Raw genomic sequence first — 72,089 nt, forward strand, 5'->3', positions numbered from 1 at the left:
TATGATTAGAGGTATCTTATTACTAACGTTGTCTCTTTGATATTTCTTTTTTTAGCTGAGGTTTAACATTTTCTTGCTAAGCTTTTGCTTATTATTTATGTTGCATTAGTTCTTTTTTTTATTTCTTATAAGTAAAATATTTTATTAACGGAAGTACAAATGGTACTTCAGACTCTACAACAAAAATAATGCAGACTCAACATAGAAGAAGAAAACTCCCTCCAATTTCTTTTTCATTTCCTCTCAAAAAAAGTTCATTTTCAATTATTTTTTTGCGAGGGAATTTTTGTCTTTAGTAAAATATTGTTTCTATTTATTTATTGTTCTCAATTTTTAATGTTATATTAATTATTTTTGTGAGATGCAATCATTTATTTATTTTTAAATATGCTTTTAATAAATATTACTAATTTATTCTAAAAGATAAAAACTTAAATTAGGGGTCATATTAGGGGCTCACTCAATACTTTTATATATAAAATAAAAATTATTCTTTAAAAAAATACAATTTATTGATAATCATATGTAAAATTTATATATATGAATAACACAATCAATTTTTGAAGTTTTTGGTAGTTTCTCGTAGCTTCCTTCTACGTGAAGCATTTTTATTTAAAATGTATATTATGGAAGTTAATTTAGACCATTATGTTGGACCCAACCCTAGCTTACTAACCCCTTTATTAATATGGTTTTCTTGACTATTTTCTTGGCTACTAATGAAAAGTGCTAAAATGTGTTTATAAAAAAAAAATGCACGGAGTGAGTATATTGATACGGATGAAGCACTAATACGTACTATGTCACAAGGTTGGTTTAAGGAACATCACGTGTAAGGTGTGCCTCATACAAGTCAAACATTTTGGGTAATGTCGGTTGGGGTATGATGCACGTGCGGGTTACACTTTCAATTGACATGCAGCTTCAATTCACAATTAGGTAGGGGAGATGTACTAAAATATTAGTCAAATTTATGAAAATTAAATGTCAATGTGTATGTAATGCTCATTGTTTTGCACATTATTAACATTCTTCATGTTCAAGATGGTTCACTTGTAAAAAAAAATAAATGAAAAGTTCTGAAAAAACAAGAAACTTAAGTTTTCAAGTACGTATAAAATTTGTGGAAGAAGCTTAATAGTATATTTTTCATAATCTTATATGTAATCTTACATAATCAGTAATAGTGTATGCAAATCTTACAAAATATTGTAAAAAAAAAAAAAAACTCTTACATAATCAGATAGAATAATCTTACCACAATATAAAGAACTTATGGGCGAAACTCAGATATATTAAATGTAGAAAAACAAAAAATTATATTTTTATATTTTTTTTAAGCAACGTAGAAATTAAAATAAAATGAAAAGGAATTATAAGATTTAGGGGCATGAACTTGACCCAGAGAACCACAAACTCAACCCTAACGGATGATACAACAAATATATAAGGAATTATATATTTGAACCCAAGTGCAGTATATCAAATATTTGTTTGCATCATTTACCATATGATGTACTTATGGGACATAGTATACAAATGTTTTTAGTCACGAAAATTACGTCGAACCAAAACCTTTCATATTCCATCAATTTCCCCCCATAAATTTTAGCTTTTTAACATTTGAAATTGTTTTGCTTTTGAAAAAACATTTAAAATTATTTTGAATCTCAAATACTCATCTAGACACAAGTCATTTTCACTCTCAAAGAACCCATATAAATAGACGGATCATTATGTTAATTTTCTTTTGGTAAAAGGGAGAAGTTGAAATTTTTGCATCATAATACAATCCATTATTGAATATGAATTTAGCTTGATAAAAGTACGTAATTTTCTTGAAATGTTAAATGTACATCGTTAATTTACATTTATAATTACAATAAAAACAAAAGATTATTCATTAAAATCCTCTCCAAAAAAAGATTATTTATTGAACTATCTACCAACGTTAAATGGTTCGAGTGGAATCTCTTATACCGTTTGGTTCGAGAGTTTTGGAGAGGAGGGGAGGGAATATTTTTAATTTGACATGTTTGACTTAATATTTAATTTGACAGTTTTTGTTTAAGTTTAAGGGTAAAACAGTAAATTAATTTTAAAATTTCTCTCATCCTCTTTTGAACCAAATACATTTTTAATTAAAATTCCTCATGTTTCCTCTCCTCCTCTCTTTTGAACCAAACATATATTTAATTAAAATATATCTCTTCCCCTCCCTTTCCCTCCCTTCATTAAGATTCCTCCCTCCCCTCTCCGCTGTTGAACCAAACGGACCCTTAAGCAAAACCTCGAACTAGAGCAATGTAGATTAAAAGAAGGGAAAATACACTAACCTACTCCTAAGTCTATTGAAATAACATTGACACCCTCCTTTAGTTTTAAAACTTATACTAACAGCTCTTAAGTTCTCATCAAATATACAAACACATCTATTCCATATTAAGTTCTGATCAGAATGTAGTTTGCCTTATGTTAATGAATGATGAAAAATGGGTGTGGCATAGACATTTGGGACATGCTACTTGGAGATTAATATCTAAAATTATCAAGTTAAAACTTGGCAAAGACCTACTAGATTTGAAGTATCATTCAGATGCTCTATGTGGAGTATGTCAAAAAGGAAAGACTGTTATAACATCTTTTCAATCTAAGAACATTAGGTTTAGAACAATTGCCTATGGTTAAAGGAGCATTTTGTAATATTTTCATATAGAGTAATGTAATTCTAGTTCTTCGCTAAACCGAGAAATTCTTATGTGTTTTTGATGTATTTCATTGAAAAATCATATAATTCGGCAAAGCAAGACACCTCAGAAAGAATTGGGAAAACAATAAATGCAGATTTAAGATGTCTCTGAATACATTACAAGTTGAGGAAATTCTATCTCAATTTCAAAGACAAGTTTGGAGGAAGAAAATATTAAAACAGACGAAAAAAAAGGCAAGAAATACACTGAAAGCAAGTGCTGCACACCCCGAATATGCTGCCACGCGCCCTGAATGTGCAAAACAGTGCCAAAAGTTAAAATTCACAAAGTCACTAATATTTATGTTCCCATATAGCTAGTATATGTCTGATCGTTTACCTAAATTTTAACTCATTTTTACTATGAGAAATCTAAATTGATCCCAAAAATGAAGGTAATAAGTGGATTTTTTTTTTCTTTTGCGAGTCAAAGGGCCTAAGCCCTAAGAAAGAAACGAAAAATCTCTAAGAAACACAATTCCAGATACATCAGTAATAAAGACATTTTGAATAATAGACGGAGAAAATTTAAAAATCTTAACACTAGTATCTAATGTCAAACCTTGTTTTATAAGACCATGGCTACCTTAGCCTTGCTGAAAATGTAATAAGTGGAGCTAAAATGAATAAAATTTACATATAAAATAAAAATCAAATTTATAATCACAAGACATGGTAACAATTTATTATAGATATTCCTTAACAAAAAACTTATTATAGATATTTATTCAGAAAAAAACTTATTATAGATATGAAATTGGACATGAAATTAGGATGGTGGAAAATGGACATTAAATTGTCATGCATGCCTTCACCTCTGTCGTCTGGAAGTTTTACCCTACACCCCTACATTTATACCTTTATCCATACATTTATTTTAAAATTTCAATTTTGTCCTCGTATACAAACTAAAACCACCCCATCTTTTTTCACTTTTCTCTGATTTTTTTTTAACTTTCCAGAAACACAAGATACGATGAGTGATAAAATCATACACCTTTATAAAGTCGTCGTCGTTCTTTTCGGTCGTCATCCTTGTTGTAGTTTTGTTTGCAGTCTTGCAATTTCTTTTCCTTCTACTTCTAAAATTCTTCTTCAATTTCTGCCTTCGATTACTCTATGATTTTCACTTATTATGTTCCTCTGATTGGATTAGGATCTGATAGTGCCTACTTTCTATTCACTTCTATTTCTCAATTTGATTTCTAGATTTTAATTTTAAAGTAAGATTATGGTTTGTTTTATTCTTCAAATCCTTTGGAAATAGCCTTATTCTTCTGTTTTGAAATTTCTAGGTTTTATTTAATTTGTTGTTTATGTCGATTGCTAATTTCAATAAAAAGAGTGGAGAAACTATGATTCCGCAACAGTAACTTATAAGAAAACATTGACAAACCCATAAAAATTGATTCCGGTAAATAATTAAGAGAACAAAAACAATTATATGAACAAACGATTCCGATAACAATAACATTCTGGTTCCAAGAGTCGACGTCGGTAAAAGAAAAATCAAATTGAATTGTTTTTGACAAAGAAGGGTTCCGGACTTGTAATGCTTATTGTTTGTTGGGAGCTGTTTTCCAGAAAAAGGTTGTTGGGGTGAAAGAGTGATTGAGTTTTCTTTTGTATAAAAGGGTAAATTTGGTACATTGTGTCAAATGTTGGGGTCAAAGTATAAATGTAAGGGTGTGGGGTATAACTTTCCCTGTCGTCTCCTTACGAAATGCCTAATTCCTATCAAGGATGTAAAATGGGAATTCAGACATGCTCCAATTGCGCGAATGCATTGTTCTCGTGAGCTTAGCTCAGTTGGTTGGACAATACATAAAATATGCAAAGTCCAGTGTTCAAACCCCGATCACTACAAAAAAAAATATATGCACGAATGCACGACATGGCACGAAAAATGATACAAGGGTTAAAATTATAATTTTTTCAAACCATACTTATTCAGATGCATTCCGAATAAAAGATATTGTATTCAAAAGGAATAATCTTGGGGGACAGAAATATATTTTAACAAGTAATTACAAAATTTCAATAAAACATATTTATATGAATTTTTTAAAGCAAATGGGGTGGCGATAGAAAACCCTATGCAACACCCTAAATATATTAACATAAAAGTAAAAGAGAATACAAAATATTGGAGGACATAAACTTAATTACTTTTCCCACCCTCCTCTGTTCTCGCATATTGGAGGACATAAACTTAATTACTTTTCCCACCCTCCTCTGTTCTCGCGCGCCCTGCAAAAAAGACACTAAAATTCTGATCCGGACTATGTAATCCGAATCAGATTGTTAGCACTTCCGGAATACGAAATTCGGAAAATTTCAAAATGTGATTTTTAGTGTTTTCTTTGATGTCAAAGATTTTTGTTGACCGTTCGTATAAGCTGCAAAGCAATTGCAGGGGTTATATGAACGGTCAACAATTACCATAACACCACAAACACTCCTAAAAAACTAAAATAGATTGAAGAAAATGTAAGAAAAGAGGTGAAATGAAGAATGAAGGAATTTGTTGAAGATGGAAGTCTATTTATAGCCTAAAACAAATGAAAATGTGTTTGTGGTGCTAACCGTCCAAAAATACATTAATGACTCCACTAACCGGCCAAACCTTTAGTGAAACGCCACCGTCCAAAAACAACTGAGGGTTTTCGGATTATATAAAAATGACAAAAACATTTCGGATTATATAATCCGAACAACACCAGAATGCCTATTTGGAGGGTTTTTCTAGAGAGATTTCTTGGAATATGGCATAGAAAATAATTAATAAATGCATAAAAAAAAGTAAGCAACTTAAAACAAACATAAACAACAAAATATTCTAGGATGATGTTCGAAGAAGTGCTTTTGAACTCAATCTAGCTGGCCTGCCAACTGACATATTTCTATCGGTAAGCCAACTGGATCGAGTTCATAAAAAACTTTTCGAATTCAGATCTGCATCATAACGATGAAAGACAAGGTGTTTCAAGCAGATTATATATTTTTAACAGCATGATGAAGATGTACATAATGTCATCAAATAGAGAGCTATCTATTTGCAACAACATTAGATAGATCCTCAGCGCAATGACAAAAAAATTCATGGTTTCTTTGGTGTGTTTGCATTATTTCTTTTGTGTTTTGCAGCAAATAATCCAAGGCGGCAAGATCTATCTATATATTTTTGACAGCAAGCGGAAGATCTTCATCATGCAGTCAAGTAGAGAGCTATCTATTTACGACCGCATGAGAAAGATCCTCAGCACAATGACAAATATTTACATGGTTTCTTTGGTGTGATTGTGTGTTTTTGCTAGAAATGAAGATGAAAACCGAAAACACTTATTTATAGAGGTCTCTGGACGTTGCGGACCATAGAAATTGTCGGTGCATTGTGGTCTGTAACACCCTATTTCTAATAAGCGGTAAAACGCGCGAATATACTAACATATTCTAGAAATAGATGCTACGTCTTCGAATAAACCACAAATCATACATGCATAAATATCATGCTACACAACATAGCAGCGGAACGACATATAATTCATAAACATATCTGGATCTTCAAACTAAATACAATTGTATCATCCAAATCTCAAATAACAGAATATCTCAACAACTCCGAAATACATAGTCAAATAAAAACCAACATGCAAGAACTACCCTAGATCAAAGCCCTAATCTAGACACTTGCATGTAAAGAGAGGAACTCCACTCCTCGGCATCATCAAGCAAACAACTAAACTACACCTGCACGCCGTCTACCCATCCATACAGAGAGGTAGGCGGTCCACCACAGACCACTGAGGGTTAGCATTACATCATCATAATCCATAAAAGATTTAAACAAGAACATTGGAAATGAAAGATATATTCAAGAATACAAAATAACGAATCATACATGTATTCACAGTATTCATGATTCTCATACCATTCAAACCATTCCATATCATCATTCCAAGTTCATATCAATAAGTGTATCATACACGTATCACATATACATAACCCTCCCTCCTAGAACACTAGCATCACATGATCATTATTATCCCCCATCACTTACATTTCAAGCTATCACATTATTATCATAGCATAGCATTCATATTCAACCTCTAATGAAGTCATCAACAAAAGCTCATCATTTATCAACATCAATCAATGAAAACATTACTCACTTCATTACTCATCTAGCATGCTTATCTCAACAAGTACAATTCGTCATATCGAAGTTATAAGCAAGCCATCATCATTATCAAAGAACATCACCACATCATATATGTATATATACATATACAAATCTCACCTCATCATTATTATTAAAATAACCATCATCAATTGATTCACCAAGTGTATAAGCACAAACAATTAAGACATGCAATTAGAGCATAAGACAATTATTCACAACCATCCACAAAATTCACCAATGTACATATACACCAATCCACATAATCACAACATTCACCAAATTTCACCAACACACAAATTCACCAAGTCACATATTCAATTATGTCACAACTCATCAACTAATCAAATGCATGCAATGTTCTAGACTCTTCTAGATGCATGTGGTACCAAACTCCTCCAAGGTCGTCACCTTATGATGCAACAAAAACATCATTATCAACGGCTATAATCAACAGCAATATGAATATAACATCCGACACGACATATGATGCATGAACATATGACTCAATTCACTATGCATATGTTCACAACAATTCAACGGCTATAATCATCATTCAACTATATCATATAGTTCATATCTCCACATAGTTCCTTACATTCCAAATAAAAGAACAATTGCAACATATGATCACAAACATCATATTAATCACCTAACAACCATTCATACATCATCTCATAATCATATCAATCTAATCATAGAGGGTTCATAAGCAATTGGCCTTCAATGATCATTTTCAATCAAGTTCGTCTCAAAAATCACAATATTGAAAATAATTGAGCACCTAAGCCAAAACCAAGTAAACGAGTTCAATTGCCTATGCCATGTATCCTCTCAAGTCACACATATGTGCAGTGGAGAATTACATAAGCATTTCATCGGCCAAATACGATGAATTCATAAAAATCACAAAGTTCGTCTCACCGAAACACTTTTCAAGAAATTTTCCATTTTCTAAGTAAAACAAGTTAAATCCCTCACATCATAGTTTAAATACTACTAAACACCTTAATTGAACTCATAAAATATAAGTTTGAAAGTTTGGAAACAATCCATAAGGTTTGGGTCGACTTAGAAATAGTTATGCGGATTTTTCGTAACATTTCACCAAGACCACCTTGGAGTATTTGCCTCATAACTCAAAAACCAAGAATCATTTTCAAGTCAAACCAAAGTCATTGGAAAGCTAACAAAATTATCTACAACTTTCATGTTTACACCGAAAACCAATTCAAAACAGAAACGAGGGAAAAAGACGCAAGAATGCGAAACAGGGGATGCTGCCACTGTGCAGCTCGCCGTGGCGAGTAAATCTACTCGCGAGGCGAGTAAGCATCACCGAAAGCACCTCCTGCTCGCCTCCAACTCGCCTCCCACTCGCTGTGGCGAGTTGGGACAGTCCTGTTACGAGAAAAACTCACTTTTTCACCCCAAAACCCCAATTTTGACTTCCCAAAGCTCAAATTTGATCCCAAAGTTTGTTTAAACATTTCTAAACATGAAAAGACACCCAATTCCATATAAAATTTGCCCCAAAACATTCTCCTAACAAAAATCACCATTTGACCCATTTTCATCAAACTTCAAACAAAACAACACAAAGTCATATCAAACTCTCCAATTATGATTACCCAATGTTTTAATCATCAACAACAACATCTATCAACAACAACAACAGCTAAACATCATGAATTCACCAACAATTCATCACAACAACATCTCATATCACCATTTTTGGGCAAAAATGCAAAGTATACATATAACCACAACTTAAGCATGTAATTTCATCATCAACAACTCAATTAACATTCAAATTACATACTCAAACATTGCATCAAAACATGAACACGAATTTGAAAGCAATTAGGTTCAATTCAACAATTTCACAAAAATGGGTAAAGAGAAAAAGATGTGAATTATGGTTGAAATCTAACCCTCTTACCTCTAGCACCAAGATTCTCTAACCCAAGCTTCAATTTAGCTCCTAGATGATGAATCCCTCTTGCCTCTAACCCTTGCACTTGTTCTTCTCTCTAGCCTCTATCTCTTATCTTCTCAAATGAAAATGTTGTAACCCTATCTCTTCTCACTAACATTAGTTTATAAAGGCTCACTTAATGGGCTTATCTCACAAACCTTAATGGGCCTAACCCATTTCTAATTCAACCTTAAAAATGTTACTACTCACCTACCGGTAAAATATAACACTAACGGTCACTTAACGGTAATTAAAATAATTACTACACCCTCTCTAGTAACTTGGTAAAATAATAACTTCCACTAAACACTAAAAAAATAACTTTCTGCAAAATTACAAAATTGCCACTGCCCTCAAAATGACCAAAATGCCCCTAAGTCCAAAATGACTAAAATACCCTTCTAACACCGAATTCTACGATTCCCAACCAAAAATACACACAGAGGCAAATAATCACATAAGAGCACATATAACACACATAAATAAATAATAAAATAAAACTAGCGAAAATCGGGCTGTTACATGGTCCATACAAAAAAATCCTATGCTGAAGGAATTCGGATTATGTAATCCGAATTGCACTTACACGTTATAAAATTAAGTTGAATTCGGATGATTTTAGCGTTTAAATGAACATCTTTGGCTCAAAGTAACACATAATGAAAATTTAGATAATATATATATATATATATATATATATATATATATATATATTATTTAAAACATAATAAAACACCTTAGTTGAACAACATATTACTAACACGTAATTAAATAAAACATAAAACACATAATTAAATAAAACATAACACATCATCACGAATCATCTAAATTAATATTTTCGTCTGGTGCTTCCATTAGTGCCCTGATCTCTTTGTAGTATTTGCAAAAAAAAAAAATATATAGAAACTGCTATTTGAAAATTCTGCGCGGAGCTGTACAAATAATCAAAGAAAAATCCATCGGAGCAAAAACGGCATTTTGTATACACCTAAGTTTGATGGAGGTTTAGGGTTCAAGGATCTTAACATGTTCAATGAAACCATGTTGGCTAAGCAGGTTTGGAGACTTCACACAAATCCCGAGACTCTCTTAGTAAAATGCTTAAAATCCAAGTACTACCCTAACTCATATATTATTTATAGTAAATTGGGGTTTAAGCCTAGCTATACTTAGAGAAGCCTTAATCATGCTACTTAGGTTTTAAAAAAGGGTCTTGTTAACGAGGGCCCTCGGGGCACTCTTTAAGCATGCTAAAAAATTAACATTTAAGGCTCTTAATCAGTGCCTCGGGTGCACTAGTTAACATTTCCCTTTAAAAAAGGTAGTTGTTGGAAAGTTGGGAAGGGAAATGGTATGAGAATATGGAAGACAATTGGTTGCCTTTCTAGAATAGATTTAAAGTTATAACCCAAAACATTGGGAATCCCGATGTTTTATTGGTCAAGGACCTTTTGGATGGGGAAGCAAGGGTTTGGAACCATAATGCTATTAGCAATACCTTTCTGCCTATTGATCAAGATCAAATACTTCAACTTCCAACTATTCATGAGGCAGAGGATGACCAATTAATGTGGAACCAGCGGCGAAGTTAGTGGAAATTTTACGCAGGGGTGAAATTTAAAGGAAAAATAAAATATTTAAAAAACTAACATATTAAATTTAAAAATAAAATATATTTTTAGTCTAATAAATTAGAATTTTTTAGGTTTATTCACTAAAAACAAAAATTATTCAATTTTTGTCGCAAATTTTTACAATTCGAAAGAGTGCTTTTAGTTATGCATTTAATTTTGATAACAACAAGTTAAAGACTAACATTAAATAAACTCTTAAGAACTTAACTTAAAAATTGTGAGTGTTTTAGAGACTAAATCCAAATTTAATCCTAAACTTAACCAATATGTTAACAAAAAATTAAAATAATTTGTACTTACATGAAATGTAAGTTAAAGCAATAATAAAGAAAATAAAAATTGACAAGCTATTTAGAAAAGTTGGACACAACATGTTTCAACAATTCAATTTTATTTATAATTAACCCACTTGGGTTGGCCTGGTGGTATTGACTTAGGATCTGGGAGTCTGCTCCTTCTTGATGTCTCAGGTTCGATTCTCTCCGGTACCAATTTGGGTGGGCTAATTTAACTTCTTAAAAAAATTATTTATAATTGATTGTATATATTGTATATAAAATAGACTAATAATGTCGTTTTCAATATAAATAAATAAGTTATTTGCAAGAAACTCATTATTTGCTTAATTTGTTTCTGACTATTGTTTACCAAATTTTTATTCTTAGTTTTCTCTATATTTGTTGTTGAGACTGAAAGTGTCAAATTAATACAAATAAATTTATCAAACATATGTAGTAATATTTATATTTTCTTATTTATGCTAATTTTCAACAAATAAATTTGATTGGGGTAGCTAATTTTTTTATTTTATTTGGGGCAGCTAAATATAAAAACATACTGATCCATTCAAGAATAATTTTTATTTTGGGGTAACCTTGGCTACCTCATGTTATAAGAGGGCTACGCCCGTGTGGAACTATACTAAAGATGGTTGCTACATTGTGCGATCTGAATACTATGCAATTTACCAATGGAAGAAGGAGGAATCCTTTACTCCTACTACCACCAATAGTCTGGCTCCTTTGTGGAAGAAGTTGTGTGGTCTCTTCACACTCTCCCTAGGCATCAAACTTTTTTATGGCGAGTTATTAATCAAACTCTACCTATCAAAATTGAGCTTCCAAAAAGAGGAATTAGGTGTTGTCCATTATGTCCTCAATGAAACAGAAAGGAGATTATAGGCCACATTATGAAAGATTGTAACAAAGCCATACGGATTTGGTTTGGAAAATATGAATTTTTTCATATTCTTCAATCCTATTTCACATAAATGGAAAATATGTTTTTCTTCTAAAATTAAATAAATAGAAAACCACAATTAAATATCCTTTTTCACCAAATACTAGTTAGGAAACTAAGGATTTCCCACTCCTAAGATTTTTTTAATTATTCTTGAGTCAAAAACTTTTTTTTTTTTTAAGGAATTGAGTCAAAAACTTTCAATTTTCTTTTATTCACAATGATTAAAAAAATATGTTTTTTACCCAAACGTTGTCTAAACTTAGTATTGATTCAATGTATAGAAATTATAAATACTCATTTAATATTTCCAAATACCAAACGTTGTATTTATCCAAAAAAATCCATATTTTGAAAATCATAAAATAATTTCCATTTTAATATTTTCAATTTTATAATAATAAAGAAAATAATTTGATAATAATAAAAATATAACAAAAATAATTTTATAATAATAAAATATTGAATAGTTGAAGGCTATTTAGAAGAGAAGAAGCTTAACACACTCTGCAGCATTTCAATTCTCTTCTCTCTTTTTCCCCCCTCAATTCTAGATTCAGTTATGGTGGAAACCATCAATGAAACCGCAACGGTTACGGCGGAAACCACCAAACAAACCACTGCGACTCTTCCGGTTCTTGATCTCCGACTTTTTTCTCAACTCGAGCTCAACAATATCACTGACAAAATTCCACCGCTCGTAACCATCGCTTCGATGACAATTCCGTTATCCCTAAAATTGACCATTCCATTTTCAATGAGTGCCAGTAGCCGGAAACAGACGTGTTCTCGTCTCTGTCTCCAGAAATCGAACTCTTCTGCTCCGGTTCCTGCTCCCGTTGTTCCTGTTTCTTTGAGTTCTCGCATTGCTGATGATGAAGAGAATTCGAGGATTATTGATCTTCTTCAGGGTTTATTCGATGTTGAAGCAATTCGTGGCGCGAATGACGACCATGTTGTTCCGCTTCAGATTGAATTCACGCCGTTAGCCGTCCAAAACGGTTCAATTGATGGTGTGGAGTCTAGTCAGAGGAAGCGGAAGCGTGGGCGGCCTAGTAGGGATGTGACTCCGGCCCTAGAGACACCTTTAGCCATCTGTGAGGCGATGGAAATAGATACCAAGAACAAGGTGGAAGCGGATACAGAAATGGTTACTGCTGAGGATAAGAAGGAGTTTGTTTTGGATGATGCGGGGGGATCCGTTTGTGGAGGAGTTGATAAAGAGGACACAAGGGATGAATACATAGGCGGAATTGAAGGAGTTTTTGGAGGGTTTGGGTGGAGTTTGGGCGAGTGATAGGAAGAAGTGGAGGATTGTTGATGCTAATGCTGTTTGTGATTTGTTGCCAACTGGATGGAAGCTCGTGATTATAGTGACGAATTATGCTTCCCTTTCCTCTGCACTAAAGCACGAGCTTCCATGCAGTTGGCAACAAATCACAAACAGCATTAGCATCAACAATCCTCCTCTTCTTCCTATCACTCGCCCAAACTCCACCCAAACCCTCCAAAAACTCCTTCAATTCCGCCTCTGTCTTCATCCCTTGTAACAAAAGCCATAAGGATTTGATTTGGAAAATATGAATTTTTTCATATTCTTCAATCCTATTTCACATAAATGGAAAATATATTTTTCTTCTAAAATCTAAACAGCTAGAAATTTGTTTTTTTTTTTTAAATAAAGATATTCCTATGGAAATCATTATCGGTAGAGCTACTAAAAATGTTCAAGACTATATTTCAGCCAATAAGGAGATTTCAGATCAAATATGCAATATTAGAAATCACAATGTTTATGTTAATCAACCTAGAACAAGCAGACAACTGGTGCTGTCCCGAAAATCTACTCAAGGAATTATCAAAGCAGAATCATGGGACTTGGGGAATCAGAGATGTCTTCGGAGAAGAGGAAGGACAAGTTCTTGCAGCTTGCACGCAAAAAGTAAATTGTTTTGAAGATGTTGATACGACTGAAGCTGTAACAATCTGTTGCACTGTCAAGCGAGCAAAGGATTATGGTTTCCACAATCTTAAAGTGGAAAACGACGATGATGATGATGATGATGATGGTGATGATGATGATGATAATAATAATAATAATGTTGTTAAGATCATTAAAAAAGAATCAGAGCTTCGTAGAACTTATGTTGGTACCATTGTTTCTGGAATAAGGAACTGTGTTCGAATACTAGGTAGTGTGACATTTCACCACACCTGGAGAAATGGGAACATGTTAGCCCACACTCCGAAGTCCATATACTTTAAAATGGATAACGTACCGGTATTCGATACGTATCATGCACCGATACCTGCCTGATATGCCCCAATATGTATCGGAAGAGTATCCGGAGATTAAATTTTATTTAAAAAAAATTGTCTGATACTTTTCAGATACATCAAGGATACGCGAGGTATAAGCGGTGGAAAACTGATACTTACGGTATTTGTGATGTTTCTATTATTTTTTTTGTAATATGTAATTGACTAAGCATATGTGTTCTCTTTTTTGGATATATCATGCATGTAATTGACTAATTGTCACTTTTTTTACTATCAAAATTTCTTATATTTATATTTATGTAATTTCTTATATTTATATTTATGTTGTTGTCCACTGTTTGTTTTGTCCCTTTTTGTTTTTTTTAATAACAATGATGTTGCCCATTGTTGTGTGAACGCAATTTAATTGTTATGCCTTATTGTTGTTCTATGTCAGTTTGATTTAGGTTTTGCACCTACTTTTTTGCTTTTGAGTTTTAGTCCATAGTTTGTATTTTGAGTTTTAATATGTAGTTTAAATTTGAATTTTTATTAAAGTATCCCGGCTGTATCGTATCTTGAATTTTAAATTTTTCCTGTATTGGTGTCGTATCGTATCTAGTACTTGGGCTTCATTGGCCCACAATTTAGCCCACCCTGCCCATGTATAGGGTGAGAAGTTTCGGATTGAAGAGGTGGCAATAGATGTTATGGACCGACATGTAAATGACTTTGCTCACGCTTTACTGAATTTTCCTTTTTTTAAAAAAAAAAATATTCACGAGTATATACCTTTTTTTGTCCTGGTATAAGAAAATGATGTATCACGAGTATACCTTTTTTGTCCTGATTTGAGTTAAAGGATAAAAAAGTTGAAAGTCTTAAGTTCAATCTCAGTCGAAACTTGATTAACCATCGTTAGGGGCATTTTAAAAAATTAAAGGTGCTTGCAAGCAATCTTGAGTGGCTAATTGGAAATTTTCAATAACAATAACAAGTTCTGATTCTAGATTCAACTAAGGTTATCAAATGAACTCGAGTTATCAACCAAAAAAGAAAAGATATGACCTTGTCCTTATATAAAGTAGGACAAATGTCATCTTTTATCATTTAAGTTAGAAGATTATAACAAGTTCGTCCTTTAGTTTTTTGTTACAAATTGGTCGTTTAAGTCATACTATTGGGTGACGTAGCTCACTATTTACCCTATTATTTATTTAACACTCCTTGAACCCTTACTGACTTCGGTGTCAGAGCACGTGCATGTACACCACTTTCCTCCGATGGAGAAGAACTCACGGTGAACCGTGGTTGAAAAATGATGATCTCACCCCTCTACACAGTGGATCTTCACCTTCAAGCCAACCATCTTTTGTCCGAAAGGATCGGTGATGACTTCACTAGGGAACAAACCCTATTAAAAATATCTTCAAATCTTAAAAAAAAAATGGTTAAAACTTGATCAGTCCAACACAACGCTAACAAAGTTCAGAACAAAGTGATCGACGGAATTGTCAACCCATGGAGAATGTTTGGATCATGTGGAGGATGGCTTGATTAAGACACACGTCGAAGTAACAACCCTAGATCAAGGCGTCACCCCCTTAAAGCAAGTTCACTAAGCATCGTTGTCAACCCACCGTCAAGTCACAGTCCAACCCTGTTCATCCAAGGCAAAACCCGAGACAAATGAAGAGGCAGAAAGAAAGAGAGAAGATAAGAGGGTCGTAGAAATCATTTAATAGCAAAGAGCTGACATGAAGAACACGATAATGAATTATCCTCTACTTGAGACCATATTGTGAAAAATTCATAGACATAAACTCACGCGAGGATGAGCTTTCCCTCAAGAATGATTTCACAATAAAAATCAACAATTATCCAGTGCCAAAAGATCTCCAAATGCTGCTAAGTGTCAAGCACTATGACGGTACTGCAGACCTGGACAACCACATTGAGACTGTGGACACGCTTTTGAGCTTCCTTAGCGCCCGCGGTCTAATGAATTGTAAGATATTTGTTTTAACCTTGAAGGACAGAGCTTTGGCGTGGTTCAAAAGCTTGAAACCCGTGTCCATTAATGCCTAGTCTAAATTGTGTATTAGGTTCATAGCTCATTTAATAACTTGAAAAAAGCAACCAAAGTTTGTACACAGCCTCGGAGCCATGCACCATAATCGAGGAGAACCTATAAGGGATAGTCTCAAGAGATTCAACAAGGAGGCCATCCAGGTCCACAGAGTGAGCAAGAAAATGAAGACTTACCTAAAAAGAAAGGGATGAATGTCAAACACCAAGTTCCTAGAACATATCAACATAGAACAACCCAAAGACTTTATCAACTTGTATGAGGAAACTGAGAAGTACATCAAGCACGAATAAATGTAGAAGGTCTCTCAAAATGAGAACCAGGATGAGATGCCCCGAGATAAAAGGATCGGGACATAAAGTTATAGGTTTGTAAGATTTAGCAAGGCACCGCCCGATGCACTAAAAGTACCCACCCCCAAATCCTCAAGCAAATGCATCCTACAGAATTGCACAAACACAGAATTTAGGGATGAAGGCCGTGAATTCTCCCAAGTAGTTGCACGAGCGCTTGGGTTACGACAAGAGAAAGTACAACAGATTACATAAATGCCCAGGCCATTCAAAAAATGATTGTATGCAGCTTAAGGAAGCCATTGAAGAATTGATACAAAAGGGGAAGTTGTGGAAGTACACGAACGACAAAGAGAAATACCGCAAACAACGGAAGAAGTCACCTTCTCCAAAGAAGAAGTCTGGCAACAACGTCCGAGCTACCAAAAATAAGAGGGAAGGAGACCCTAAGAACTTCCTTCTGGCGGTCGTAGTGTCCGTCAGAATATTCTATGAACGGGAATAGATACTTTTCGTGGAAAAAACGGTAGTCTTTGGAGTGAAAGAGTAATCATCTCTAGACCATAAGATAATATTATACCATTTCAAGAAAACAAAGAACAAGACCTGAATAACTTGTTAGTATCACTTTCTTGTTATGAGGGATATTTTGTGAATGGTAAGATGTATTCCTTATGATGGAACAAATGGAAATCTCGATCGTAGAAGGAGACATTCAGGGTCAATCAGATACCTCAATCCCTTCGAGACAAACCTTATGAGTCCCCCTCTTCCGGAGAGTCTTCCTCGAGACTCGGAGGACATCGAATCATATCCAATTGGTCTTGAATCCCTATTCGGTCTAGAAGGATAAGCAAATGAATGAAACTCTAATATAGAAAGCTTCTTAAGAAGAAAATGGGAACAAAAAATCCAGTCAAAAGAAATCTAAAAGAGATGATAACCTCGGTAGAGTGCTTCTCCATCAAGTACCCAAGGAAAAAGAAGAGGCCACCCATGTCATTCTTGGAGGAAGCTATGTGGGGAGGGAGACCTAACCACCATTTACCATTGATGGTCTGTGCGATGATGACTAATTTTGACATACGTTGAATCTTGATCAATCTGGGCGTCTCATGTGACATAATGTTCATTACCCTTTCAAGAACATGGGACTCTCCCAAAGGACCTATCTTCTTATATTAGTTGTGACGTTACAAGTTTCAACGTTTTACCGAAAAGCTATAGAGATTCATGAACCTAACTATGAGTAACCTTTGGATATAAAATATCTAGTTGAGGGAACAAAACAGTTCCAAACTAGCTTGCATCAAGAGAACTCGGGAGCATTATTGCTAGTCAAGACAGGAACATTTATATCCATCAAAATTAGAGAATCATGATCAAGCTCTATACAAAAAGTGATATTGGAAATTTGCTGAGAAATGTTAGGAAATTTTTGGTAAAACCAAGAGTTTAGAAGCCAAAAATCATCAAAAATACAATTTTAGACTTTCATATTGAGTTGTGAATGATGGTTAGTTGGAATGAGTAAGGTGTTTGTTAAGGGAGTTGAGAGCCACCTATCCAACCATAACCATATCCTATGTCCATCACCACTAGAGCATTTGGAATTATTAATTATAGTATGCACGTGTTGTTTGATTCCCTACCAGACAGAAGAGAAGACTTAGTGATTAATATGTTGACCCTTTATATGGAATTTTTCCCTACACATAAGAGCCCATTGCTTCTCAGAAGTGAAAAGTCTCTAGCAAAGATGCATCATAGCAGCTTGATTGACAGTTTTTGGATCCTTTATATCATGCCCATGCACCTACAGCTTCTGATTTATAAATGTTTCTCCAAGACACAATGCATGTATTAGATTGCTCAGTGTTGACATGACATATAAAATTCCTGTTTAGAATAGTTATCTACTTGGATAGAATAGCATGTCAAGCATATATATGAAAAGATTAAACCAACATCATGTGGATTAAATTAATTAGTTGAATTCAAAATAGAATAAATCCAATTACAAAAACTCTTATTGAAGTCAAAGTTTCTGAGCACATGAAGTAAGAAGGAACATTCAATAGTATCAAAATCTTTTTTTATGTCAATTTTCAAAGTTATGTTCCCCGATTAGATTTCTTGTCTAACAAGCTAACTTCCTCAAAGGCCACTAAGATGCAATCTTGAATATTCCTTCCAAGGATGAACCCTCTATGGTGCTTAGGGACAATCGTAAGAGCGATTTTCCTAGTCTTCCAGGTAGAATCTTAGTAATGATCTTAAACTAGAAGTTAGGAAGAGAAATGGGCCTCAAATTCACCAGTCTGTTAGCACCTAGGACCTTGGGAATCAAGACAAAAAGATTTGAGTTAAGATTCTCCATAATTTAATTATGGAGGACATTTTTTGGGTGGATTGAATCACATCATAGAAAATAATATGCCAATAGTGATGGTAAGAATGCCCTAGATATCCATCAGGATCTGGAGCCCCATCACCAACTAAGTCAAACACTGCATCTTTAATCTCATATTTATTAGGGACAAATGTCAAAAATAGGTTGTCCTCCATTGTGACCAAACTAGGGATGACAAAATCAATGAGATTATTCCTATAAGATTGGCTAGGATTCATAAATATATGTGAAATAAGTGAGAACATGAGATGCAATATCTGCATAATTAGAATTTGTTTCATCTCATGATTTGAGAATATTTATGTGATTTTGAGATTTATTTTATTTTATTGGTTCTATGAAAATAAGTTTTATTCCTATCACCATCAATGAATCTAGAAGATTTTAATTTTTAAATACAAAAAGTGTTTTCAACATTGAGAGAAGAAGTATATTCTAAAAGACAATTGATTTCTTCATATGCAAGCAAACTGTTATAACCAGTTTGATCAATAGACAATTGGATATTTTCAAGCTTTCCTTTAGCTAAAGACACTCTTATAAGTATGTCACCAAAAAGATTGGTGTTCCAAGCTTTAAGAAAATGTTTCAAGGTTTTAAAGAACTTAAAACTTGGGACAATATTAATAGGATGATCTTGGTTCATGTGAAGCATCCAGGGAAAATGATAAGAGCAAAACCTGGTCAAGGTGTTGCAGCTAATAGAGTGCCAAAAGTCAAACCAGTTTTCATTGCAAAGAGCTTTATCCAGCTTATGAGCAATGAAAGCACCACTAATTTTAAGATTATTCCAAATGTAATTGTTTTTTATATTCAATCTAAAAAGGATAATTAGGTTTAATCTAGCTATGAACATCAACACAAGCAGCTTGAAAAGATAACCTGCCTCCAATTTTCTCATGTACTCTAAGAATGGAGTTAAAATTTCCTACAAAAATCCAGAGACGCTGATTAACTTCAAGCAAGTTATAGATAGCTAGACAAAGATGTCTTCCATTCACATAGTAAGTAGATGAATAAACAACAATTATATAGATGGTTCTTCCTTCCCAATTTAGAGCTAAGACAGTACATAGATAATTATCAATAAGATGATTGGGTCAAATTGTTGTTGCTATAAGCCCCAGAAGTTTAAAGATATGATGCCTCTGATGTTTCTGGTAACCTGTTAATTTTTCCCTATGTACAAACCATATAGGACTGGTGGGGAAATCTATCATAGGTTCAGCTAATAAAAGAAAACCAGGCTTATGTTTTTCAATCATATTTCAGAGAGTAATTTTTGTGGTAAAGTTTCCAAGTCCTATATAATATTCTTAAAAACGAGACAAGATTTTGAATTTTTCCCTACGTAAGAACGAGTACGAATTCCATCTAAATTCATCTCAGTTAGCTGAATTCTTTCTTGTTGGTTCTTATACTTAATTTTACTAAGAGAAGCCTCACTTTTGAGAGTATTTGCCTTTGGAGAACCTTGCATCGAAGATTCTGCTTCTAGAACATCCTCGGCTAACTCTCCACAGAGAGTACTAAGGATATCAATTGTTTTTTAATATGTTAAATGGTATTTATATTATCATACACCTCATAGGATGCATGAACACTTTTGTCATCAATCAGAAAAATAGGGAAACAAGTTATTGGAACAAGCATTGCACTGTTAACTACAAGGAAGGGCCAAAACTAGAAGGGTTTAAATCAATAGATAGAGATACATGCTTAAAACTAGGGAATGACAACCCATCAATGTGAAGTTGTGTGACTTAGGAAGAAACTGGATTAGGGATGAGTGCTTCTTAAGGACCACAAGCTTCAAATGTGAGAGTAAACCTACGAATTTGTCAGCAATGGATCTTACTTTCACAGAAGTAGGTTCCTATAGACAAACATCTTCCATAGGATAGTGGTCTCCATCCAAGACCGCACCTTTAGAAAAACTCTTCATCTGATGAAGGATATCAAAATAATTCTACAGAGTGGCCTCATGATCCTCATCATCGTGCAACTTCTTCTTAGGAAAGCGATTATTTTGTGCAAAGTTGGATAAAAGGGAACTAGCAGCAGTATCCTAAACTTGATACTTATTGATAAGGGCTAAATTATTGTTATTTCCAATAACAGTTATCAACTTGTTTTGTAGGTGATTCAGTATGACCCCCCCCCCCCCCCCCCCCCCCCCGCCCAATTTGATATAAATATTGTTTATATTCGTAAATGCGTCGAAAAGTTATTACGAATATTTTCCATGCATTCATATAGGTTTTGAGCATGACTACACTGATACAGAGTAAAGGAAGGAAAGCACACGCAGTAGAAGATATGCTAGAGCAACACAAAGGCATCCTGATAGAAGTATGATTCTCTAGGCGAGCTTGGCATGGTGAAAGCGAGCCAAAACAGAGTTCTAGAAGGAAAGGCTAAATGCAGTTTTCTAGGTGAGATTTGGTATGCTAAACAAACTAAGGCAGTTCAAGAAAAATATTTGAATACAACTGGATTTTCCCTCCTTTGAAGAAACCTCGATTTTCTAGGTGAGCTTGGCCGCACCTAGAGAAATTAGGATTTCAACCCCTCTATAAATAGAGGTGTCGTTCATATTTGAGAAACTAACCATTGTAAACCGAACGAAATAGAGAGAGAGAGAGAGAGAGAGAGAGAGAGAGGGGGGGGGGGGGGGGGGGGGGGGGGGGGAGGGTAGGGGAGCAGAAGTTAGTATTAAAGGGCTAGAGAAGTTTGGAGACAAGCTTGTTGATGCTTTTCCAACGTCTATCAACTCTTTTGTGCTAGTTATGCATCTCATGGATAACTAAATTGTATTTTGTGTTGGGATTGGATGTAAATAAATAAGAACCTATGTTGTACTCTTAATCTGGATGATGATATATGATTTATACATTTAATATGATTTTAATTTAAATTCCTTCTTAATGTTTGTTGATGATGTAGTGTTCCACAATTGATCTTTTGAATTAGTCAGAACCTAGTAAGCTTCGATATCTAAGGGACACAGTTTAAATTATGTATAGGTTCTTTCACCCAAGAGATCACGAGTAGGTCTATATTCATGTATAACTTTCCGAGCTTATGCTATAGAAACAATGAGTTATTTTTCCACTGATGCATTATAAGTCAGTTGTTTCTATGGACCTGGCGTCGTTAACCTTAGCAAGAAACGTACGCTGAGGGATAGGTGGAGTTATATCTGAAGCATAAAAAGTGTTCAATCAATTAAGAGGAAACATATGAGGAATAGTTATTGAAATTTAATCCCAACATAACTCTATCTATCTTGTTTCAATTTACTTTGATCCACGTCACTAAAACACTTTTATAAACTATTTTTTAATAAAATCTTTGTTAAAAACATAAATCGAGCTGAGTGTGGTCTTTATGGATTTGATGTTTTATTTTTTTGTTTTTTTTATAAAAACCAAAATATTTACCATTGTGCTATGGAAACATGAAATATTCTTTTATCACTTACCCTGAGCCAACACATCCAAATGAGAAACAATACTCTTTAAACTTGTTATATTATCACTTACCCTGAGCCAACACATCCAAATGAGAAACAATACTCTTTAAACTTGCTATATTACTTTGGTTAAGTAGAGTTGACACCGGAGGCTCATTTGGTTTGTATGCTGGCACAATTGTTGGAGTGGCACTTATTAACTTGTCAAGCAATTTAATTGTTTGTTGGTGGTTTTTGTGCAGATCTAAACTAGTCTTTCTTACTAACACCATCGATATTCTCTTGAACATGTTTTTATTGATGCTTTTTACACTACTGAATTGTGTGGCATATGAACTTGAAATTAGAATGAGGGTTGGTTTTCATCCTGCACATCCACCTAAAAGGCATGGACTTCCTTTTCCACTAACAGAGAGTTAAACAATTTTCCTGAAAGATGGCCTTCCCTTTCCACTAACACTCTAACAGAGTCCAAAAACACATGCTTAAGTATATTCATCAATTGTGATAGGGGTGCCTATTCATAAAGAAATTTCAGAGTTCTTTGACTGTCTATTTATAATTGTTTCAAATTTATAGCAAGGTACATTCATGTGACGACTGGAGTGGGAAAATGCTGTGGCCAGCCATACTGGCTTTAGGAGATACATACGTATATCATGGAAAAGAGTTTGACTGTGAATATAGGTTACTTTTACCAAGTCAGACCCGCTTATATGTACTGTGGTAAGTTAGTTGCTGCTCTGCTATAAATACGATGAATGATTTCCTAAGCACAACTCCCGGAAAGGTATGTTTTTCCTGAAAAAATACAAAGAATAAAATATGTTTTTCTTTCATTATTTGAGGAAAAGCAACAATTTAAGTTTGGGGATGTGATGACAGGTCATCTTACGTTATCCTTAACATATTTTTCAGTCATTTTTAGTAGGTATTAGCAGCAAAAAGGAGAAGTATTAGAACGATTGCCTATGATTTCAGAACTTTTGTAATTTTCTATATTTGAGTTTGTAATTATAGTTTTCCCGAAACATAGCAATTTTAGGGCTTTTTTGAAGTAATTCATGAAGAAATCATGCAAATCGGCAAATCAAGAACATTTGAAGAATTGTCAAGACTTTGGAAGACCAAGGATGAAGATTCAAGAGGTCTCAAGAGACATTACATTGGGAGGAATTCTGTTCCCAACTTCCGAGGCAAGTTATTTGAAGACGAAGACCTAAAAACGACGAAAATCGGAGAAACTGGGCCCAAGAAGGCAATGCCATGTGCCTAGGGCATATAGCATGCGCCTATGGCATATGCAAAATTCAACTATATGCGCCTAGTGCATGCTATATGTGCCCCGAGCATCTCAAATGCGAGCGGCACATGCGTAATTTTATTCATTTTTGTGGGTTTAGCTCACGTTTTTATCCCAAACCCAGTTAGAAATCTCCACTAAAAATACCAGCCTTCCTCATTCTGAATTTCTCGTTCAGAACTGTGGCAGTTCAAGAGGAAGGCAACTTTGGAGCTTCGGTAGAATTTCTATCTTCTCCTTGATTTTCTAGGGTATGTTTTTATCTTTAGTAATTTGTTTTTAGTTACCATGTGTAACTAAATCTTTTTAGGTTAGAGTTCTAAGATGAACCTCTGTTTATTTTTGTTGGATATTTATTTAATTTAATGTCGTTTATATTTTATTTATTTTTTGTTTGCTATTAAGTTTTATTAGAAAATTCCTTAGTTTATGTCTGTGCTAGGTGCAACCCTAGATTAGGTACTTAGGTTGTGACAGGGCCTAATATTGCTATCACTATCTGAATGCTTATATCTTGATATTTATATCCTTATACTGGTAACTATCTATCAAGGAAGTAATTAATTAGTAATTAGCGAAAGATACCGAAAGAGAGTTGACCCTAGTAGTACGTACTTACGATGTCACATTACTAAGACAGAATAGTAACTCAGTTGAACCTAGGATGTAACTGGTTATTAATTAAGGAAACAAGTGCGTAGATAAAGGAAATAAGTTGTAGCCTAATAGAACCATTCTATTAAACCCTTAGTAAGGTAGACGTAGATTAGGGTTGCCCGTTTTTAGAACTTCTAAGTGAAAAAGGGTGTGCTTTGAGTGTCCTAAGATTCATAGATGGGACGACCTAATGGAACATTGACCTTCATTTCCTTGGGAAAAACCGGAACGCCAATTTAAGTTTATGTTTCAATTACCTTCGAAGAATCCTAACCGTTCTTTACTTTTCTGCAACCAAAACATGTAAATTGGCTCTGTTGCAAACAGATAAAAATTGCAACCTTCTAACCCTTTTAACTTTTATATCGTCAAACGTACAAAAATAAGTAATGTGAATTGTTTGGACGAAACCACAATCCTTGTGGATACAATACTCTACTTATCACTTTATTACTTGGTAAACGATTTGGTACACTTGCCATATCTGACCATCAATATTCTTCTAGCCACTACAAGAAAATGGTGTTTTAGATTCAGCAGAAAAATGGATGCTAAAAGGCTAATTGTGGATGCTAACAGCCTTTTAGCATCAGTATAGAGTCCAAAAAATTGACGACAGTAAAAGCTTGGATGCTAAACACTAGCATCCAACTGACGCTAAAATAGCATCTGCAAAATGGACGCTAAAATTGAAGCTAAAGGCTTAATAAAAGAGTATATTATGCAGACGCTACTTAGCATCTATAAAAGTGGACGCTAAAATTTAGGCAAATTAAGCATCAGAATATGTGGATGCTAAAATTAAATTTAAAAAACAAAATTCTGTCAAAATTAGAGTTCGAAATTGTGGATGCTAAAATTAGTGTACAGATATAAATTTAGTTCAATTACACTAATTAACCAGAATACATATAATATAATATTATAGGTATAGGACTAAGACATGAAACGGAGGCATCCAATTAAAAGAACACATATAATGAAGTCTTAACCATAAAATTAGTAGAAACTACATATAATGCTGGAGTTAAATTAGTAGAAACTACACATAATTCATCAAATTAGTATAAAGAACATCTACCCATAATCGAAGTCTTGTCTCTCCGTCCACCTCTTGCGTATCACCAGTAGAGTGTTCATCAATCTTTGTTAGCTTAGTCAGACGCTCTTGATAGTTATCCTAGTAAAAAAAACACAACTTATTTATATAGAAATAAATCACCAAGCACATGTATAATGCAGTTTTCATGCCTATTCCAAGAAGCAACATGCATGCAGTCTCAAATTACAATGCAGGATGCAAATACAATGCGACATGGTAAATTTGCAGATATCAAGGGTCCGCAGATTTTCATAATCTAAAATTATGCACCATGGTATTTCATTTGACAGAAAGTTAATGCATTTTTTACTCAGTAATCAGTACAGTAAAATGAAAAACGGGTAAAATCCTTGAATAAGAATATTCGTAACTACGACCAAAAAGAAGAATATTCGTGAAGAGAAGCATATGAGAAGAATAAAGACATGGAATGAGAGAAAATTTGTGAAAAAAAGAGAATATTGTTGTAATAAAACAAACCATTTATTAGAGTTCAAAAACCAAAATTGTGTGTCTCAACACAGTTTGTTAACTGGAACTGAAGAGTAATAACCGAACCAGAACTGTAATAACCAAACCGTACAACTCAGAAAAAAATCCAGAATCAAAGTAACTAATGAGAAGTGAAATGTTGTCGTATATGCTGGTATATGATGTTTACTATATGACGGAACTTATACGAGTGAACAGAGAAAGGAGGGAAAGCATTTATGAATATGAAAAGGTGAGAAACGTATGAACTGAAACAATTGAGTTACGATTTACTTTCTTGGTTCGGGTCAAATCACTAACAGTCCGGCTTAGTTTATTTGAACTATAAACATGGTTTGGATAGATTTGGTTCAATTTTCCTTCTGAACCAGGCCATGAACAGGCCTAATTTAAAGAAACATCACATGGCACTGCTCATATAGAATGCCTCATTTCACCGAAAAGTATCTAATCATCCTTGGAGGTATCAATTCTATTATTTTACAATAAATAACTTACATGAGTTTTTCGGGCACAACTTTAAACCCAATCATCAAACTTCCTCTTATGCATGGCCAAGAAGTGCTCATCAGGATAGACAGGTCATTCTAGTATTTTGCACTGCCAATGAAGTAACGAAACAAATTGTAATCAGTCAAATTTAAGGGAAATTACAAAACAATTTGTAACAATGAATTAGACATTTAAAGAATGTAATGAATGCATACCATGCCTAATGCCAAATTACGGTGAGCCTTACAACTTGTGGTGTGGAGAGCTCCTCCCTTGCATAATGCGATGGCAGAAAACACGTTCAGAGAAATACATAGCTTGAACTATCAAAGTGTAAACCCATCAGAACACATACCCAAATGAAATATAGCCTGTCAGTCACCTTCATTAGCCTTTCAAGCAGTCGAAGTGCAAGCAAAAGACAAATAGCTAGTCAGCCACCTTCATTAGCCCTTCAAGCAGTTGAAGTGCTGTTTCCAAACTCCGTCTGAAGTCACTTGCTAAAGATGGAGACATGGCTGCAAATTCACGAGTCAACTGAGCTTGATATAACAGCTTTGTTGAAATGAAAAATAGCATAGGTGTGAGCACAAAAAGGACTATTTGAAATCATAAAGTCTGGTTGACTGATGTTAAATTTAATTAAATTCAATCCATAATCTCAGTGAGTGGTACTTCATACTTTCAAGTACACGCAAACCAAATTGAATAAAATAAAAACTTGCTCCAAAACTATTTTTCCAAAATAAAGTCATCATTATCAAGTTAATTGAATAATGCTATAAAATAATACTACTTGTCACAAAAGAGAAGGTACAATTTTAATGATCCAGAGACAAAGATATAACTAAGACATGTAATAACTTACTAACATTGAATTACTTGTTTAATTTCTAACCACAAAAAGCTTCAGACAAGAAAATATTAAATTAAAAAAAACTTGCTCAACACCTTTTAATAAATGGAATACCCATGTAGAAAAGGATGTTAGGTCATTAACATTTACAAGTATAGAAATTTGTACTTTTCACCCAAAAAAAAGAAAGAACTTGGATCCAATGGTTTGAGAAGAGAACCCACAACCATAGATATGGCTTCATTAGATGTTGACTTGTAGTAGACGATATCCACATATAAATTGGATAACGTGAATCAAATCATATGCAAAGACTAAAGTGAATCTCTATATACTAGAAAAATTGTAAATTCTAAATAGGCAAGACTAAAGACTATAGTGAATTGTAAATTGGATAACGTGAATCAAATCCATATGCAAAGACTAAAGTGAATCTCTATATACTAGAAAATTGTAAATTAACATAAGTATTATTATTATCAGTCATGATATAAAGTACTCCCAATAAAAATGATAACAGAAAAGACAAGCTTACCATTGTTTAACAAAATTTTCTTTAGGATAATCCTGGCAATATTTATATTTTCTCATCAGGTGTACCAAGGGTTCAAAAAATATGTAGACAGATAACAAGCAAACAAGTGCTACTAAGATGTCAAAGTTTCATGTCACATATAAATGTGTTGTGATAATGAAGTAAATATCCAATTGACTTTAGTTATAATAAACTCTTCCAAGTCATTCATGTTCTATTTTAGTATTGAAAAGTGGATACTCTAAAACCTATTCAACCATTAGGCAACCCACCGACCATATCATATATCAGTTGCTTTGGGGTATCTTTTAGCGCCCAACAAAAGTTTAGGGGCTCTAGACATAATACCAACACATAATCACAAACAAGAATATAGAAAATTTAAGTAATAAATGTATACAACATGGTACTGATACTCACCTGTACCATAGTGTAACCATATGGGAAGCATATTGCTTGAGAGTTCTTTAAAACTACCTTGACATTCAAAAGTTACATATTTTCAACTGTCCTGCCCTAATTGTTCATATTCACCTTCTTTTGTGCTTCAATTTCTCTAGTCTTCGTGAATAACCTCTTCATCAACATCAGATCTAGTGATTGTGCCACCTGAACAACCACAAACTTCTGAAATTTTAACAAACGAGAACCAATTCGGATTTAGGGTTCATGAGTAGCAGGGTTTGGATAAAAAATTGAAAGAAAATGTAACTTGGAGATGAAATCAGAAAATTAACAAGTGAAATTTGAAACTAACAACATTTTTTATAAGTAATCCGAATCACTTCCAATGTTTGAGAGATTTGAAATTAGGTTTTAAGCTTAGGAACCCTAATACTCATGAGAAATGAGAGACAAGAGAAAGGTATGAAGGAAACTCACCAAGGGGGTGGATGGAACAATGACCGAATAACGGAGACAAAGAAGTAGATCTGAATTGCTGAACTTGAGCAGTTCTTTGGCGAGAGAGAGAGAGAGAGAGAGAGAGAGAGAGAGAGAGCTTGCTCAGCCTCTTCGTAAATTGCTGAATAAATGAATTATTGTAAAAAGAAAAAATAAAATAAAATAGTGGTGGTGGAGAAAAAGATTTTGGGAAGCGTGACAAAAAATGTGGGAAAAAATAAAAATGGGGGAAGTGAAATTTTGTCAAAATAAATAAAGAAAAAAGAAATTGAAAAAAATGTGTAAATTTTTTAGCATCAGTATTTATGGATGCTATTTGTAAAATTAAAAAGTTACAAAATTTTAGCATCAGTAAACATGGATGCTAATTCGAAAATAAAATTTTCAAAATATTAGCGTCAACAATATATATTATAGAGTCCACAAGTCTGAAGCTAAATTGTATAAAAAAAATGAATTGAAAAAAATGCTTTTGCATCAGTATTTTTGGACGCTAAACACATAATATTAGCATCTAAAATGGTGTGAAGCTAAAATTTCTGAAGCTAAATGACAGTTTTCTTGTAGTGAGCGCCCTTCTTGCATAATTGTATCACTTTGGGTCTTCAAGTTCTTTCTTCTCATATTTTTGGTGGGATGCTTTGCCTGATTTTATTAGGGAAGATTTCTTTATGGACAGATATGGCATGCCGTATTATCATTTTCCATATTTTTGTTTGATTTTCAATCTTTTCTTTCTCCGTTGGTTTTTAGAGGGTTTTGGTTTGGTCCCCCTCTCTTGTACAAATTTTCCCTTTTTTCCTAATAATATTTATATGAGTGAGTGGCAGAGGATGAGGGCTTCTTGGGAGTGCCGACCTAGTCGGGATGTCTAAGCTTCTCTTTGATGTCTTCCTCACTCTTAGTTCAGTAAAAATAACTTAAATGTTAAGTACATTTAATATAATATTCTTGTATTAATATTAATTATCTTGAAACAAAGGTATTGTTAATCATCTTTTTAAATATAATTTATATCTAAAAAAATAGATGTTGAACCAAAATAAAAATATTATTTTATTGATGTAAAGCAACAACATTTTATTGACCAGACCAACTAACAGTACAAAATCAAATAAAACATGAAACTAAAGAAAATTCAGAAATACATAATGATGATCATTCTCATACCCTCTCCTAGCATAGGTAAGTTATTATATTAATTTTTCAGGAATAATATTAATCTAAAATCAAACTCTGAGTCTCAATAACACCCGTCTTGGGTAGCACTTGGGTGACATTGTGGTGGTGACATTGGTGACATTGTCCAACCACAATGTCACAAGTGGCTTTTCTTCTTTCTCTTTCATAAGGGATTTTTGTTTTATGTACACTTGTGACATTGTGGTTGGCCAATGTCACCAACCACAATGTCACCTAAGTATTTTCCCTTCTTTTCCATTCCACATATTGGACAAGTTTCGAGTAAAGCTTCACACACTTTGCATGAAGAAAGATGCCTACATGGCAGAAATAAGACACCTGAGGAGTTTGTGTTACACTTTAGACAAAACATAATATTGTTTCCACGTCTGATACACTTTTCAGGTCTTACTTCTTCACTTTCACCGCAACATGATTTTGCATCATTTTCTACTAACATATTTAGTTTCTTCTTCTCCTCTTCCAACTTGTTATGCAAGGTTATTATTGTTGCTTCCCTTTCCTTAACTATTTTCTTAAATTCTCTGTTCTCAGTCTCAAATCTTCTTACAAGCTTTTCCAACTCCTGTGTTTTCTTTGCAGCTTTTGCAATTTCTTCCTTCTTTATTGTCATAATTTGTTGTGAAGCCAGTTGTAGCTCCCTTTGATGTTGTTGTAACAGCAGTTTCATTTTATCATTCTGTTAAAAAAAATCATTAGAATAGACAAAGCAAAGTGAGTTTTAATAAAAAAGTAAAATAATTAAATGTAGTTATAAAAGATTCTATCTCGAGGAAAGTGAGACTCATTGAATAAAAATATATTATTTTATTTTATCAGTCGCTTTCTCTTCAAAAATTTATCTTGATCATAAATTATGATACTAATAAATTTTAACCTGATTATTGATGAATTGGTTTGTCTCCTTCACTTGTTTCTCAAATAGAGAATCAAAGGTAGGATAACTTAAGATGCTTGAAGCATGAACACGAGGATTCGAAAAGGGAATAACATGGCCCTGCCACTGCTGTTGATGTTGTTGTGGATGATATTGTGGTTGTTGTGGTTCATTATATTGTGGCTGTTGAGATTGTTGTAACTCTACGGGTCCACTCACATAATAACCATTGATACCAAAAGGAAAGCCATGATTACCATGAGAGTGTGGTTGCATGATGAGAGAAAGATGATTTCTTTTTCTGATAGTGACAGTGGGTGTGTAAACATACATGTATATATATATACTTGAAAAGTTGTATAAACAATTAGTAACCCCATAAATAATAAATTCACAATTCATTTTAAAATTTTATATATTAAAAATAAAAACAATTAATGAGTGTCCAGTATGTGTCAGTTCAATGGTAAGAGTTGTACTCTATATAAAGAGACAACGTTCTTATCCTACTCGAGACCGTTGTAAAATCATTAGTTCCGCCGTTATATATACTATATATAAAGAAAATAGTTTGTTTTGGCTCTTTTGGGATGACTTTTTCTCATTCCAAAATTACCCTAAATTTTCAATACAATTAGCACATGTAACAAATAGATAAGAGTAAATTCAAATATTGAAATAAAGTGTAACAAACACGATATGAGTATATATATGTCCATTTTTTTTCCTTTATCCTTTAAAAAGTGTAACAAACAAGATGTGTATAACTACTTACTTTTTCGTTATCCCAATTATACTCTTAAACAACTTTTTCTATAATAAAGATAGTTATTAGTGTCATTTAAAAAAATTAGATTATTTTTGTTTGTTATATTGTTGGTGTCACTGAAATAGATAATCATGATTAGTTTGATTTGTTATAATTTTAAAGCAAAAAGCATTTATATTTTTAATTTTAATCAAAATCAAAATTTCATTAAAAAAAACAAAATTCATAATTTTTAAACATTAGCACAATAAGAAAAAGAGTGACCGTCTTTTCACTAGTTAATTATAATACTATTTCAAAAAAATAATAGTCAAGGAAATTTTTTTTTGACAAGAATAGTCAAGGAAATTAAATACCATTTATTACACTAAATTAAGCGACACGTTTTTTATTGACTAGAAAATAGAAAAGTACAAGAAATTTTGAAAAGGAGAATAGAGGAGGAGCCAACATATTGATTTTATAGCTTAAGAGCATATATTGAAACTTGTTTATATATGTTGCTTTTTCTTTTTAACTTTGTATGATATGTACTCACATTTAATATATTTTTACATCCCTACAAAATTTTATTTTTCATTTCAATAGAATCATACTTTTTATTCACGACAAAATTATCAGATTAATGACTTTTTGCAGCATGTTTGGAATTCTATAAATACTTTCTCCAAAGAAAATTAGCTCAAATATTGATTTCTTGCTCCATAATTCAAAAATTCATATTCAGTTAATCCAAAGTATGAAAAAATATATAAATTTATGTTGACGAATTTCTCATAATGATTAAAAAAAATACATGCAAAAATAAATTCCTCTATTTTTTTCGTAGGAGCTTTATATAATGTTTTTAACATTAGTGAAAAAAATTCATTCAAAAAAACATGTTGATTTAAAAGGTTTGTCGGTTTTTTATATTTAAAATATGATGTCTTAAATTAATTCAAAGCGTAATTTATTAGACATAATGTAGTTCCCGAGAATATACATTTTTAGTCTTTTGTTCTTTTTCTTCAATATATTTTTAGTCAGTTTATTCGTTACGAATTCCTTGTTGTAATTTTCTTGTGAAAAAAAATAATAATTTTTTGTAATTTTTGTCATATGTTATCATATGTAGGCCCAACATAAAATTAGTCGTGCCATTTGAATTTTAACTTATTAGATAGTGTGTTTAGAAAACTGTTGTGATATATCAACTTAAGTCCATGTGTTGTTGATGGTGAATTTAGTGAAATTGACAAGTGCACAAAATCGTACAAAGTAATAAAGTAGTGAGTTAATCGTCTTCACATGGATTGTTGTTCAACTCGATAATTAGCGGAATCTACTTAGAAAAGCAAATAAAAGAGAAAAGATTGGAGTGGTTCCAGGGTTTTAATTGTACTGTCCAATGCGAGATTAGGTTTGCGTTGATTCAGATATTTAACAGCGATTAGTGAATCTTTGAATCCCCTCTTCGTCTTTGTTGGAAATTAAATTAAGAAATAATCCGTTTATAACTTTCCTTATCTTTGGATTTAAGAAAGTAGAACATAACCCAATTAAGGTTCTGTAGACATAGCTTTCCCCACAATTCACCCTTGCAAATTACGAAGGTCCTGAAAGATGAGTTATAGCCCTAAGATCATACTTAGATTTAATTATGTTAGAAACTAAGCAAGTCAATATTGTCTTGTTTGAGTGAAGGTGAGGGTTGTCAATCCTAATATTGCTCCATCTAGGATTTTGATAAAAGCGGACATATACGAATTAAATCAGACTTTCGATTATTGATAAGTGCCCAAAATGATCTAATTCATGTGTTAGTTTAGGCATGTTTGATGAATTGTTTTACAAATTATCGATGGAAAAGCTTCAATTACGTGCCTTAATGCCATTTATGCTTTGCATGCCTTACTTTACCCTTTTTGTGCAGGAAAATACACGCAAGGATCAAAAAGTGCCAAAGTTCACAAGAAATTCGCTATTAGCGAATATTTCGCTGATAGCTAAATTACTCCAGGGAGGTTTGGCCATTAGCGAAGTTTTGGTGAAGTTCAGGAAGCAGAATTGAAGAAATTCGCTATTAGCGAATATTTCGCTGATAGCGAAAATTGTCCAGATAGTATTTGCCATTGGCGAAATTTTGGCAAGATCAAAGAAATCCAACAGGATAAGGGACACGTGGAGCAACGCCATTGGTGCAGAGGCAGATTTTCAGCATTTCGCTGATAGCGAAATATTTGGCTATCAGCGAAATTTTGCAGACTTGGCTCATATAAATAGTTTTCTCTTCTCTTTCCAGCCATTCACTTACTGTTTTTCTGTTTTATTTTCTGGTTTTATAAATAGCTAGGGCTTTTCTAGAGAGAAACACAAAGCAAGGTAGTTAGGAGTAGATTCAACCCAAGATTTGTTGAGACATCATGGATCTAGGCATTGAATCTTCATCTTTTCTTCATCCTTTGCAAAGCTATCATAGACATATGTAGCTACATCTACTCTTGTGGTTTTGAGGTATTCAAACAAGCTATTATGTAATCTTTTGATCATTTAATATATGGTTCTAGTTATTTATTCAATATTGTTGTTATTCTTGCATTTAATGTTTTATTGAGATTTAAAATGATATGGCCACATACTTTTGAATCTAGAAATAGAATAACAATCTATCTTAAGTTATCACTCTAGACATAGATGTTAATATTTGATAATCACTTTTAATCTAGAACTTAATGCTTTTCGGTCATTTAATTGGTTGGGAAATCGTCGATTAAACGATCCAATCGACTTTGTGATTGTTTTGATGTTTGGGAAATCGACATTTAAACAATCTCTTAGAAATAACGATATCGTTTGGACACGAATGATATTGTCGAGTGATTGTGATAATATCGTTTAAAAAGCTAGAATCTGTTAATCGATCGAGAGATTGCAGCTGTTACGCTTGGTTGATATCTCTGACCCCAAGCGAAATAGCCCTATCTCTTCTCGTTTTACTTTTATGTCGAATAGTTAAAAATAGTTTTACACAAACAAACAATTTATACCCAAACACTTAATGTGATAAATATTGTGAAAATGCTTAAGATATACGCAACACCCTATGGATAGGATCCTATATTATACTCACGTGTAAATAGTTTTATGAGACGTAAAAATAGTACATCAATTATTAACTGAATAAAAATTTTATTAATGGAATCCAACAAGTAGGAAGGGGTTCATCGTCTAAACCTAATCAAAGAAGTTTAGTTGCTCATGGCAACCGACATCATTACAAAACAATAGAAAAAGGAGGATGGAGATCCTCTACCGTGAAGCTCCTGATGATTGACCCTTTGCCTTGTACCGCTAGATATTTGAATGAGTAAAATTGTGTACAAGTGTCACTATTTATAGTGCATGATTACTTAGGGGTTAAGGGAGTGAAACTAGGGTTTTTCCAATAAAATCGACTTGAAAATTAAGCAAACAACTCTCTCTGTTGTTTCCATGCACAAGGGACATGGTACAATGCGCAGGGGTGCATGTGACAGTAGCTAAAGCTGCTCCCATGCGCAGGGCGCAGGGAGTGATACGTAGAGGCGTGTGAGACTGTCTGTCATGTTAAATTTCAGCCGTTTTCGACCCTTCTTCGTGGATAACTAGCTGGACATCATTAACAGGCTCATGACCAAGGATATTAGAGAAACTTATAGGAAGCCCTTTTAATTATAGGAAGCCCTTTTAATTATTTTTGTGTTTTGCACAACCTTTTCTAATATTTTGCACACATTTAACTTGTACTTGAATATTCATATCAGTATCTTAATGCAAGTTATTTTTGGATTGATGAAAAAGGGGACTAGAGTATAATTTAATTACCTGCTAATAATGGTCTAATTACGTAGAATTTAAATTTATTACTTCTGATTGATCATGCTTTGATTTATAGTGTGTATTATTGTCTTAATTAACCAAGCTCATACTTAGGAGGAAGCTTACAAACCTCACCTTCTGATAAGTTAAGTTGATTAATTTAGGCAAGTGCTAAAACTCTGTCAAATTCAAAAGAACACAAACACTTAGAAAATTCTTACGAACTTAGTATCTTAGAATTTCTTAAGTGTCAAAGGTTCTTGAACTTAAAGCTTGTTTACTACTCTCTGATTTCTAAAGTTTAAACACATTAAATTTATTTAACAAACTCTGATTGTATAAGTCCTCTTGTATGAGCATGGAAGTCTCTGACTTGTGTATTGGAGCAATTGTAATCTTGTGTGATTATAATGAAAAATCCCTTGGAACTGTAAGGGGGACTAGACTAACATCAGATTGTGGGGTGAACCAAAATAATTTGTTTGTGTTGTGTTTCTTCTGTATCTGATTATCCCCTGTTATTTTTTTGTTCAAACACTTAAAAATATTTTTCATAATATATTATGCAACTGACCTTGCATATATTATGCATTGTCATTACCAACTGAGATAAGCTCACGGCGACAATTTTTAACAAATATAATATTACCCCAAACTTTCTTATTTTTGTGATTTAAACAAGATGAACTTATTTTTTTGGTGGTGGCCGAAGTTTGAACCCCGAACCATGCATATATTATGCATTGTCCTTACCAACCGAGCTAAGCTCACGAGGACAAACAAGATGAACTTATATTATGGAACAAATGTGTGTATAAATTAACAAATATTTATTTTTTTTAAAAATAGTAATAAAAAATAAATAAAGTGAAGAAATTATTATACAGATTCTCACCGTTATTATACACACTTACAAAGTTACAAACTCATCCAAGAATCAAGATGCTGAGAACAGAGATGGGGGTTTGATCAGTAAAACAATAGGGTATGAAAAGATCCTAAATACAGATTGTATTGACTTTAGGGTTGCAGCGTTAAACTGTGTTGGGCCATTATCTGGGCTGTATTTTTCTCTACTTTTGGCTGTCACTCAGATTAATTTATTGAAAATTTCTACTTCCACCCTACATTATCAAAAACCTCCCGAATTCATTTCTTTTGGCTAAATTGGATAATTATGAGAAGTAAAACAATACTCCCTTCGGTCATTATTATAAGCAAATTTCTACTTTTTAGATTCATTCAATAAATGATGTATATGGTCTACATTGTAGGCCACATACATCATCTATTAAATGAATCTAAAAAGTTAAAATTTGCTTATAATAGTGACCGGAGGGAGTATATACTAAATTTTTTTTTAAAAAAAATTATGACTTTTTACACCTTTAAAATTGCCAATCCAAATGAGTAAAATCCCGTTTTCAAGTTTCTGACACATTCAAATTGGCTAATTTGGTGTGAAATATTCATTTTAAATTTTGCAAGACTTTTTAAACGTTCGAATTGACCAATCATGGGATGTAAAAATCATTTGGATGATTATTTTTATAGCAAAAAGAATATCATACATTAACCATGCACATGCTACAAGCAAGGTGCATCAATCGTGATGTAACAATAGACTAAATTCAAGAAGAGACAACATCGCTTAGAATGGTGTAGGGTTACCTTGAGAGTCTTAAAATTAGTGATAAGTGGGTTAATAGATCTCAAGATGCCTTAATTCTTGAGAAATTATACTTTTTGATTGAGTCGCATGCTCGAATTGTGCTCCAACTTACGAACATCTTCTTATGAATGAGAGCGTGTGAATTAATCTATCTAGAGCCAAGCAGAAAACTAACATTATGTGGCTTCACACGTGTGAAGTCACATCACCCAGGATTCTTAAATAATTTTTGTTTGCATACGCATGAATCAAAGTACGAAACTTTCGAGCACATAAATGAAAACACAAAATTGCAAGTACACCAGAATTCAGGTACGTTACTCAATTAAAAACTAAAATCTATAAAATATTTAAGATATCTTAACACTTGTTAACCCACTGATGAGTAATTCTAAGACACTCAAGGCAACCCTACACACTTAAGGTCAACATAATCTTCCCTAAAATTATAAGCTGCTTATGCTATAAACTTAATTTTTTATATTTTTATTTTAATGGAGATAGGGCCTTAATGGCAATTTTGGATAACTCGATATAGGCCAAAACTAAGAAAATTACTATACACATGTCCAAATCAAGTAGTGTGTGTGTGTGTGTGTATATATATATATATATATATATATATTGTGTAATAGAGAGATATTTGTTAATATTTTTTTAGAGAGATGCTCTTAGGGCATATTTATAAGGAAAAAAAACAACTTTTTAAGATCATTGAATAACTAATTACAACCTCTAAGGGGAAAGAATGTCTGTGTCTGTGGGGATTTTAATGCCATCAAGAATGTCGACGAAAGACGGCCTCTTAGGGGGGGCGCTACTTCTGACTTAAATCAATTCAACATGTTCATTGAAGACAATGGTTTGGTAGACTTGTCGTTATGTGGTCGCAAGTTCACATGGTTCAAAGGCGATGGTACATCTATGAGTAGGATTGACTGTTTCTTGTTGTCAGAAGATTGGTGTTTACATTGGCCTAACTGTTTTCAGGTGGCCTTTCCCAAGGGCTTGTCTGATCATTGTCCGCTTCAGTTATCAGTGGATGAGGAAATTTGGGGGGCCCGTCCGACTAGAATGTTGAAATGTTGGCAAGATGTTCCGGGGTATAAGCAATTTGTGAAATAAAAGTGGCACTCTTTTCAGATTGAAGGTTGAGGCGCTTTTGTTCTTCGAGAGAAGTTGAAATTGATTAAATCAACGTTAAAAGAGTGGCATTCTGTTCACTCTCAAAATATTCCTGGTAGGATCCATTCGTTAAAGGGTAAGTTATTTGTTCTTGATGAAAAAGGGCAGGATGGTGAGTTGACAACCGATGAGCCAGAGGAGATGAGGGGCATCACCCACGATATTCACTCTTTGTCTCGCGTCCACACAAGTATTAGTTGGCAACAGTCCCGGTTACATTGGCTCAAGGATGGGGATGTTAACTCTAAGTATTTTCATTCAGTGTTGTCTGGTCGTCGAAGGAGGAACACTATTATTTCACTTCTTGTTAACGGTAATCTTGTGGAAGGAGTTCAACCTATCCGAAATGCGGTGTATACTCATTTCAAGGATCATTTTGCGACTCCTTCCATGAACAGACCGGGGGCTGAAAAATTGCATTTCAAATGTTTATCTTACGTTGAAGGTGGGTGTCTGACAAAACCTTTTTCTGTTGAGGAAGTCAAAGCGGCGGTTTGGGACTGTGACAGTTATAAAAGTCCTGGGCCAGACGGTGTGAATTTCAGTTTTATTAAAGAGTTTTGGGATGTGCTTCAGACTGATGTGATCCGGTTCGTTTACGATTTTCACCGGAATGGAAAACTTACTAGAGGTATCAACACTACATTTATTGCTCTTATTCCTAAAGTTGAAACTCCTCAGAGATTAATTGACTTTCGTCCTATTTCTCTGGTTGGGTGTCTGTATAAAATTTTATCAAAGGTTTTAGCTAACCGCCTGAGGATGGTAATGAGCAGTGTTATCTCAGAAACTCAGACATCTTTTGTGAAGGACATACATATTCTAGATGGTATCCTAATCGCAAATGAGGTGGTTGATGAGGCGAGTAAATCTAATAAAGAACTTTTGATGTTTAAAGTTGATTTTGAAAAAGCATTCGACTCGGTGGATTGGGTGTACTTGGATACAGTTATGCATAAAATGGGATTCCCACTATTATGGAGAAAATGGATAAAGGAATGTGTGACTACAGCCACCGCATCCGTTCTTGTAAATGGCAGCCCCACGAATGAATTTCCCTTGCAACGGGGGTTGCATCAAGGGGATCCTTTATCACCGTTTCTCTTTCTACTAGCCGCGGAGGGTTTAAATGTTATGATGTCTTCTTTGGTTGCTAATAATTTGTTTACTGGCTATGGGGTCGGAAACACCAATTCAGATGCGGTTTCTCACCTACAGTTCACAGACGACACATTGTTACTTGGAGCCAAAAGTTGGGCGAATGTGCGCGCTCTGCGTGTGGTTTTGACTCTATTTGCAGAAATGTCGGGTTTGAATGTAAACTTCAATAAAAGTATTCTGGTTGGAGTAAATATTGCGGATTCTTGGTTAAATGAGGCGCCTCTATTTTGAATTGTAAAGTGGGTAAGATTCTGTTCATGTATCTGGATCTTTCGATTGGGGGCGATCCTAGAAGGTTAGCTTTTTGGGATCCCGTTGTGAATACCATAAAGTCTAGACTGTCAGGGTGGCAAAGTCGATTTCTCTCGTTCGGAGGCCGGTTGGTTCTACTCAAATCTGTCCTGACCTCTCTACCTGTCTACACTCTTTCTTTCTTCAAGGCTCCGTCAGGTATAATCTCTTCCATTAACTCTATTTTTTTCTAAATTTTTTTGGGGAGGGAGTGAGGAAAACAAGAAAATTTCCTGGATCGCCTGGAACTCTATTACTTTACGTCAGGAGTATGGAGGATTGGGGGTGAGACAGATGAAGGAATTCAATACTGCTTTATTAGGTAGATGGTGTTGGCGGATGTTAGTGGATAGAGGAGGTTTGTGGTATAGGGTACTGGTTGTGAGATATGGTGAGGAGGCAGGTAGGTTGGAGGTTGGGGGCCGGAGTGTTTCTTCTTGGTGGAGGGAGATAGCGAAGATTAGGGACTGGATTGTTGAGGGAGAAGAGGGTTGGTTTGCAGAGAGGGTGTCGAGAAAAGTAGGGGATGGTTCACATACTTTTTTTTGGTATGATAGGTAGGTTGGTGAAGTTTCCTTACGTAAGCGCTTTCCTCGCCTATTTGACTTGTCTATTAACAAGTTGGCAACGGTGGAGGAAATGTTTACATTAGGATGGTCGGATGGAGGTGAGGCCTGGAAGTGGAAACATAGATTGTGGGCGTGGGAGGAGGACATGGTAGCGGAGTGTAGGGTCTTACTTGATGGTATAGTTTTGTTCTCTGATATTTCTGACAGGTGTCAGTGGGACCCTGATATCTCAAAGGGTTATACTGTTAAATGAGCGTACCAGATCCTAACTAGCCAAGCCGCCCATTCTCATGATGCATTGGGAGATATTGTTTGGCATAAGCAGGTACCGTTGAAGATGTCGGTTATGGTATGAAGATTATTGCAAGATAGGCTACCAACTAAAAACAACCTTTTGAGGCGCAACATCATTCATCAGGGCGCGGTTGGGTGTGTCGCAGGATGTGGGCACGTCGAAACAGCATCCCATTTGTTCATCCACTGTGGTTTATTTAGTTCATTATGACAATATATTAGGTCCTGGTTAGGTGTAACAGGTGCTGATCCTCATTCAATCAGCGACCATTTTCACCAGTTTATTCATTGCACAGGTATCTCAAGGCGCCGAAAATCATTTCTACATCTCATTTGGTTGTTGGGAGTTTGGTTAATATGGGTTGAGTGAAATAACAGGCTCTTTAATAACATTCAAACTCCAATGGATCAGATTTTAGACAAAGTTAAATTTCATTCCTATTGGTGGCTAAAAGCTAAAAACACCATGTTTGTAAACGGTTCCGAGAGATGGTGGTCAAACCCTTTGGTTTGTCTGGGTCTTGACTGAATTATTTTTTGTATCTATGTTTTGACTCTTGGTTTGGTGGAGTGGTCTCGTTAGTACACCTTGTGCTAGGGATATTACACTCCAGTGTTAATATATTTCATTTTTTCTTCTTAAAAAAAATATATTTGTCTATAAATTGGATCACATGTATTAGTTAGTAAATTAAACTATAAAGTTTTTTTCTTTTAAATATGACTAAGGGAGTATTTGTTAATTGTTAATTATATTAATTAGGGAAATGCTAACTATTGCCTTTGGGACATTGGATAAAGGAACAAAAATAGAAATTTTGTGTTGGAAAATAATAAAAAGTGGTCAAGTCAATTTGTAAAAAGTTTACATATTTTTGTTTTCAAGGTAAAACTACTAATTTTGGTTACCTTAACCATTGCCCTGAGGTCAATGGGCAATGGTTAGCAAGACCCTATTAATTAATAATAATATTTTTCTATGCAAATTCAAAGTAAAATACTACACGTGTCGTGTTACTTCTAAATCAAACTGGGATTACTCTACAATATCCCCTTGATTTAAGGAGATAATAAGCCACAATTTTTTGACACATGTGACCCACTCTAGATGCTCGCATGCTAGCTATCTCTTACTACTATAATTTCATGTGTGACTATATATTTGCATTATTATCTAATAAACTACTCCCTCCGTCCCAATTTATTTGACCCCTTGGTTCATTTCACACAGATTAAGAAAAATGTATAAATAAAGGGGAAAGTAGAATATATTGTATTGGGAATGATAAAAGTAGTATTATTTAGTGTTATATTGTATTGGGAATGATGAAAGTTGTATTGAAAATTGAAATGGGTCAGTTATTTTGGGACACTTTTTTTTAGAAAATGGGTCAGTTATTCCGGGACGGAGGGAGTATCATATATCTACTGATATGCTTACATATTGTTAATTCATTGAATTCCTGACTTATGATCGTTCAGATACGGTTAGCTAGAAAACATAGAATATAGTAATCATCCTACAAAAATACCTTGGTCCTCTCGAATATTATTTAGCAAATTGCTTCAAAAACGTAATGAATAAGATATATAATGATTGCTAAGAACGTGACAAGTTCGTTTACATACACATGCATAGTTGGCATATTCTTTAGGACGTTGATTAATGCCAAACTATACCATGCTAGTACTATTTTGTCACGCGTATTACAGTTGGTATGTGTTGAAATTATCAAAACCAACTTCAGATTCCGATTCTCTCTGTTTAACCTAACATATGTAGTCTATCACTAATATATTTAGGAATTTCAAAAAAAAAATCTAGAATGTTTTTATTAATAAATTAGTACAATAATTAGGAACGTTATTCCTCTGATAGTATGCTACTAGCTGGGTAGTATTAGTACAAAAGTATATAATATAAGCTGTAAAGGATTGATTTCTGTCCTCGGTTATGCGTTGTCTACATTGTAAAGAATATTCTTGAAATTATTGAAATGCAGTAATTGTTCGGCAGCTTCTTACTTCTTTTCTTTTTAATATTTGATCACATCTTCTTACACAATTCCTTTATAAATTTGTGAATAAAATATATTTTTCAGATAAATTAAAATTGGTATTAGAATATGTGTAGTATATTGGATGTAAAGTTATCCATTTTCGAGGACGCGTATAGATTTCCTGTGGGCCGGTGTACAGCCCAACATTCTTCTTATCATTATTTGCTCTTGACCCAAAACTTAATCATGAATAATTGAATTATATCGATAGAATTTTTTTTTCCCTTTCACACTAAGATAGATTGATAATTTTTAAAAAATAAAAACTAAGATAGATTGATATATGTAGCACCAAAACACAATTTAATTTGGTGAATTAATTCATAAATGGCGATGGTAAAATAGGTTAGATCCGTAGAATTGACAAGTCTAAACCATCTTCTTATATGAGATGTGTTGAAGTTTTAAACTCGCTATTAATAGCTTGCCCGTCGTAAATAACCCGCTAGAAACGGGGCGGTGATGGGATAACTCGTTGAGCTAAAATCAAATAAAAAAATACTCTTCTTTTCGCTTCTTTTTATTTATATTTTCCAATGTTCTCCTCCATAAAGTAGAGATAAAAAAAATATTTGTTTAATCACTATTGTTTCATGATCATAACATCTTGTTAGTCATGAAATTTTTATTTTGAACGGGGTGGGGGTCTTATTTCAACCCTACATTTCTAGTTGGCTCGCATCGCTCTGCCACTTTTTAAACGATATATTGATGGGAAGGACATAATAGGTGGGTTGGCCCGTTTTTCCATCTCCATTCATTACCAACATATGAAGCCCATATACTTGATACGATACGATACTAATACCCCAGTACGGAAAAATTTCAAAATTCAAGATATGATACGGCAGGGATACGTTAATAAAAAATTAAATCTAAACTACATATTAAACTTCAAAATACAAACTATGGACTAAAACTCAAAAGATAGAAAAAAGCAGCCGCAAAACCTAGATCAAACAGACATGTAACAAGAATAAGGAACAGACACGTTACTTATTTATACATTAAAAAAAATGTTACTTTTGTAAATAGAACGACACGAGACATTACACACACACACACACACACACACACACACACACACACAGAGAGAGAGAGAGAGAGAGAGAGAGAGAGAGAGAGAGAGAGAGAGAGAGAGTGTGTGTGTGTGTGTGTGTGTCTGTGTGTGTGTGTGTGTGTGAGTGAGAGTTATAGAGTGTAAGAGGCGGCAACCCTGGTTCAAAACTAGGACGGTCGCGTCGGACATCTTTGATGTCAACGACGAGTCCTTATGGGAGGGAAAGGGGTCCACTCTGGGTGAGATACAATGAGTAAATATGGTTTAATGGTATATGGCGAGCTCGCGATGTCGGAAATTGATTCGACCAGGTTTTCAAGAACACGACAGAGACAAGGATTACAAGTGACATGGTGGGTACATCAACAACAATTCAAAAGTGGTTACGAGAAACATAGGCATGTTATTATCACGACAGAAGAATGGAAGAGGATAGGTCTGCAGTTGGGCGCAATTAAGGGTTAAGGCTAAATCGCTTCATGGAAGTAGGTTTGCACATTTTGGTGGTCGTAGAAAAAGACTCATATTGTGATCGTCGTGAAGTTCTTTAACTTCAGGCTACAGATGCAAATAATGCATGTTTGGTTCAACACAATAACATTTTTGAACATGTTATGCGCGCTAACAATGATCTTGATGTTTCAAATCTTATAGCAACACCTTAAAGTTTGTTTGGGGATCAAAGGTTGAAATAACATCATTCTATTTTAGAAATGTACAAGAGATAATACCTTATGTGTAATTGATAAAGGGTTTTGATGTTAATGGCATGATGATAGATGTGTTTCTTTCACATAAGAGAAATGCTAGAAGTCAATTGTATGATTTTGTGAGATTTCGCAATGTGCAAGACGTACAAAAATTTGCCAAGGCTTTGAATGATGTTTGATTTGGGCAATTTTGATTTTGGGAAAATTTAGCGAGGTTCGATCGGTATGGAAGTAGGCAATGGCGGAGCCAAAAATTTTATCGAGCCTGGGCAAAATTTTGACCGCAAATTCACATTGACATAATATATAAATAGTTATAGATCAAAATATAAAAATAAAACAATGATAAGTTTTAGTGACAGCCGCAACTGTAGGTAGAGATCCATAATGTTTTTAAAAATGGTCTCCTTCGAATTACTACAGTTTTGTCTGTAGGTAAATGTGGAAAACATGCAGTGACAACCATTTGACAACGACGGACGGATTTAGCTACGGAAATTTTCCCTATAGTGACGGATTTTAGTTGTCACTACAAGTCAAATTTCTTGTAGCGATACAAAGAAAATATGGATTGAGCCCGGGCGCATACCCAGGTTAGCTGGGTGGTAAATTCGCCCCTTTTTTTTGGCAACAAAGAAAATATATAAAATAAAAAGAAAGAGTTACAACGATTGGGGGGCATATGACCTGACCCAGGAATAACCCAACTGGGAATACATCGAAAGAAAATCGTCCAAAATGGATCGACTCTAATCTATTCTAACAAAAAAACACTAATCAAAGGCGTAACCCAGCGAACCCGCGTACGGGCGCGAAACCAGGTTACAAAAAAGTATGAAAAGTGAAAATCCGTCGAGAACAACTAGAGTTTGAGAATGGCGAATGGAGCGCGCCAACACGGTAACGAATCCAAGTGCCAACAGCTCCCTGATCAACAACAAGCATAAAATTCCCTTTCGAGCAAAACAACGCGTAAGGACTCAGATCGTGGGATGAGTCCAATACGTTTGCAACCAGACCCTTTCGGGTTGAAAGAACCAGACCCTTTCGGGTTTTTGAATCACACAACATACCCTTTCGAGTTTACAAACCATCCACTGCAAAAAGGTCTAAGATGAACCCTCCCAATCTAGGAACAACAAACACAATACCAACAGCAAATACAAACACCGAACAAAAGGAGTCTCCAAGAGCACCGAAGCGGTGGTAGCAAAACAACAACCAAAGAGTCTGCAGATCTCAATAGATCTGATGAAGGAACCAGCAATCAAAGGTTCTACAAAGTGAGTATGAGAGAAGCCAAAAAAGAACCACTTGTATTCAGCGACGCCCCACCACCGAGAGATCCGCGAACCACCACCAAGAGCCTGCTTGAAGGCAAGGCAGTACGGCGGTGGCGCCTCCACCACCGAACCCCGCCACGACACACGCACAAACACAAAGTCGAGCAGAAGCAACACAACCCCTAACACTAGCCCAATAACCAGCAAACCCAAGGCCACCACCACCGCAAAGGGTTTGATAAGCACTCAGATCTGCCACCACCACAACAAAACCAACCCGCAGAGCACAGGAACAAAGCACAAAAATGTAAAAAGGCCACGAACACAAAACAAACTCGGCAGCAGCAACAAATCAAAGACTCTACCACAACTCACCGGAGAGAACGAAACGGTGGTTGAGCAACAGAGCACCAAGATCCAAAACATGAACAAAAAGCGCCGAGAACACGTTCTTCCGACGAACTGCCATCGAAAAAACAACGAGAGGTGATGCAGATGAGAGACCCACTGTCGCATCACCACCACCATCCTCTACATCTTGGAACGCAGGGATTTGGAAAACAGGGAGGGCGGTTTGGGTTGTTTTGTTCGAGAGAGGTCAGAGGAAAAATATTTTAGTGAGAGAAATTCTGAAACTCATGTGATAGGATAGGGCAGGGCAAGGGCAAGAAGGAAAATGTTTGGAGAGGAGGAACTACCAAAAGTGAGGTTGGAATGGACAGGGCCAGAAGGAAAATGTTTGGAGAGGAGGAAGAATGAGTTTTCGGGTGAGTGTGAAGGGGGAGGAGAAGGGAGGTGGTAATCATTGGGAGAGGATTAAGTAGTCAATGATATAAATATGAAGATAGTCGTCGAGGACATGTTACAGACGGCGGGTTTGTGATTGTCAAACTTCGTACAACATTGATGGTCGAAAACGTTAAAAATCTGAGAGACCCTAACCTTTGAGACTGTTGGTTAATGTTGGGTTAGTAGGGAGAGGCAGAAGGAGCAATCTTATTGTCTACTTGACATTTAGCTAGGTCGATCAGTTTTGATCCAAGATGTATTTTGAACCTCTCGAGCTTGAGCTCGGACCTTTGCTTAATCTAGAACAAACCACATCGTCATTTATGATCCAACTTTGTTATAAATTTGAGGTGATAATATTTTATGATCCGAGTGAAAAAGCATAAGAAAGTAATGTTGATCAGATTTGATATTTACGATCTATTGACATTTTAATTTTTTTGCAAAAGCCGATCTAACGACATTTGTTTTCAAGTTACTACAATATTTTTTGACAAAAAGTTACTACAATGTTAAAGATGTGTTTAAATTGAGGGTTAGGAGGAGAAGGGAGGTGAGTGATTATTTTTCTTTTTTAAATAGTGGATTGTATAACACGTTTTTCTAAAATAAATTATGTGTTATTGAATTATTATATGATCGTTTATCATGTTAATATGTTAACTTTTTAACAAAAATTTCATAGTGTCCGTAATTTAAAAATGAAAAATAAATTCTCCCCTCCATTTCCCTCTTAAACCCTCCATCAAAACACACCCTACGAAATTTTAATTTTTAATTCCAATAAATAGGAAGATATAATTAAGTTTCCAGGACACTCACCGGGAAAAAATTCACATGGTTTAGATTAATTTTCAAGATATTTTTATTCAAAAAGAAGTGTTTGTAATATTTTAAATATAATTCTATTTGGAAACAGCAAACTATTTATAAAAAGATACATACTATAGGTACATATTTTTAATATTGGCACACCGTTAGTGTATAACATCTTGCCTAAAATGGTAACCATTAGCTCGAAAACACATTCCCATTAATCATCATGCAGTTTGAAAGTGAGTCAAGCAAATTAAATATATTGAGTCGGTCATGGTCTACTTTCAACGACACTTTGATGATGATTTGTGTAAATACTTTCACATTAAGCCAACACTCCATAATGTGAAAAGAACAACCATCATAGCTACTTAAATACAATACTTTATGTGGATAATGTTGAATGATTACTTTAATCTATAGTCTGTGTGGATAATGTTGGATGATTACATAATTTAGATTTACATTATATGACCTTAAATATTTGTATGCTTATTTATGTTTGAGAATAAAAAAACGCATAAGGACTCGTATAATCTTTTTGTAAGGAAGGACTCATATAATCATACATATTAGATTTATTCACGAATACATATTTTATATAGTGTATATAATTGACCGCGTTAGACTTGAGATCTGCGGCTTATGAGAGATGATGGTGACATCGAACCACCAACCTTCAATCAGTAGTTTTCTTCTTATCCAAAGGGGGGTGGTGCACCTACAAACACTCCGCCAATCAAGTAAAAATGTGTTAAATATGCGAAATATTTAGGGTAGAAAAGGTTGTAATCCAAAGAATTTAGGGTTGATCCATGCCATAATCTGTCTGTGCATTAGCCGAGGCGAGGATGGATGACTAGTTTGCGAGGGAAATGGGCCTTGGCCCAGTCCAAAACACTAATATTTTAGGAAAAATTGCGTAAGATATTTTTTATTTCAATCTTTCATTTCCGTGCAATTCATGCTCTTTAGGGCTTGCCATAAAGATGCATACCTTCTCCTTAGCATAATTAAACTATTAGATAACTCTTGAGGTTTTAAACTACCGTCGTTTATGGATGCATACTCTAGGTATATTCAAATACTAATGGTTAAAATCGACAAAGGAAAAATAGCTTTCATGACCGAATCAGTGAACCATTATTGCACGTAATACCCTTAGGTCTCAAAATTGCAGGTGCAACCTACTAAAGGATGGTGAACAAGGTCTTCAAATACCTTATAGATTATATGCTCCTAGTGTACATGGATAATATGATCGTAAAATCCAAACAAAAGGTTGATCATACCATCAACCTTAAAAAGGTCTTCAAGTAGACGAGAAAGTACAACATGTGTCTGAAGCTTGAAAAGTGCACGTTGGGGGTGCGGAGAGGAAAATACCTAGGCTTCGATCTAACAGAATGAGGAATTGAAGTAAATCTAGACAAATGTCAAACATTTGTATAATGTCAAACTCAAACTTCAAAGAAAACAATTGAAACCTCATTGGTGTGCTAACAACACTATCACGCTTCATGGCAAAAGTTTGTACAACACACACTCCCCTTCTTCAAGCTCTCGAGGAAAGAAGCATCATTGGAATGGATCGACGAATATGAAGTTTCACTTTCACATCTCAAACAAGCACTAACACAACCTCTCGTGCTCTCAATCACACGACCGAAAATTAAGGTGAGAACTTCTATTTAAGAAACGAAAAAAAATTAAACGACAAAATTTCAGAACATTATACGACAAAAATTAAACGCACAAAAATTAAACTAACACAACCTTTAGTTTTCACATACATATTCAGAACATTATAAGAAATTCTTTTATAAAAAAAAATTAAACGACAAAATTTCAAAATAAAAGTAACGAAAATTTGGACCTAAAAATTAAATTTTGAGCTCAATTTTTTGGGAAGAACTTTTTATAATGTTATAAACAAGTCTATAAAAACTCATTCAAAAAGTTAAAAGTTTAAACATAAATAAACAAATGTTAATTTAACAAGGACTAAAAAACCATTTGCTGAAGTTTTTTATAGGGAGCAAAACATGTAATAAAAAATTATAAAGACTAAAAACAAAATTTACTATATTTATAGACATAAAAACGCACCACCAAAAAAAATAGGTTAACACCGCAAAAAAAATAAAGACAAAAAACTTATTTAACCATTTTATTTATAGATTACGAGTTCCTCTACCCACTACCTCACACCATATCATTCACTAATATATTTCTATCAAATGTTAATTGTTTGTCTGTGTTATATAGTTTTACTTAAATTCTAGAAATATTTTATAATAAACTTAAATATTGACAATAAACAACGAAAAGTATTTGCTACTCCCTTCATCTTAAATTATAAGTCGTTTTGAGAAAAGGAAAGAAAACTTGTCTCAAATTATTATTCATTTTTCAATACTAATGAAACATTAATGTTACTTTTCCTATTATATCATTAATTATTTATTACAAATCATAATATCTTTTATCATTTATTAAAGATAATTTTGTTAAACAACTCATAATATCTTTTTTTTATACAAAATTAATTACATTTTGTAGTACCTTAAATAGCCAAAACAATTTATAATTTAAGACGGATGAGTAATTGCTGGTTTATGTCATGAATGTTGACTATTAAGGGGTACAAACCAAACCACAGGAAGAAGAGAAGATACATACATCATCATTAATGTGACAACAGAAATCAAATAAATGTAACCACGTGAAGAGTATCAGGGATGGGACAAGTGTTTTTGTTAACTTATTTCCCTTATAATTGAGCACAATATGCAAGTTAGTATATCGGATATTCAATCATTTTCGACGAAATTATAGTTCACAGCAAAGCAGAAACAAAGTGTGTGTTTTATAAAAACGTGCATGTTCTAACAAATTAGAGAAAGAAGGAAGAAGAATCGAAAATGTTGATTACGACTTTGTGTTTGAGAACGTGAAGGCTTAGCTAGTGCCAGATATAAGGATATAGGCTTGATGCTGACGTGCCATGTGCAATCTGCGCAATTTAAGGGCATGCAATGCAACTTTCAAACTATACACCATGCGTAACTGCTAACTATTGCTCATTTGCATCAAGCATTTTTTTTGTGGGTTACATCAAGCATATTCATGGGGTATAAAATTACGGAGAATGTTAACCAGTGCTCCGGAGCATTAGTTAAGCACCAAATGAAGTAAGTTTTTATTAAAAAGTAATGTAATTATTACTTGATAAAATGTGACAGCTTATATTTCCAAAACATAAATTCTATTTATAGATTCCTTAACCAGTGCCCCGGGGGCACCGGTTAACAAGACCCTAAAATTATTTATCCTTCCTTGACCAAAAAAAAAATTATCCATCCAATCTGATTTACAATTATCGTGTGCCACTTCTACTCATAATGTGCCATAAGAAATCTCCACCAAGGATTTTTTTTTTTAAAACAAAAAAATTACAAGGTAATATTTCCAAAAATAAAATACAGGACCGAAACTCAAATTCGCAATATTTGCACATAAGTGGACTAGTTTCACCTACGAATATAACTTAACTGTCACTAAAACTATAGTATTATTATTTTTATTAATTTTTATATTTACTATTAATTTTGTTATATTCAGAAACAAAACTTTTTTATTTGTATCAACAAAAAAATCACAAAACAAAACTTTTCCACCGAATCTCTCTCTCTCTCTCTCTCTCTCTCTCTCTCTCTCTCTCTCTCTCTCTCTCTCTCTCTCTCTCTCTCTCTCTCTCTCTCTCTCTCTCTCTCTCTCTCTCTCTCAAACTCAATCTTTCATCAATCGATCTTCAAACCTCACAATTTCTCTTCGATCTCAAGCTACAAACTAATCGATTTGAAGCTCACAGAATTTCTCTGAATCTATCTCAAACCTTCAAATCTCACTCATCACCTTCATCTGAAGCACATGTGTAACGGCCCGATTTTTCGCTAGATTTATTTTATTATTTATTTAATTGGTTTTAGGTGCGTTATATGTGCTCATATGTGATTATTTGCCTCTGTGTGTATTTCTGGTTGGGAATTGTAGAATTCGGTGTTAGAAGGGTATTTTGGTCATTTTGTGAGTAAGGGTAATTTTGTAATTTGATGAGGATTATTTCTAATGTTTAGTGAGAGTTTTTATTTTACTAAGTTACTAGAGAGAGAGAGAGAGAGTGTAGTAATTATTTTAATTACGGGTAGTTGACCGCTAGTATTATATTTTACCGTTAAGTGAGTAGTAACATTTTGGGTTAGAATAGAAATGGGTTAAGCCCATTAAGACATTGTGAGTTGAGCAAAATTATGTAGAGCCTATATAAACTCTAGTTGGTAGAGAAAATAGGGTTTTTACCAACATTTGTCATTTGGGAGAAGAGGTAGAAAGAGAAAGAGCAAGAGAAGAGAAAGGGTTGAAGAAGGAGAGCTAGAGAGAGCTAGAGATTCAAGTTGTGGGAGCTAAATTGAAGCCTTAGCTTGAGTTGTGAAGAATTAAGGTAAGGGGGTTAGTCTTTGGTCATAATCACTTAGTTGTAGCTTCTACCCTAATTCTTTACATAAGTGCTTATTTGAATAATTGATTATTTGTGAAATTAATTGTGAAATTCGTGCTTATGTTGTGATGCAATGTTTGGGTATGTAAATTGAATGTTAATTGAGTTGTTGATGATGAAATTGCAAGCTTAAATCATGTATATATGTATGCTTTGTGTTTTACCCAAAAATTGTTGATATGAGATATTGTAATTGTTGTTGATGAATTGTGATGAATTCATGATTAGTTGTTGTTGTTGATGTTGTGAGGTGTTGTTGTTGATGAATGGAACCTAGGGTGATCTTAATCTTTGAGCTTGTGATGATTTGTGTTGTTATTTTTGAAGTTTTATGAAAATGGGTCAACTGGTGAATTTTGTTGGAAGAATGTTTTGGTGCAAATTTTATATGGTTTTGTGTATCTTTTCATGTTTAGAAATGTTTAAACAAACTTTCGGATCAAATTTGAGCTTTGGGAAGTCAAAATTGGGGTTTTGGGGTGAAAAAATGGGTTTTTCTCGTAACAGGACTGTCCCAACTTGCCACAGCGAGTTGGAGGCGAGCAGGAGGGGCTCCCTGTGAGCTTACTCGCCTCGCGAGTAAGTTTACTCGCTGGGGCGAGCTGCACAGTGGCAGCATCCCCTGTTTCGCGTTCCTGCAGCTTTTTTGAACGTTTCTGTTTTGAATTTGCTTTCGGTGTAAACATGAAAGTTGTAAATAATTTTGTTAGCTTTCCATAGGCTTTGGTTTGACTGGAAAATGATTTTTGGTTTTTGAGTTATGATGAAAATACTCCAAGGAGGTGATGAATCCAACTTGGTTTTGTTTTGTAAATGAATTGGTTTGCAAAATGATACCAAGAGACGAACTTGGTGATTTTCATGATTTCGTCGTGTTTAGCCGGTGAAACGTAATTGTATGCTCTACTGCACTTGTATGTAGCCTAGAGGTATACTTAGTTGAGGCATTGAATCTTGTTTACTTGATTTTAATTCAAAAGCTTCAATTTTTTTTTAAATGGTGAAATTATAGACGAACTTTGATGAAAATGGTTTTATGAGCCGGATGATTTATGAATCCTCTATGGATAGTTTGATATGATTGTAAGAAGATGTTTGAATGACTGCTAAGTGATGAATATGATGTTTGTTATCATATGTTGTATTGAATGAAGTTGTGAACTTTATGATAAGCTAAATGTTGATATTGCTGTTGATTATTGCCGTTGAATATAGCCGTTGATTTGTGGTGAACATATGCATAGTGGATTGAGTCATATGTTCATGCATCATATGTCGTGTCGGATGTTATATCCATATTGCCGTTGATCGGATACTTGTATCCATATTGCCGTTGATTATAGCCGTTGATAATGATGTTTTTGTTGCATCATAAGGTGACGACCTTGGAAGAGTTTGGTACCACATGCATGTATGTGTCGAGTCTAGGTGCATGACATGTTATCATGAGTCTTGCTTATTGCCGTTGTATGAAGTATGTTGGTGATGATTGTATGATGAATACATATATTTACGATAATTGTGACTGTGGTGTGATTGAATATGTGGAGGTTAACTGTTTATGTTAATTATTGGAATTTGAATTGATATATATTATGCCTAGTTGTTTATGTTGATTATGATTAATGTAATGCTAACCTCCAGTGGTTTCGACCGCCTACCTGTCTGTAAGGATGGGTAGACGCTGTGCAGGAGTAGTCGCTCAGTGAGTTGCTTGTGGATGTTTGGATAGCGGGAGCTATCTCCGCTATTATTTTGATGTAGTAGTCTAGGACTCTGATTAGGTTGAGTCGGTGTCCTAGTCTTGTTAGATTATTTTATTTTGAGATGTACTCATTGTTGAGATTTGGAGAATTTTATGTTGATGTTATTTGACCATGACATATATATTTTTGGAGATGTATGAATTATATTCCGCTGTGACTGTTGAGATATTATTATATATGCATGCTGGTTGTTGTTTAGATGAGACGTAGCGTCTATTTCTTGAATATTTGTTATATTCGCGTGTTTTATCGCTTTAATAGAAATAGGGCATTACAACATGCATAATCGAATCCCCTCACCTCTTTGTTCAAACTTCAAATTGATCTGAATCGTGATTCAAATCTCACTCATCACCTTCATCTCAAGCTTGCAAAATGCATCGATCTCAAACCCCACAATTTTCACTCATCGCCTTCATCAATCTCAAGATCAAAAATTGCATCGATCGACGGAAGTTCATCAATTTTTCCAACTCACTTTGAATCATTTGGAATAGTTGTGAGTTTGAAACGTTTAATTTTCTGCGTTTTCTTTTTTTATATGTATGTAGTAATTAGGTATTGTACTGTTATCATGAAATTTGATTTTGACCTAGATTTTGGGAGAATTTTGAAGTTAGTTTATGTGAATGTGATTTTGACCTAGATTTTAGGAAACTTTTGAAATCAGTTTCTGCGAATGTGTTTTTGAACTGTTGGAGAATTGTGTTGACATTACGACAATTGATAATTGTGATAACTTTAGGATAATGGAGATATGATTTTTTGTAGAATTGTGTTAACATATGATTTGTGGATGAAAGATTATGAGTGAAGTAGAGAAGTATCATTTCAATAGTAATCATTTATGCAACGTATGATTTTAAGATAGAATATGTTGTATATCCAATGCAACATATGATTTTAAGATAGAATATATTGTATATCCAAATATGGTCTTAATGTAACCACATAGTTTGGTTTCAAACTCTATTTAATATGAAGTGTCGGTGCTAAGTAAACTTATACATAAGCGTTTTATCATGATATACACACCTTTAATATGAAATGTTAGTGCTAAGTATGGAAAATAAATGGTTTTTGAGTTACAAGAGAGGTCCTTGGAATGCTTACTAATTGTTATTTTCAGATATTGGATCCTATTCCGTGTGTAGCATCTTTTGTTAATAGGAAACCACTTTTTTTTTAAAATAACAAATTTTATTTAACAACCAGATCCGTGCTCAATTCGGTGAAATTGAGAATACAAACTAAAGGCGTCGTATATAGGCGGAACTCAAAAATAAACACCCTAAAAAACATCCCTGAGGACAACACCCACCAAAATACATATCACCACCTAAAACAGACTCCTTCACGAATAAAAACCTCTATAAAAACGATATCCAACACCATCCATTATCACTACCCACCCCCCCCCCCCCCCCCCAAAGAAACACCCTTCAAAAGTAAACTCTCAGTTCTCAACACCAAAGAAGAGCCACATCCGAAAAGCTAATATCTGAAAAGATCAATCAGCTTCCACCACCTCTCGACCTCCGATCTACCGAAAGAAACCATAAAAAGCCCAAAACCAAACCTGAGCCAAAGAACTGACTTCTGATCTCGAATCAAAAGTGATCAGCCCACCAGACTTTAAGACCAAATCATAAGGGCACCCCTCACCCCCGGTATACCAGAGAAACACCAAATCAAGCCAAACAAGAATGCAGCTAGACACCGACTTCCAATCTCGAAGCAAAAGTAACCGGCCGACCGGAAACCAGCACACAAAAAGTAAGACAAACGACTTGGTATGTCGTGGTGAAAACAACAAATAGATCAAAAGGAAAAGGCTCAGCCTAATAGGACCCGCTCCCTCCAAACACCCTAAACACCTGAACAACCCTAAAAATGTAAACAAGAGATAGTGACAACGAACCAGGACCTGAGTAACAAAGACAACCTCCAAAAGAAATCACCCCCAACAAACACCCGCCTCCTCACCACTGATATAGTTGAAATATTACATGAGAGTTAAAAAGCTGTTAATATCAATATTTGAGATTATAGATATTTAATATTAACCTTTTGCTTAGAGAGGATATTCATGTAGGCCATAGATTAAGCGGGTTTTGTCGACTAATGTCAGACTTGGGTTCTTCTAGGAATTTCATAATTTTTCCAAGAAATTATTTGCTTCAGGTTTTAGTATCATATCAATTAGTAGCTGATTAAATTGATTTTTCAGTTAGAAAATCTTCATTTGTTTACCATTGGTTTACTTAATTGTGGTAACTGAGTCATGCTTCTAAGACCTGTTTATAAACTTCTGCTCATTGTACAATGTTACTTGTTTGTTTGGCCAATAAGTTAACCAAACTCCCACTCCATTGTTTTTCCAATAGCTCCTTTATCCACTTTCCACCACACTCTTTAAACTAATGGCTGTTTATTCTCCAGCTGATACTTTGAGTCCTAAGGGATTTGGTGGCTCAATTAAAGCTTATATACCTTGGTCAATACCAATTTCTTTTTTTGGATTCTCTGTTGATTCTCCAGCTTATTATCTCTTCCATGTTCTCTTGGGTAACATTCTTTTAATGAGTTTGGTGAAGTAAGTATCCCATCCAATCATGTTATATCATTTTTTAAAATATCTTGTAAAGCAAATTTAAATTTTAAGTTATTTTGTTTATTGGTACCCAACACAACTCCTTATATCAAGGAATTTTCCTCCACTCTTAAGTAGAGTTTTTCCTGTCTGTGATAGATCTAAGCATTTTGTTTTTGTCTTTGGTCTATTATCAGCTGCATAAACCCCTCCACTATCTTATTTACCTTTTCATGGTTTGAACCAAAAAGAAAAAGAGTGTAGTGATATCTAGTTGAATATTTATTATGAGTAATGAATACTATCAATAGTAATCATAATATTATAAGAATAAGAGTATTATTATATACATGTCATGCGTTTTTTTCTTTGGTCGGCTGTATGGTAAATATAAGAAGGCTTGAACTACAGCCTATGATGATGTCAAAATAATATTGTAGAAAGTAAGGTCATCAATTTCAATTCTTCTTTTGAGATAAGACAATGATTTTATCCCCTCCTGTTGCAGGTTGATAAGAAGATTGGTAAAGAAGTCAATTCTTCAAAAGATATTTTGGAACAGCTCTGGTTGTGGTTCTGTGTCAGTCATAGTGATGAATGTAGTTTTGCATCAAAAACAAGATAAGTATTTGTATCGTCTCCACAGGGATTTGTGCGACATCACGGATAGATTAACATCAAATATCATTCTAAGTTAAAAGGGTGATTGTTTGTTTAATTTACAACTATGGTAACTAAATTGCAAAAGTAAAAAGATGAGATTAATAAGGATTGAAACTTGTTAGGAGTAGCGTTCCTTAATCAAGTACCACACGTAGCCTAATAATCCATACGAATTCTAGCTTTATAACCAATATTATCACAATCAATTCTAAACTATCCTTCGTGTCCAAAGTGATATAATTAACTCTAAGGTATCGTTTAAACATTCGTGTCCAAATCCCTTAAACGATAACAAAGTCGATTGAATAACCTAATCGACCGTGTCCAGCCTGATTAAATATCCGAAAGCATTTAACTCTTGATTATTGTGATTATCACAAGATTAACAAAGATGTCAAGTAAGTTAACCTAAGATATATTGCTACTCTAGCTCTAGATTCAAGAGTTTGTGTCCAAAGCATCTTGAATCTCATTGAAAGCATTAACACAAGAATAACAACAATATTGAATATAAATTGCTAGAACCATATTTTGCAAAATCAAAAGGATTACATGTTTAGCAAGATCAAGTACCTCTCATCCCAACAAAGAGTATTTAGCTACACATCATCATGGAAGCCTTGCAAGGATGGCTTGAAAAGGAATGATTCATTCTCCTAGTGATGTCTCAACAAAGGAATAAGATCCAACTTCCAAAATCACTCTCACTCTATATGCTCTTGCCCTATTTCTCTCTATGATATTATCTATGAAAGCTTAGAAAAAACTAAGAGAAAAATATGAGATATTCCTAAGACTTATATATTATATCTCCCTAATGAACTTCTAATATATATAATATATCAAGCCCAAAATATCTAAAATAATATCTAACATAATATCTAAATAATATCTAACAAGAATAGCAAGTGGGCCACTTGAATTGAGCAAACCGCCTAACTCACGCTAATAGCGCCAAAATCGCTAATAGCGAAATTTCTCTAAGCTCCAGATACACCAATAGCGTATCTCTCTGGACTTTGACACTTCTTTGAACACGCTAATAGCGTAGAACACGCTATTAGCGCCATTTCTTCAAGCTTGTTGGACAGCTTTTACCATTTCGCACTTTTTCATGATAAATTGGTCTTTTATCAGTGTCTTGAGGCAAATTCCTGCACAAAAGGATAGAGTAATGATAAGTAAAGCGTAATAAGGCATTTAACGCTTATTTCTCGGCTTTTCCTTCAATAACTTGCAGAACAAGTAACAAAAAGTGCTTAAAATATAACATGAAATTAACACTTTTTAGCACTTATCAAACTCTCCCCAACTTAACTCTTTGTTTGTCCTCAAACAAAAGATTGAAAATCAAACAAGTTAATAACAAGACACAAGTACAAAAGGCTTTGAAAATTCTTTCAGATGAATGATTTAAAAGTGAATGCGCGGGCAAGCTTAAGTTTCCAACTAATTTAGAATTCTACTACTAATATGAGATGAATCCTAAGTACAAAGTTCATGTCAAATATTTCAAGACAATGATATATTTACTTACGAACCACACCTAACACACTTCTATGAAAGTAGATAAACAATTGAAATCAAATGAATGAGGATTATGAACACACATCCGGCAATCAAGTTAACATTCCAATTAAGTTATGTGTCCATCCAAATATCATTTCAAAAGGCATAAAAACATGGATCAAAAGGTCTTTGAGGGTTATAACTTGGCTTGGCTACAAAAGAAATGTCATATGTGGGGCAATTGAAATCAAAAAGCCTATCAAAGAGGAACATTCCTTGTATCAACCATTAAAATTCACAACCTTCCCTACCAATTATTACAAACCCTTGGTGTTCACAAATGATATACTTTGATCTTGACAACTTATTCTATTTTTGGATTTTTCTTTCTTTTCTCTTTTTCTTTTTCTTTTCATGTACACATTGTTTTCTTTTCTTTTTGTATTTACAACACCATGTTGTCTTGATCAAAGATAAAATTACACCATTGTACTTGACAAAAGATTTACATCTACCTTCTCTCCCCAACTTGAATCAAAATACACCCTATTTGAATGTTCCCTTACTCTAAGGCAAAAGAGACAAATAAACATTGAAGTTTTAGGGTTCAACAATTAAAAACATATCAGAGTCTTAAAGTGCGTCAAAAATGAACTGGATATTGAGAAATTTAAGGACAAGTTCAACAAGCAATATGCTTATAAATTGACAGTTCATAATTGATGACTCTGATTCATTTGGCTCAAGTGGGTTAGCAAATACTCGCTCTTCTCACAAGGTAGGCTATTTGTGGTCAAGTATGTTTCACTCAATAACAAAAATGTGCCTTGATCATATCCATGCCTTCACACAATTTAAAACAATTATTGGATTTAACATAAAACAACCGAGTTAAACAATGAATACCAGTCTCCTTGCATATGTACAAACACTTGACGTTTCCTCACTTTTAGGCTAGAACTAAGTGGTTCACAACAAACACATTATTGCGAAGAACTAAATGAAATGAAATTTACACAAAGTACTCATTCCATATTCGAGTAAAAACCTAGAAAAACTGGAAACTTGTACCTTGGCTTTGCGCTTTAATCACAACTATGAATCATTATCAATCATCTAAGATTTGAGATTTAAGCAAGAGCGATATAGAGGAAACTTCCACAATGTCCAAATTAAAACAAAATGAAGTACTTAAAAATTGCTAACACGTTATTTTAACAGTAAGAGAACTTACCAAGTTGGGTTGCCTCCCAACAAGCGCTTGTTTAACGTCGTTAGCTCGACGCCTTTTTCGTTAGGGTGGCCAAAATGAGACGGACAATACATCATCCTTTGTATTCCTTCTTTTCGGGAGGAATTCCATGAACTTTAGATACAGATGATGTGGAGTCCATGTCCTCCTTAACTTTGATTTGAACAAGGCGCAAATTTCATCAATGACCCGGTCTATTTCTACCTTGTTCACTTTCTTCCCCTTTTCTTCCATTAAGTCTTCCTTGCCAAGTAACCGTTCCTGTTTCTCTACCACCTCTATCACTTCTTCATTATCAACAGTTTTGGCCTCTTCAGAATCTGACCATTCTTGAGGAAGTTCTTCTTTGTGTGGTGCACCACATTCTTTCAATGTTGTAACTTCCTCATTTTCAACAACACCTTCTTCAACAATCACTCCATCTTTCTCAAACATATTTGAATCATTTTCATGTTCTCCATAAGTGGATTGAATGCTGACTTGGCTATCCATGAATTGAGCTTGAATCATCTCCAACTGGATTGATAAATTCCTCAATCTTTGGTTGGTATTTTGCATGTTTATCATGGATTGTTGCATGAAGATATTCAAAGTATTTTCCACATTGGAAATCCGTTCATCTTCATAAGGATATTGTTGATACTGTTGATATGGTTCATACTCGGGTGGAGTGTAAAAGTTGATGTAACCATGATCAGCCATGATTTCTTTTATGTGGAGAATCTGAAACGGATAAAACTAACAAGAAACTTTTCTTTGTTTATCAAAGAGGGGTTAGTAGTAACAACTATTAAGTAAAGAAAACTATTTACGGATTATGTGCAAAAGCTTAAAATGATAAATCAATCGTTCTATCTATGATATCTAAACACCAATCCCCGGCAACGGCGCCATTTTGATGAATGTAGTTTTGCATCAAAAACAAGATAAGTATTTGTATCGTCTCCACAGGGATTAGTGCGACATCACGGATAGATTAACATCAAATATCATTCTAAGTTAAAAGGGTGATTGTTTGTTTAATTTACAACTATGGTAACTAAATTGCAAAAGTAAAAAGATGAGATTAATAAGGATTGAAACTTGTTAGGAGTAGCGTTCCTTAATCAAGTACCACACGTAGCCTAATGATCCATACGAATTCTAGCTTTATAACCAATATTATCACAATCAATTCTAAACTATCCTTCGTGTCCAAAGTGATATAATTAACTCTAAGGTATCGTTTAAACATCCGTGTCCAAATCCCTTAAACGATAACAAAGTCGATTGAATAACCTAATCGACCGTGTCCAGCCTGATTAAATATCCGAAAGCATTTAACTCTTGATTATGGTGATTATCACAAGATTAACAAAGATGTCAAGTAAGTTAACCTAAGATATATTGCTACTCTAGCTCTAGATTCAAGAGTTTGTGTCCAAAGCATCTTGAATCTCATTGAAAGCATTAACACAAGAATAACAACAATATTGAATATAAATTGCTAGAACCATATTTTGCAAAATCAAAAGGATTACATGTTTAGCAAGATCAAGTACCTCTCATCCCAACAAAGAGTATTTAGCTACACATCATCATGGAAGCCTTGCAAGGATGGCTTGAAAAGGAAGGATTCATTCTCCTAGTGATGTCTCAACAAAGGAATAAGATCCAACTTCCAAAATCACTCTCACTCTATATGCTCTTGCCCTATTTCTCTCTATGATATTATCTATGAAAGCTTAGAAAAAACTAAGAGAAAAATATGAGATATTCCTAAGACTTATATATTATATCTCCCTAATGAACTTCTAATATATATAATATATCAAGCCCAAAATATCTAAAATAATATCTAACATAATATCTAAATAATATCTAACAAGAATAGCAAGTGGGCCACTTGAATTGAGCAAACCGCCTAACTCACGCTAATAGCGCCAAAATCGCTAATAGCGAAATTTCTCTAAGCTCCAGATACACCAATAGCGTATCTCTCTGGACTTTGACACTTCTTTGAACACGCTAATAGCGTAGAACACGCTATTAGCGCCATTTCTTCAAGCTTGCTGGACAGCTTTTACCATTTCGCACTTTTTCATGATAAATTGGTCTTTGATCAGTGTCTTGAGGCAAATTCCTGCACAAAAGGATATAGTAATGATAAGTAAAGCGTAATAAGGCATTTAACGCTTATTTCTCGGCTTTTCCTTCAATAACTTGCAGAACAATTAACAAAAAGTGCTTAAAATATAACATGAAATTAACACTTTTTAGCACTTATCACATAGTCTACGAGGATCACGACAAACCAGCTTTGTTCACTTATACAAATTTAGCATTAAACCGTAAGTGGACTATGACCCTTTTGGATAAATATATTAAAATACTTGGTATGATTATGTAGTGCAACTAATTTTGCATGAAGTATATTGTTGAATTTATAAATAGCTAGCTACTAAACCTTTATAAGCCTTATTGGCTCATAAATAAGGTGTAGAGCTCACGACTCGAGTCTCTCCTATTTTATCCAATGGATAAGAGTTGGATATTAAATAAATTTATAACTAAGGAGGAGTATATTAGAGGGGTTTTAAGTTTTCTCAATTTTGCATTTTCTAACTCATCCGAAAATGGAGAAAAAAATTCCCCTGCAAAAAAAGTGTCGATTGCTACAAACATTCTCGGATGGATGTCTATGAACACGTAATCAATCATGGATTTCTAAAAGGTTATATTCATTGGATCTTTCATGGTGAGAAAGATAACCCTTCTAACCCTCTATGTACATCTGAAGTATAACACAAATTTGATCATGACATAGATGCATTAATTAATGATTCATTTCCAATGCATACAAATAGTGATAATGATGATGATGATGCATATACAAATATAGAGGACAGGCATCCTGAAGCATTCACAAACAACCATAATGCTCAACAATCTGAAGAGGGTGATAATTCAAATAAGTTCTTTAAGTTATTGAAGGAAGCAGAGCCAAATCTTTATCCAGTTGTAAGAAGTTCACGAAACTATCCTTCATTGTACACTTGTACCACTTAAAGTGTATGAATGGATGGACTGACAAAAGCTTCTCAATGTTGCTAGAACTGTTAAGTGATGCATTTCGTGAAGAAACTACTTTGCCTGAGTCATTTTATGAGACAAAGAAGATTATTTTGGGGTTGGGTTTACCATATGAAAAAATTCATATTTGTCCTGACGAGTGTATATTGTATTGCAGGGATTTGACTCATGATAATGTTTGTCCTAAATGTGGTCTCTGAAGATGGAAAGTCAACTCTGATGATGTTGAAGGTAGAAAAAGAATACATGTAAAGGTTCTTCGTTGGTTTCCTCTTAAGGCTAGATTACAAAGACTTTTTATGTCATCGAAAACAGCTTCTTTTATGACATGGCATGAAGATAATCGATCGAAAGATGGACTCATGAGACATCCAGAAGATTCTTTTGCTTGGAAGGATTTTGATCGTCGATATTTTGATTTCTCTCATGACGCTCGTAACGTTTGACAAGGTTTAGCTTATGATGGATTTAATCTTTTCAAAACTATGACAATTTCTCACAGCACTTGGCATGTCGTCTTGATTCCATATAATCTTCCACCGTGGATGTGTATGAAGTAACAGCCTTTCTTCCAACGGGGAACTAAAGGCCATCCCTGGTTGACCTGGTTACCGCTTTCTTCCTTGGTTCTCCGCCATTCCTTCCACCGGCTCCTTTCTTCATTGTTATGCTTTCGGAGTCCATTTCAAATTGAACTCTAGCTGAGAATTCGTTGTGTTGTGAAGAAATATGTGAAATGGATACTGTGATGGTTAGCTTTATAGTGTTGGAACTTGGATTCAAAGAACATAGACCGTTAGATTAGAACTTATCTATGGTGGCGATCCATGTCTCCTAAAATGGACCAATAGGAGTCAAGTTCTAGAGGATAATTAATTGAGTCAACAAATTTTTTCAAATATAATAATAATAATAATAATAATAATAATGCTCAATAAATAATTATAATAATAATCATGATAATAACAGTTTCTACATTTTAAATTGGTGATGTTTATCCACAAGTCCTAACTCAACTTGTAAAAATGCTGAAATTGTTTTGTCAGACGTCGTAATTGGGGTTCAGCTCCTCCACTTATGTGTGTGAGTTTTGATGGTTATTCGTCATGTTGTCTATCTACCAAAACAAAATTGGTGATGTTTAAGCAGCTTTTATTATGATATTTAATAACTTAAACATCACCGATTTTGTTTTGGTAGATAGACAACATGACGAATAACCATCAAAACTCACACACATAAGTGTAGGAGTTGAACCCCAATTACAACATCTGACAAAACAATTTCAGCATTTTTGCGAGTTGAGTTAGGACTTGTGGATAAACATCACCAATTTAAAATGTAGAAACTATTATTATCATGATTATTATTATATTATTATTATAATTATTTATTGAGAGCATTATTATTGTTGTTGTTATTATTATTACTATTATTATTATTATTATTATTATGATATTTGAAAAATTTTGTTGACTCAATTAATCATCCTCTAGAACTTGGCTCCTATTGGTCCATTTTAGGAGACATGGATCGCCAAGTAAGTGATACTGAACCATAGATAAGTTCTAATCTAACGGTCTATGTTCTTTGAATCCAAGTTCCTAACACTATAAAAGCTCACCATGACACACTATCCATTTCACATATTTCTTCATAACACAGCGAATTCTCAACTCGATTCAATTTGAAATGGACTCCGAAAGCATAACAATGAAGAAAGGAGCCAGTGGAAGGAATGGCGGAGAACCAAGGAAGAAAGCGTTAACCAGGGCAACCAAATGTTTTTATAGGTATTAACCAGTTTTTATAGGTATAACTGGTTTTTAACTTTTTATAGTGTGACAACAATAAATAATTCCTAAAAAAAATAATAAATAAATTTGGGATTTCACGTTTAGGGGGGGGGGGATTTATAAAAAAAAATTTATGGGATTTGTTTTTACCCACGACCAGAGTCGCCGTAGGTAAAAGTACTAGACTGGAGGTAAATCCTACACAGACACACAATCCATCCGTAGGTAAAGGTACTGTCCGTAGGTAAAACATGCACAGACGGACATAAATCTGTTGAAACTTGCTATGTATAGTGCACGGCCAATGTGGTCGTGGGTCAAAGTTTTCGCCACATATACCCATGGAAATTAGCCTGTAGTGACTGTTTTTGCCCATCACTAGAGGTCAAGTTTCTTGTAGTGCGCAAGGTAATAATAATAGCTAATATTACTTTGAATTTTGAAAACAATGAATAAAAAAAACTAAAATTTAATTTGATCTCTCATAATTTTCAACTCTTTCTATCACAAGAACCATACTCAAATTAGTCTTCGTCGTTTTTATCATGGACACAAATTAGTCTTTTAGAATTTCAAAAGATCACAGTCAAGCATAAAAAATTAGTCTACAATAGAATACATCTTTAACAAGTTTATTCAGGATAGTTTACTGATTGATTTACCTATTTGTGGTCGGTTATTCACTTGGTATCGTGGCGATGGTGTGTCAATGAGCAGATTAGATAGGTTTCTTTTGTCTAACAAGTGGTGCGAGAAGTGGCTTAACTATGTTCAGGTTGCTTATCAACGAGGCCTTTCCGATCATGTTCCAATTATGCTTTATGTTGATGATGTTAATTGGGGTCCTCGTCCACTACGGATGCTTAAGTGTTGGTCTGATTACCCTGGTTATGCAGAGTTTGTCTGTGCAAAATGGGAAACATTTTACTGTCAAGGTTGGGTGGTTTTGTTTTAAAACGAAAGTTGAAAATGATGAAAACTAGTTTGAAGGACTGGCATCACCAACATTGTCAGAATTTAGATGGAAGGATGTCGGAGGTTAAAAATAAAATAGCACTTTTAGATGAAAAGGGTGAGTTGTCTGTGCTGCTAGAAGAAGAGGTTCAGGAGCTGCATGATTTATCAGTTAATTTACACTCTATGGCTCGGACTCAGAATAGTATCAATTGGCAAAAATCTCGAATGAACTGGCTACAGGAAGGGGATGCAAACTCCATGGTTGTATGTCAAGTCGTAGACGTCAAAATGCAATTAATGTGGTGTTTGTCGATGGTGATAGTGTGGAAGGGGTGCATAATATTCGTGCGGTTGTCTTCAAGCATTTTGCTACTCATTTTAAGGTTGTTGATGCAATTTGGCCTGGAGCGGGGGGGGGGGGGGGTCTCCAATTTCGCAAGTTATCTTATGTCGAGGAGGGAAATTTAACAAAACCTTTTTCTCCTGAGGAAGTCAAGAGGCCGTTTGGGATTGGGAAAGTTTCAAGAGCCCGGGACCTGATGGTGTCAATTTTGGTTTTATCAAAGACTTTTGGGACTTACTAAAGGATGATTTTATGAGATTTTTGGGGGAATTTCATCGAAACGGAAAGTTGCATAAGGTTTGAATTCTACTTTTATTCATTTGATTCCTAAGGTGAATAGCCCGCAACGGCTTAATGATTACCGGCCTACCTCTCTGATTGGATGTTTGTACAAGGTTCTAGCTAAAGTTCTTGCTAATAGGCTTCGATCAGTTGTGGGTAGTGTGGTCTCTGAGTCCCAGTCAACTTTTATTAAAGAGAAGCAAAGGTTAAACTAAACTCTTTCTTATGGTTGAAATCAAAACAGGGGTTATTTAGCTACAGTTACCATGACTGGTGGAATCATCCCCTTCTTTGTATGGGTGTCCACTTGTAATTTTGTTTTATCTGTTTTGATTTTTTGGTGGATTTGTTCCTTACTTGGCACCTTGTTATTGTAAATACTCTTCGGTGGCTTGCCTTTTGCACGCCTTGTGCGGGGTACACCACTTAGTTAATATCATATATCATTTTAGTTTGTTCAAAAAAAAGAATACGTGCCTTAAATTTTTTTGACAAGTCACATACACTTAGGGCATGTTTGGATTAGCTTATTTTAGAGTTTATGCAAAACAGCTTATGCCAATAAATATTCCTTTATGTATTATTTATAAACTTGTTAATGGAGTTTATGAAAAAACAACTTATGAAGGTACAATTTTCGCTAGTGAGAACTTATGAATTAAGATAAAAACATATTTATTTGCATAAACACTTTTTCATAAGCTCAAAATAAGTTCAACCCAAACAGGACCTTAGACCATGTAAAGTCTAGCTCGGTATAAGTATGTTCCCATCCTTAATTCCACTAAAATGTTATCTTTCGTAGATTTTCCTCTTATATAGGCATGGCAATGAGGCGGGGTGGGGACTGGTTTTACCTTCCCTGTACCCATACATGATTCTCATATACTTACCTGTTACCCTACCTATACCCAACAGGGATGAGAAATTGAATCTCATCCCCGTCCCCGACGGGTTCGGGTAACCCCGCCTCATTCCCGTCCCCGCATTGAATATTTTTTTTAATAAAAAGTAGAAGTTTTTTTACATCCCCAAGATCAACTTTGTAATACATTATCCAACAATACATTCACTTTAACATTTGTTAGACGAAATGATTTAGTTGATCCTTTAAATATCAATGGTAGTTTTTATTAACATGACAATTATCAAACAAAATAACATGACATATCAACATAAAGTAATTTTTTACATTTGGGACGGGTTTGGGTATGGGTTCGGGGTGGGTACCTATATACCCGTTACCCGTCTCATACCCGTGTTTTGAAATCGGGGAAAACTCATACCCATACCCAATCAAAACGGGAAAAACCGGTCAAATTGGGTTTGGTTCTGATGGAAAACCACGGGTATGAGTTTTGTTCCCATGCCTACTCGTATTTCTTATACTCCCTCCGTCCCTAATTATAAGCAAATTTGATTATTTTTTTTGGTTCATTAAATTAATGATGTATGTGATCCATATTATGGATCACATACATCATTAATTGAATGAACCAAAAGAGTCAAATTTGCTTATAATTAGGGACGGAGGGACTATAATTATATATACTCTTTCGGTCACGCCATCAGTCCATATGGAGTAATTAGAGTTCGGGTATGCTCCATTTAGACTAAACTCCATTTACTCCATTTAAAGTTTGGATGCAAGACATGTGGTAAAAAAGTATCTAACGGTTGAGATTTTAAATTAAAAAACAAATATTTGTTTACTAAAAATACATAATAATAACAAACAAATTATGTTCCCTTCTTCTCTCATATCGCAACAACCTTTTATTGTTTTTTAATTTAAAATCTCAACCGTTAGATATTTTTTTGCCACATGTCTTGCATCCAAACCCTAAATGGAGTAAATTGAGTTTAGCCTAAATGGAGCATACCCGAACTCGAGTAATTAACTTATATTGATGATTAGATTTGAATGAACAAATCGTTATCAATTGATAAATTTAGCATGCTGCTAGATTAAAGAAACGTCCTTCTGGCTTGGATTATGATGATTAGAAGTAGAACTACATTAAATTAATGGGCTGTACAGAGCATTTACATTCTGTGGTTGGTCCAAATTAAACATTATTCAAAAATTGAAGCATATAACCATAATATGTGATTATTATAACATATACATATGTGATAACCTTTAATTAATTTTTATCAGCAAAAAGATAAGCTTCAATTAATTTTTATACCGAGGAGCATAATCCACTTCTTAAACTAATCAACAACACTCAAAGTGATTGCTTCAAAGAAAGAAAACAATAACACTCAAAGTGATATCTGATGCAACCCCAACAGGGATGAAACATTATTGGCTCTTTGTAAATATTTTATAATGTAATAATCCAAAAAATATATTGTTTTTTAAATTCCAAAGAAGTTGACCAGCCAACAAATTTTCAAAAGTTTCGTAAAGGGTGTGGAGATAAAGAAAAGCACTAGGTAATTTTCGTACACACACATCTTACAAGATCTTATAGCATTATAAAATGCAAGTGTTTTGACAAACGTCTTTAAAGTACATGTACCCTGCGTTGAATATTGATCACCATGTCCAAATTTTACGTCTATCCAACAACAACGTGGAATAAATGTTAACTTTTTTTTTGAAGGGGAATAAATGTTAACCTATTGTACTTTAATTTTTTAGAATAAACTGTGTAATTTCCGTGCACAACCATGAAAGTTAGTCTCTCTCCAACTGAATAGATTAGGACCATAATAAAGGTAAAGTTTTCTCAATATTTTTTTACAAAGTTTTCTCAATTTTTTTAATGTTCGTGTATTTTAACATATAGTTTGATTTCGACTCAAAAACTGAAAAACTATACCAGTTAAGTTACAATAAACTTGGGTGATTTATTCTAAACGATTTTGCATGAATTGTTATTTTTCTAATCTTAAAAGTAGATAAAAGTAATATTAAAGTTATATTACCAAGCGGAAAGACGGACACGTAGAATATTTGTTAAATGCAAGAGCCGAGTTTTTCTATTTTAGCTCTGAATTGAAAATTGGGTGCTTGTGCATATAATCGACAGAAAGATTTTCTATAAAATTTTGATTCAAATAAACTAGATTGATACAGATTCACTCTCTCTAATTAATTTGAATCATACTTGGTTCAATTTTTTAATGTGTTTCTAAGTCCATAACAAAATAATCTACCAGTTTGTCATATACACTTCTTTCGACAGCGTTTGGGATAGACATGAGTCGATCTAAAATCCATACATCTAACATAATCATAACACTTTCTAATATTTTTCACTTTCTTCCTCAAAAAAAAAAAAAAAATCACTTTCTTTTTGTTCTTCCCCCATCTAGATCAAGGTCATACGTCTAACATAACACTTTGTAATACTTTTCATTTTCTTTCTGTTTGAAAGAATCTGACATGAAAATTCTACATATTAATTGCTGAGAAGTGGAGAATTGCACTTCTTAACCTGAGCCTAGTATACCCATTGTCCCTGCAACCATTTTATCTGTTGTTACTCGTCACTTTTATATTTTTTATCGATGATGTTATATTTTTTTATTTTTTTTTGAAGGATGTTATATTTTCTTTTTAGCTCTCTCGTTCCTTTTGATTTATTTACTTCCTTGAGAGGGTGAAGTCTTGTTAGTAGATTGGTGGTCTAATATAACTTACACCTAACCCTATCCTCTCTTCGTCCAAAAAAAAAACTTATCATGTCAATATACCTTATTAACAAACAACAATACTGATAATATGCGTATGAGATTAACAAAGTTAGTATTTCGTCCTCTTCCATTTAATAATAAAGATAAGCATGCTTTCTTTTTCATCATATATCAATTTAGAAGGCCAACCTAACGATGACTAAAAGTTCATCTGACCAAAGCGCATTGTCTGAGGGAGCACACCAACAGTGAAGCATGTCACCTCATTGAAGCACGCCTCTACGCATCAGACATTGTACATGTGTCCTCCAATGGGCTCCTGATGATGTGCCGCATCACACGAAGACGGTTATTCTCACACAAGCCTATATAAATGTGACTTAGCTTCACCCACAAGGTATGATTCACTTTTCCCACACTTTTCACACATTCCATCTCATTTCTCATACTGACTTGAGCGTTAGAGTGTTAATGTGTCTACATACACCTTTCGTCCCACCGCGAAGACACATCGCCGCCGTACAAGAGCACTTTCCGCCACTGTTGCCTCCATCAATTCCTCACTGGACATATCAATTTTCAATACATTATATAGTCGGACAAGACTAAACAACTACCTTATAGCATGTAAACTCTTTTTTAACAAAAATAAACGATATTTATTCATTCAAATTGATAAAATGCATAGATACATCACAAATTCAAAATCGCTAAAAACAAAATTGATGAATATGGGAACAAACTTACAACATCCATGTTAATAGCATAAAAAAGCAGAGTACATATGCTTATAAATATGATTATATTCAACCTACCGAAGTACTGTTTCAGGATCTGCAACGTTGACGACGCAAAGGTCATTGATTGAATCTGCACTTGATCAAAGTGAATCTTTTATCCTGAATCAAATAAACACCACATTAAGATGGGAAATCAAAAACTCACCTCACAAAGACGAGAAATCAAATAATCGTTTATTTAACTAAAAGAGAAAGAAAATCAATTCGAATGGGTGATTTTGAGTCAAATTTAACCCTAAATCACCCCTTTTTGATAAATCAATAATAAGAAAAGTTGTGACGACTATGATTTAAGATAAGAGAGATTATATATATATATATATAAATTAAAGCTTTTTTTTACCAAAAAAAAAGCTTTTGTATATAGCATGTAAACTTATATGATTAAGATAGAGTTATATCATCTAATTAAATATATTTATCATCATTTAACTTATCTGACATTCGTTAAGCTTATTTGCTATCAACTTACTTATCATTCATCCCCTCCTTGTAGTTAAAGAGAGCCATACGATAGAACTAATGCTTTCTAAAATAAAAAATGTTTCTGTTTATTTAACGCCGTACGCATCGGTTAAGGGTCCCAACTTTGATTATATCCCTAATCAAATAATTTAATTGATCCAACCGTGACAAAACCCATCAATTTGTATATGAATGTGTTCATGCTCGTCCAAATTTATGAGGGGCCAGTAACACATACCAAAGTAATGGACAAAACTTTCACTATAAATTATCCGTGACATCTTGTTTTGTGACCCAAATCCTATTTTGCTCACATGCATTTCCATTGAATCTTGAACACAGATTTTTTTTTTATTTTTTTCGAATTATTAATGTTGTTATTTCCTTTCCTTCCGTACACCTATAAAGTTTAACCTCGAGATTCAAAGTTAGAATTTCAAGGTTGTGGAATGTTCGACTAACCCAAGAAGAATGAGTATTTAAATTTGACATGTAGTCGCTATGTCTATTTCACCATGAATATCACTTTAATAAAAAGTTGTTTTAAAATGGATATTATTTTTTTGTTTTCAATGTGACCCTTTTTAAAAATTATATCTTCTACTAGTAATTAATTTTATATATGTAGACTACTCTAAAAATACTACTTCAATCTTATATTTAAGATAGTAAGAAAATACAACATATATAATAAATAAGAATATAGTTTGATAAAATAGTATCTTAAATTTATGCATTTCTTATAAAAGAAGATATGAGATTGTTGAAATGAACTTGTAATCGAAAGAAAAGTAAATATTGCATTTTTGGAGATGATGAAAATAATTTTGTTACTTTTCCTTTTTTGCTAAAAATTGCGGAATTATTCACTACAAAAGTCGGTTTGCATATTGATATGATCATGGAGGTTAGAATAATGAATCTTCTAGTTTATTCTAGAAGAGTGATCTTTTAAGCATATTTTATTAGTTTGTTTGGTAGTATTGTTATTGTTTGGTTGATGTATTTATCTTACCTATATATGCATCAATCTATATAAGTATTGTATTGTCCCATTAAAAGGAATGAAGAAAAATGTTATTTTATCTTATTCGGTTTTATCTTCTCCTCTTTTAACTTAGAACCCTAGTTTCATATAGTTTTGTTAGTGATAG

General features: G+C 33.9%; 2 protein-coding genes and 2 long non-coding RNA genes across 8 annotated transcripts; 1 reads left to right on the plus strand and 3 right to left on the minus strand.

The window, feature by feature from the left end:
• Positions 1 to 25,089: 25,089 nt before the first annotated feature.
• LOC146949001 (uncharacterized) lies at positions 25,090 to 28,768 on the minus strand. Of its 5 annotated transcripts, XR_015027117.1 has the most exons (6): positions 28,629 to 28,768; positions 28,167 to 28,355; positions 26,711 to 26,873; positions 26,571 to 26,627; positions 26,362 to 26,463; positions 25,090 to 25,449 (listed from the first exon to the last, which is right to left on the minus strand). It is a non-coding gene; the product is annotated as an uncharacterized LOC146949001 (long non-coding RNA). The 5 variants fall into 5 exon arrangements; XR_015027116.1 differs by having other exon boundaries at positions 26,571 to 26,873; positions 28,224 to 28,355; XR_015027113.1 differs by having other exon boundaries at positions 26,571 to 26,873.
• A 1,244-nt stretch (positions 28,769 to 30,012) lies between these two features.
• LOC146949002 (BOI-related E3 ubiquitin-protein ligase 1-like) lies at positions 30,013 to 31,024 on the minus strand. The gene is made up of 2 exons (XM_085748463.1): positions 30,730 to 31,024; positions 30,013 to 30,531 (listed from the first exon to the last, which is right to left on the minus strand). The coding sequence occupies exons 1-2, from the start codon at positions 31,003 to 31,005 to the stop codon at positions 30,013 to 30,015; spliced, it is 795 nt and encodes a 264-aa protein (XP_085604589.1). The 5' UTR covers positions 31,006 to 31,024.
• Positions 31,025 to 51,626: 20,602 nt separating this feature from the next.
• Positions 51,627 to 53,780, plus strand: LOC146949003 (uncharacterized). Its single transcript, XR_015025376.1, has 2 exons — positions 51,627 to 51,732; positions 53,462 to 53,780. It is a non-coding gene; the product is annotated as an uncharacterized LOC146949003 (long non-coding RNA).
• Positions 53,781 to 59,537: 5,757 nt separating this feature from the next.
• On the minus strand, positions 59,538 to 61,681 carry LOC146949004 (uncharacterized). Its single transcript, XM_085741486.1, has one exon. The coding sequence runs from the start codon at positions 60,272 to 60,274 to the stop codon at positions 59,615 to 59,617; it is 660 nt and encodes a 219-aa protein (XP_085597612.1). The 5' UTR covers positions 60,275 to 61,681; the 3' UTR covers positions 59,538 to 59,614.
• Between the last annotated feature and the right edge of the window lie 10,408 nt (positions 61,682 to 72,089).

This window comes from Medicago sativa, chromosome 2, assembly GCF_051527215.1.
Source record: "Medicago sativa cultivar Bolivia chromosome 2, Bolivia_mono, whole genome shotgun sequence".
Classification (NCBI taxonomy): Eukaryota; Viridiplantae; Streptophyta; class Magnoliopsida; order Fabales; family Fabaceae; genus Medicago; species Medicago sativa.

Coding starts and splice junctions, on each gene's coding strand:
- LOC146949002 (XM_085748463.1), bottom strand. CDS start 31,005: ATGCAACCACACTCTCATGGTAATCATGGCTTTCCTTTTGGTATCAAT. Junction 30,532..30,729: donor ACCAATTCATCAATAATCAG/GTTAAAATTTAT, acceptor TTTTTTTAACAG/AATGATAAAATGAAACTGCT.
- LOC146949004 (XM_085741486.1), bottom strand. CDS start 60,274: ATGGCTGATCATGGTTACATCAACTTTTACACTCCACCCGAGTATGAA.